General features: G+C 41.6%; 1 protein-coding gene and 1 pseudogene across 3 annotated transcripts; both read left to right on the forward strand.

Annotated features, from left to right (window-relative positions):
• The first annotated feature begins 2,755 nt into the window (after positions 1-2,755).
• On the forward strand, positions 2,756-34,277 carry LOC124255496 (ubiquitin carboxyl-terminal hydrolase 2-like). Of its 3 annotated transcripts, none has more exons than XM_046689428.1 (13): positions 2,756-2,832; positions 10,000-10,897; positions 12,334-12,393; positions 18,233-18,359; positions 19,074-19,185; positions 20,430-20,549; positions 21,189-21,253; positions 21,572-21,675; positions 22,263-22,334; positions 29,424-29,502; positions 30,093-30,194; positions 31,535-31,661; positions 33,205-34,277. In XM_046689428.1, the coding sequence occupies exons 2-13, from the start codon at positions 10,577-10,579 to the stop codon at positions 33,278-33,280; spliced, it is 1,365 nt and encodes a 454-aa protein (XP_046545384.1). In that variant the 5' UTR covers positions 2,756-2,832; positions 10,000-10,576; the 3' UTR covers positions 33,281-34,277. The 3 variants fall into 3 exon arrangements, with proteins under 3 accessions (XP_046545384.1, XP_046545383.1, XP_046545385.1); XM_046689427.1 differs by having other exon boundaries at positions 2,771-2,828; XM_046689429.1 differs by lacking the exons at positions 2,756-2,832; positions 10,000-10,897; positions 12,334-12,393; positions 18,233-18,359 and adding an exon at positions 18,441-18,571.
• A 9,815-nt stretch (positions 34,278-44,092) lies between these two features.
• LOC124255510 lies at positions 44,093-44,197 on the forward strand (annotated as a pseudogene).
• The last annotated feature ends 27,892 nt before the right edge of the window (positions 44,198-72,089 follow it).

The following is a 72,089-nucleotide window of genomic DNA, read 5'->3' on the forward strand; positions in this document are numbered from 1 at the left end:
TTACACGTTACGCCATTGCCATTCCTACTAAGAACCAATCCGCCAAGACAACAGCAAGAGTTCTCTTCGATAATTTCCTGGTTCATTACGGATTTCCTGCCAAACTACACAGCGATCAAGGTAGAAACTTCGTAGGCAACATTATCAAGGAGCTTTGCCATATCACTGGAATACAGAAAACTCGAACAACACCATATCATCCCCAAGGTAATGGAATGTGTGAGCGATTCAATCAGACACTTCTCAACATGCTTGGAACTCTCGAGGATGACAGGAAAGCTGATTGGAAGAGTTATGTATCTCCGCTGGTACATGCCTACAATGCCACGAAACATGATAGTACAGGATTTTCACCTTTCTACCTGATGTTTGGTCGACATCCACGACTGCCAGTTGATGCATTCCTGGGAATAGACAACACTCATGGTGATCACACAAAAACGGAGTACGTTAATAATCTGAGGAAACGATTGAACTTTGCTTACGAAAGTGCGTCAAGGGAAGCCCGTAAGGCAGGCCGACGACACAAGCAGAGATACGACACAAAGGTGCGCGCCTCAACTCTTCAACGTGGTGACCGAGTTCTCATTCGGTTAGTAGGACTCACTGGAAAACACAAGCTTGCAAACAAGTGGGGACGGGAAGTATTCACTGTAGTTAATCAACCGAATGAAGAGATCCCAGTTTTCACTGTGCAGCAGGAAGATGGCAAAGGTTCTAAGAAGACTTTGCACCGGGGAATATGCTTCTTCCTATTGTGTCAGTTCCAGTTAAACCATTAGCGCCACAGACAAACAAAAGAACAGGAACGAGAAAGTCAATGTCCTTGAAAAATATGGAATTCCAAGAACTGAACGATTCGGATGAAGGAAGTGTTTGCGAGATGATGGTGATGCTACCAGCCACTCCTATACCGGAGGCATCGACAGTACATGCTACCGATGCATTTGAAGCGCAAGACGTAACAGGAACTGGAGATTCTACGTTGGAAACAGTTGGAACTGTATATGGATTTCAAGATTCATCTCCAGCTTTCACAGAATCACCTGGAACATCACGCAGTTTAGCAATCCCATCAACCCCTGTGGAACAGTCATCTGCTTCAGCTGAACAAGGGCTCAACACATCTTCCGCTTCTGATACCGTTGTTGAAGACACAGTTGATCCTGAGCCGTTGCCGAACTCTGATATGGGGAGGCCTACCCGTACCAGAGTTCCACCAGCTTGGTTAAGGAGTGGCGATTGGGTCACTAATTTTGGTATTCAGGCTTTTCCATCTTCCCCAGGTCGTCCTGTTGCTTTGTCAGCTGAAGAGGTCAGGTTGGTTGATACTTTTCCAGCGGTTGCTGGTACCTTGGATTTTGAAGTGTTTGTATGAGTTGTCATTTTGTGCGCTCAAGGTGTAATTAGTTGTATAAGTTTGTGTTTTGTTCAGTTTTAATGTGTTGCTGCATTTAAATGTTGAGGACAACATTTCTCAAAGGAGGGGAGGATGTCGCCGGATGTATTTCCCCATACATTTGCGTATCTCTTACGTTATTCCTCTCTGCTCATTTACGAGCGCTTCTTCTATCACTCTTACTCTGGTTGTAATACCAGTAGTATCTCGTGCATTACCTGTTCCGTGACATCTCGTGCATTACCTGTTCCGTGACGTAGGCATCTTCATATTTGCCACTTCATGTCACGCCACGGCCGAGGTGAGTTGATACACCCCTCGGCCATACATCATATTATATTGATGTTCATGTGTATTTTACAGGTATGTACCTTTTCTGTCTACTTTCTTTGTCATCCTCTAAACGTATTATCGTAAAGGTGCGCGATATCATAGTATTTATAATATCTATAATATTTCTATAATAAGGCATCGCGTTGCACGAAATTACTAATTAAACACTGGCACCAGCACGTAAGTAAGTGTGAGTGATGTCTGCTTCCTTTAATTTTGCTCATAATATTCAAAGTGCAATATTTCATAAAATGCTATAAAGACCATTTTATAAATGGTAAAATTCGTGCAATTTTCATATTTGCGACTTCATGTCACGCCACGGCCGAGGTGAGTTGATACACCCCTCGGCCATACATCTTATCATATTGATGTTCATGTGTATTTTACAGAATAAACAGATTTTAATCAACCACGCCTCAGTCCGATTAATCAGCGGCCAGGACCCGCGACATACAATAATTTTACGTTCATTTCGTTATGATTATTGTGGTTCAACTGCAATCAGAGACCATATAACAGATATTATATGGTCTCTTCTACAATATAAGAAAATATTTAAAATAATCGTCTTTTCCCTTATTGCAGTTAATTATACGAGTAAAGGGATTGGTTGAAATTTGTATTGAAGTATAAATCTATGGATATCAAACTCAAGGTATAACAGTTAATTTTCGCCCAATTGTGAAATGAAATGCCATTTGTATATACTCGAATAGATAAGTTATTAATTTTCATTTGTAACCTATGGAACTCGTTGCCATAGCTACTTTGAAAAATATTCTGCGGAGAAATTCAAAATGGCCGCATAAAATGCTATCTGCGTAACCACTATTGACCGTTGATATATTATTTATAAATTATGTCTGTCTTATAAGCTATAATGTCAAAAGAAATTCAACAATGATCATTGTGTATGTATTAGATAATATATTCAATGATAATTAGAGCCAAAATATGTTCTATGGTTCTATGATATAAACTTACCGTCTAGAATATTCCGATAAATCATTAGTTGTAGGGAAGTAGTCCACTCGGGGATGGTGTTAGATTACTGACAGAGAAGGACTCGGTACATGGAATTCGACCCAAAATTGTTAGTAAGTAACGATCATGTCTGCTTTTAAATATAACAGTAGTCTCGATTTTTATTTGTATTGCGTTTAAGATGAAAAGATATTGGTCTTGTGGTTCGTTTCTAGGCCGTAGCTGTTGATATATTTGAAGAAACGTCAAACGACTTGTTGAGTGCAGAGAAGTGGTAGCGAATTCTGACATTTGGCACCGAATCAAACATGGAATGCAAGTGGTTTTGTGCACCTCACAACCTTGTTCCACTTCAAAGAATTTTGAATCTCGACATTTGCTACTTTAAACACTCCGTTTCATGCCTTAGACTGTATTTACATTTGTAAACATTTCAACTTCGAACACGGATTGTTAGAACTGTCAGTGCCAATGTCAAATATAGGCCTTCGTATAACCGTTGCCCACACCTCCCTGATATATATGCACTGCCTCGAATTGGCCAATTGGCACAATATTTAGAGCAACTTCACAGTAATTGAAAGATGATATTGATAACAATGACTATTATAAAACTGTTCTTCAGAACACTCTTAATATTTCACTTAAACAATGGGATGTTTGAAAGGATGTCAAAACAGAATAGCCTATAGTGTGTACATGACTGGATATGTGACCCTTGAGTGTTTGGATTTTCTTCATGTTCACTGAAGATGGCATTGAGGGATATGTATTTCAGTCAGATTTCAAACATAAAGGTCCCAGCAGCCAGGTGAAATGTACCTACTTAGTACTTACAAGTTACATTGTAATATAAGATAAGATGTGTGTTTACAGGTCGCATTTTCGATGTAAAGATAAGAAAACATGTTTGCTGTATGGAATATCATGTTCCAATAAGTGCACCCAAATCAATTATTAATAATCAAATAAGATCATACAGCATGTAGTTTTTGAAATTATATGTGACAGTCTGTATGTGATGAGGTTTATTATTCATTTTTAATCCAAACAACAGGTGTAAAGTAGTGAGAGCATGGTTTTACGACTCTTTTAAGAATATTGCAGTAATATGGCAGGGAACACCTGAAATGGGATTCGTATGTAACCTTGTCAGGAAGAGATGTAACCTTGTCAGGGATGAGTGACTCGGCTCCCCCAACGCCCTGCTGGAAATGAGTACTGCCCAGCTTGGAATGAGGAAGAGTGTTCATATTTTACGTGCAAATATTTAGTTTTTAACATTTGTATCCTTGAGTAAAAACATTGCCATTATCTTGATAATGCTGGAAATAGTAATTAGTATGTCACTATTGACTTCGCAAATCCGTAGTTTGTCCCATTGTCATAATGATTTGGATAAAGTGACAAGGGAACTGTGTTTAGATCTAAGCTTTGTTATTTATTGTGTATTTCATTACTATTATTCAATTTTATGTTTTATCCAGTGATAACTGTTAACTGATAAACCATAGTTCTATTGATATGATAAAATTGTTTCCACATTGGTCCCTGTATAGACAGCACATGGTTATCAGCATCTTGCTCTATTTGATACAAATATTGTTGTTTTGGGGGGCGGTGGGGTAGCCTAGTGGTTAAAGCGTTGGCTCGTCACGCCGAAGACCCGGGTTCGATTCCCCACATGGGCACAATGTGTTAAGCCCATTTCTGGTGTCCCCCGCCATGATATTGCTGGAATATTGCTAAAAGCGGCGTAAAACGAAACTCAGTCAGTCAGTTGTTTTGGCTTAGCTTAAAAAACAATGGCTTAGAACAAGAGGGATGATGTAAATCCTGTTGGGTTACTAAGCATGGTACCAAATATGGTTATGTGCCTTTGATTGGTGCTGGTGTGTAGGCAAATGTTTGTTGTGTCTTTGCTTTACCATGTTTACGATACTTTCTGAACAGGATGTTATCTAATTTAAGTCATAGTATGGAAAAATACTGATAATGTGATTTGGAAGTTTAACTCATTCACCTAACGGTACTTGCTCACTCACTTAAATCCAGAATCATTTTGGTTAATTCCCAGTTTTAAATCATATAATGTATATTGTTTTCATCTACATCCAGACAAACTGGAGCAACTGCACTGAAGAGACAGCAGAAATGGGCTTTACCAATTGTATGACAATGGTGTGTACTTGTACCAAGTAATAGTTTTACAGTTAGGCCAGCTCACTTCCCCAGATCAGATAGACAACATGAACAAAATGCTAGCATGTTTGAAAAGGGATTGAACTTTGTACTTCCTTAAATGCCCTTGAAATGTTCATGTCAAAAATATTTGCATCCCGTACACTTATTTTTGACTTGAAAGAATGCGAAACCTAGGGGGGTGGGTGGGAGCTGAAATGAATTGTGATCTACGTCCTGATTAGCCAGGTATGTCATGTGACCAGGCAGATGAAACAAGGCCACACCTAAAGTGAGATTGTTTACTAGTTTCCTCATGACTTGGTAACAGACAGCATGTTAGCAGCTTGTGACAGTAAATGATTTTGTGTTTATCAAAGTGATGTTTTGGACAATGATTTCTTGTTTAAAGGTGAGTTTTGTTTGCTCAACAAACTTATGAAATAATGTTTAACACAACAACAGTGTTGAAAATAAGTGATGAAATTATCATCAGCATTATAGGTTCTTTTTCCAAAACTTCATCCGAACTGAAAATGTAATAAAATGTGTAGGAAGTAAGTTCATTTGTATTGTAATAATTGTCTCAGCACAACAGACATTTTTGATTATATACCCAAATTGTGCTCTATATCTGTTTTGTTCGTTGTTTTGCAATATGTTTGGCCAAAAGTTCATTGTCGGTATAGTATGACCAGAAATTATTGAGAATTTTAAGAATATGTTTAATCAGATTTCTAGTATAAACAACCTTAATCAGCTATCAAGTGCTTTGTTTCATTCAAGAGAGACAACTCTGTTAATCCTTTTTCATTAGTTTGTGAAGAGTATCCCCCTTTGTTTACTTGCTAGCAGACGACAGTTTCAGTGCTCCTCAGTATGGATGATTTAGAGAAGAGGAAGTTGATTTTAGAGTATTATAACAAGGACATCAGATCAGCTAAAGTGATTTCAAGTAGAACAGGCATCCCTTTGTCCACTGTTTATCGTGTTTTGAAAAAATATTGCAAATGGATATGGCATTGAGCACCAGGGAGACGCAGGTAGGGCCAGAAAATTTACTGCCGGGGACAGGAGGCGGCATGGTATTCTTGTTTCTAAAAACAAACGAAGGAGTTTAGAAAACATAAGGCTGGATATGATTGATAGAGGAACTGTGGCTGTCCGTAAGGAGACAATTAGAACTTAGCTGCATGAAATGGGTTGGCAGAAAAGTCAAGGAATTCCATCACCGATCATGAAACCTGAACAAAAGGAGTGAAGGTTGAACTGGTGCTTACAGCATAGAAATTTTAACTGGGACAATGTGATTTTCTCAGATGAAAGTTCTGTGTGGCTGTTTCCTAATACACTGAAATTCTGGACCAAACAAACTGAAAAACCTCTGTATCAGCGCCCAAAGTACAGTCCGAAATTTAACGTGTGGGGTGGCATATCTCTGTATGGGGCAAGCCCCTCTGTGTATTTGAAGGGAATATGAACAGTGAGCGGTACACAGATATTCTCGAGGGACATTTACTTCCATCTGCTGACGTGTTCTATGGAAATGTTTGGATTTTCCAGCAAGACAACGGCCCAAAACATCGTTCAAAGCATTCATAGGCCTGGTTTCGGACCCAAAATATGACCTTATTAGATTGGCCAAGCTATAGCCCTGACCTAAATCCAATAGAAAATGTTTGGAGACTTATGAAAGTGCAAATAAGAAAAATCTGACAAATATTACTTATATGAAAGAAGAGGTGGTCCGATATTGGGACAGCATGGACCACGACTTTCTAACTTCTTTGATGATGTAGTATGCCCCGCCGCATTGAAGCCTGCATTGCTGCCCATGGTGACTTGACAAAATACTAACTGTTCACCTGTCTTTGAATCTGGAGTTATGTTCTGCTAATATTCACATTTAATACACGAGTAATGAGTGAAAAAAAATTTACAATCTTAAATTCTCAATAATTTCTGGTTGTACTGTATATTGTTCATATTGGGTGATTGTTTTGTATTTGGCTTACATCTTGTCAGTAATGCCAAAGTATTTTACAGAAGAAAATAGATAAATAAGAGAAACAAATCTTGACAAATATAATAAGCAGGAGTCTCAAGACTCCAGTAATCTAGGATTGTCAGATGTTATAGACAGTAAAAGCACATACACACGCATGCTTATTGTCATATGAGCGAAATATTCTGAAGTACGACGTTTAACCACATTTCACCTCACCTCTCATGGATCTAGCTGCCAGGGTTTCAGATGTGGACTTTATATAAAACTGGTTCTACTTCCGAGCTGTTTCAGGTGATATGTAATTAAACTGTTCATGTGCTGTCCCTGGTGAGTCACATGTCGCGTAACCCCATAACCACGTTGCATGTCTGGTTACATTAAGTGGGATGCTGCACATCTCTGTGTTATTCAGTGCAGCATAGTTCAAGTGCCTGCACTCAAGTCAGTAAGTAAATACTGGTAGTAGTAGTAATCAATTGACTATGGGTAAATACATGCTGTGTTGTTACACTGTTAGGTCAATGAATTTTGTCATGTATTGTACGTATGCACAATATAATTATAATAATACCATTTATAAATTTTACCTGAATACTCAGCTTCTTTGGAGCTCTGTTACAGTCAGTTTGAGACACTTGAATGATTGGACCCGTGAAGATCTGGGTTTAGATTGGTTTTCAGCTTGTTGTAAGAGACGACTAACGGGATCAGTTGGTCAGGCTCTCTGACTTGGTTGACATATGTCATTGTATCCCAGTTGTGTAGATCTATGGTCATAATGATGATCACTGGATTGTCTGGTCCAGACTCAATTATTTAGACAGCTGCCGCATAGCTTGAATTTGCTAATGATTGAACAAAAGTTGACATCCATCTAGTTGAGACCTTTCATTATGTACAATACCTTTGAACATAACAAAATCATAGTATGTCAAATGACAGAATAGGCCCTGTGGTTGATTCTGCCTTGGACACAGTAAACATATTGAAGGGCCTACTCTACTATAAAATACACAATGCCATTTTAGAAAGTGGTCAAATGTAAAATATGTTATATTTGGGATTACACTTTCTCAGTAAAGCACAGATTCTAGTACTTTTTAGGGGGTTGAGCCCCATCCGGGATTCGAACCCACACCCTCAGAATCAGGCAGCTAATTGCCAGCACACAAAGTTTTCGAGTGTTTATGGATCATAGATTTCAATGTTTTCAGCGATCTTTGTTATCTCGAAAGGCGCTACCAAATACCCAGCTCCAGCATGCTCCTACTGACACCCCTTGACTGGCTTCTAGGTTAACCATAAGACCAGCTCCAGCATGCTCCTACAGACACCCCTTGACTGGCTTCTAGGTTGACCATAAGACCAGCTCCAACATGCTCCTACAGACAACCCTTGACTGGCTTCTAGGTTAACCATAAGACCAGCTCCAGCATGCTCCTACAGACACCCCTTGACTGGCTTCTAGATTAACCATAAGACCAGTTCCAGCATGCTCTTACAGACACCCCTTGACTGGCTTCTAGATGAGCCATAAGACCAGCTCCAGCATGCTATTACAGACACCCCTTGACTGGCTTCTAGGTTAACCATAAGACCAGCTCCAGCATGCTCCTACAGACACCCCTTGACTGGCTTCTAGATTAGCTATAAGACCAGCTCCAGCATGCTCTTACAGACACCCCTTGACTGGCTTCTAGATTAGCTATAAGACCAGCTCCAGCATGCTCCTACAGACACCCCTTGACTGGCTTCTAGGTTAACCATAAGACCAGCTCCAGCATGCTCCTACAGACACCCCTTGACTGGCTTCTAGGTTAACCACAAGACCAGCTCCAGCATGCTCCTACAGACACCCCTTGACTGGCTTCTAGGTTAACCACAAGACCAGCTCCAGCATGCTCCTACGGACACCCCTTGACTGGCTTCTAGATTAGCTATAAGACCAGCTCCAGCATGCTCTTACAGACACCCCTTGACTGGCTTCTAGATTAGCTATAAGACCAGCTCCAGCATGCTCTTACAGACACCCCTTGACTGGCTTCTAGATTAGCTATAAGACCAGCTCCAGCATGCTCCTACAGACACACCTTCACTGGCTTCTAGGTTAACCATAAGACCAGCTCCAGCATGCTCCTACAGACAACCCTTGACTGGCTTCTAGGTTAACCATAAGACCAGCTCCAGCATGCTCCTACAGACACCCCTTGACTGGCTTCTAGGTTAACCATAAGACCAGCTCCAGCATGCTCCTACAGACCCCTTGACTGGCTTCTAGGTTAACCATAAGACCAGCTCCAGCATGCTCCTACAGACACCCCTTGACTGGCTTCTAGGTTAACCATAAGACCAGCTCCAGCATGCTCCTACAGACACCCCTTGACTGGCTTCTAGGTTAACCACAAGACCAGCTCCAGCATGCTCCTACAGACACCCCTTGACTGGCTTCTAGGTTAACCATTAGTTATTCGGTATATGTACCCTCTTTAATATAGTTGCAAAATTTATGCATGTCAACATGGATGGATTATGTAAGAAATTGGTTGTACAAAAAAACAGCAGTGTGTATAAGGGTATTAAAATTGCCAAGTAACTATTGTTAAATGTTTTTGTTCCTCTGATGTTTGAAATATGCTGTTTCACTACCACTGGATCTATTTTAACAAATTCAAATTGTTGTGTTAGGTATTAATAAACATCACCTCTGTCATTGTTTAGAGGTATTTTGACATGTAGGAGACTGCCCCCTTTTCGATGATATTTGTGATGCATTTACTGACCTTCCATAAAGATTATCAATCCAATAGTTAATGGATCATAGTAAATGTCATTATATTAGTGTACATAGCTTAAGATTTAAAAAATACTCAACCTACAGGGATTGGGATAGAGAACTTTGACAATGGGCCATTTTCAGAATTATTAGCTATTTTCTGAATTTAGAATGGGCCTCTGCCCTTGTATCAATAGTAAACTTCAAAATTTTAATGGGCCATTTTTTATTCTAATGTGCAAAATGGCCAATGGCCCTTTCCCAATCCCTGGGTAACCTATTTTAAAGATATCTAAGAAATATTTATTTCCTTTCCAGATGAACTGATGAGAGAATCTTGATAGGATGTAGTACCTTTGCCAGTACGAGCCTCCACCCAGTCAGTCACACAGGCTGCTCTTGCTGAGGTGTCCAATGCGTTCCTCCGTTCTGGTTGACAGGATGCCGAGCGTGTCCAACAAGGGATATGTCTCCATGTACGCCTCTGCCTACCGTCCCTCCTCCTCCTCTTCCTCCTCCAACTACACCAGGACACCAAGCACCACCCGCAAATACAGCACATCATCATTCAACCTTGACTCCTCATCGTCATCCAACTACAGGAGACGTCTTCCAGCCGGTCCAGGACCACTTGATTCCTCCGGAAGAAAATTGTCGGAATTTAGTGTACGAACTCGAACCCCTTCCAGCACACGGAATGGTCCACTCAAAGCTGATTATTCACCCAGCACTACTTGGGATAACGACTACTCGTATGGTACGCTGTCGAACCGGAGGACTGGGTATTCCAACCATGAGTTCGGGACAACGAGTCGATTGTCTGGAAGGAGGTCTGCCAGCTTGGCCAATCTGAATGATATAGAAAACTTGCATATTGGTGAGACAAGTAAATATAATGCTCGTAATGAAAGGGACTATACGTCAAGCACTTACGGCACAACTCCCAGACGTAGCAGCTATTATCGTGATGAGGACTTCACTTCCGGGGCGGAGTCGGACATCATCAAGAGCAAGTCGGACTTCACTTTCTGTTGATCGGGAGAATTTGAATTCATCTGGATATGTGCCACGGACTTTGTCGAGGAATGTGTCACATGATACAAGCCCTGTACGGGAACGTGCATCAACTCCAACAAGAAGATACAGCACTGATGCTCGTGATAGTCCTTCCGCCACCAAATCTGTCTCAAGGCAAAGTTCAAATAGCTCTCTGTCTGTAAGTAGCTGAAGACATTTATGTTGTTGTCTTTTGCAACCATGAGTATCCGGCGGTATCCGGATCTAACCATGAGCATGATGAGTGCTTGTACGGGTAACTTGGGTACTTGGGTCTAGTGGGCTCTGAGGTAGACCCGGATACTGTCATCCGAATATTATTTGTCAGCAGGGCTGGAAATAACTTTAAAATTGCTAGTGTACTCTGGTACAGTGGCACAAGTAAAATCACTTGCCCTGATAATTTGTCCACTATACTGGCGGATTTTCTTGTTGATTTTTAAAAATAAACAACATAATTAACATTGTGAAGTCAACTGGACACCGGTACAGTGTGATATACAAATTTGCTTGCCCGACAGAAAAGACACTGGACTCGGGCGTCGGGCAATGGGTTATTTCCTGTGTCATGGGATAGATTGTTTGATAAGATGCCATGGTTACATATCATAATGCAGCCATTCTTCCTTTTATGTCTAAAGATGCTCTTTAAGTTAAGGACAGACCAATTTTATTTCTTGTTTTACGGATCTGCCGCTTGTATTTTTTCAAGAATAGGAAAAATTCTTTTATGTGTCTACAGATATGCAAGACCATACATGTATCTTAATAGTTTTGGCCAGGGAATTGGTTAAACAATTCCCAATCAGATGTCTGTATTTATCTTGTACAACCTACAACGGTATCTGTATAGCGTGGGACTTATAGGGTTGTGTAACCTGTAGTAATTTAGTCTTGGTCTTGTGTAGCAAGATGTAGAGTAATCCTACAGATGAAATCCTGACCCTGTCAGCTTGCTGGTTACCATGGTTACCCTATTTGTTCTGTTGGACAAGGTGTACAGCTCCAGATCATAATGGTCTGTGGTTTGAGTTGCATGATGGGATTGGACAGTTTATATCGGCCACAGCATGTGAGGTCATCTGTGTGATTGACCACACCAAACTTGATGAACTCGGTGATTATAACCTTAACATATACCTGGTATGTTCATACAGGGTAGGGGTGGTGGGGTAGCCTAGTGGTTAAGGCATTCGCTCGTCACGCTGAAGACCCGGGTTCAATTCCCCACATGGGTACAATGTGTGAAGCCCATTTCTGGTGTCTCCCGCCGTGATATTGCTGGAATATTGCCAAAAGCGGCGTAAAACCAAACTCACTTACTCACTCATGCAGGATACATGTTTGAAAGCTAATGTTTATCTTAATGGTCTGTGGTTTGAGTTGCATGATGGGATTGGATGTTTTATGTCAGCAGCATCATGTCAATCTAATAAGTGCAATGGAGGCCCGCTGTGTGATCAACAACGCCAAGCTTGATGAACATATACCTGGTATATTCATGCAGGAAATTAACATTTGAAAAGTACTGTTTACCAGAAGACAATCTGTATAATTCTGATGTCTTAATGACACATCCATGTTCCTACTTTTCAGGGAGCCTTGTCTAAAAACGCTAATGGTGGGAAAGTTGGTCTTCGTAATCTTGGCAATACGGTAAGTTTTTAGCAAATTAATTTGCCTGAGTATATGTGTGCACGATGAACATTAGATATGCTATTTGTATCTTTTGATATAACCAGAGAAATCAATTTTAGAGTTTGTATTCCCAAATGTTGGAATTCTTCTTGTTGTTATGCATTCTTGTTGTTGTTATGCATCCCATCATGGGGTGTCACAGCAGGTGACAGGGATTGCATCCCATCATGGGGGGTCACAGCAGGTGACAGGGATTGGATCCCATCATGGGGGGTCACAGCAGGTGACAGGGATTGCATCCCATCATGGGGGTCACAGCAGATGACAGGGATTACATCCCATCATGGGGGGTCACAGCAGGTGACAGGGATTGCATCCCATCATGGGGGGTCACAGCAGGTGACAGGGATTGCATCCCATCATGGGGGATCACAGCAGGTGCCAGGGATTGCATCCCATCATGGGGGGTCACAGCAGATGACAGGGATTACATCCCATCATGGGGGGTCACAGCAGGTGACAGGGATTGCATCCCATCATGGGGGTCACAGCAGATGACAGGGATTGCATCCCATCATGGGGGGTCACAGCAGGTGACAGGGATTGCATCCCATCATGGGGGGTCACAGCAGGTGTCAGGGATTGCATCCCATCATGGGGGGTCACAGCAGGTGACAGGGATTGCATCCCATCAGGGGGGTCACAGCAGGTGACAGGGATTGCATCCCATCATGGGGGGTCACAGCAGGTGACAGGGATTGCATCCCATCATGGGGGTCACAGCAGATGACAGGGATTGCATCCAATCACGGGGGGTCACAGCAGGTGACAGGGATTGCATCCAATCACGGGGGGTCACAGCAGGTGACAGGGATTGCATCCCATCATGGGGTCACAGCAGGTGACAGGGATTGCATCCCATCATGGGGGTCACAGCAGGTGACAGGGATTGCATCCCATCATGGGGGGGGGTCACAGCAGGTGACAGGGATTGCATCCAATCACGGGGGTCACAGCAGGTGACAGGGATTGCATCCAATCACGGGGGGTCACAGCAGGTGACAGGGATTGCATCCCATCATGGGGGTCACAGCAGGTGACAGGGATTGCATCCAATCACGGGGGGTCACAGCAGGTGACAGGGATTGCATCCAATCAGGGGGGTCACAGCAGGTGACAGGGATTGCATCCCATCAGGGGGGTCACAGCAGATGACAGGGATTGCATCCAATCACGGGGGGTCACAGCAGGTGACAGGGATTGCATCCCATCAGGGGGGTCACAGCAGGTGACAGGGATTGCATCCCATCATATGGGGGGGAGGTTTACAGCAGATGACAGGGATTGCATCCCATCATATGGTGGGGGGTCACAGCAGATGATAGCGTGCATCCCATCATCGGGGTCACATCAGATGACAGGGACTGCATCCCATCATGGGGGGTCACAGCAGATGACAGGGATTGCATCCCATCATATGGGGGGGGTCACAGCAGATGATAGCGTGCATCCCATCATCGGGGTCACATCAGATGACAGGGACTGCATCCCATCATGGGGGGTCACATCAGATGACAGGAACTGCATCCCATCATGGGGGGTCACAGCAGATGACAGGGATTGCATCCCATCATGGGGGGTCACTCTCACAGCAGATGACAGGGATTGCATCCCATCATGGGGGGTCACTCTCACAGCAGATGACAGGGATTGCATCCTATCATGGGGGGTCACTCTCACAGCAGATGACAGGGATTGCATCCCATCATGGGGGGTCACTCTCACAGCAGATGACAGGGATTGCATCCTATCATGACAGGGGGTCACAGCAGATGACAGGGATTGCATCTCATCATGGGGTGTCACAGCAGATGACAGGGATTGCATCCTATCATGGGGGGTCACAGCAGATGACAGGGATTGCATCCCATCATGGGGTGTCACAGCAGATGACAAGGATTACATCCCATCATGGGGTGTCACAGCAGATGACAGGGATTGCATCCCATCATGGGGGGTCACAGCAGATGACAGGGATTGCATCCCATCATGGGGTGTCACAGCAGATGACAGGGATTGCATCCCATCATATGGGGTCACAGCAGATGATAGCGTGCATCCCATCATCGGGGTCACATCAGATGACAGGGACTGCATCCCATCATGGGGGGTCACAGCAGATGACAGGGATTGCATCCCATCATGGGGGGTCACTCTCACAGCAGATGACAGGGATTGCATCCTATCATGGGGGGTCACTCTCACAGCAGGTGACAGGGATTGCATCCCATCATGGGGGGTCACTCTCACAGCAGATGACAGGGATTGCATCCCATCATGGGGGGTCACTCTCACAGCAGATGACAGGGATTGCATCCTATCATGGGGGGTCACAGCAGATGACAGGGATTGCATCCCATCATGGGGGGTCACAGCAGATGACAGGGATTGCATCCCATCATTGGGGGTCACAGCAGATGATAGAGTGCAGATGATATTTTCCCGGTTTCCATGGAAACGATTCGGACTTAGTCTAAAAAAAATCAAGTAATTAAGTAACTGTCAGATGATTTGTTCTTTCAATATGTGGGGGCCGGGGGGATATGTCATCTTCTGATAACTCTTGTTCTTCAATGCTGAAGACCCCATCCAAATTGTATATAATGTTTTCAAACAGAAATCTAAATGAGACAACCCGTTGATATCTCTGAATTTCCATGGTAAAAGAACGCCACAGGCAACCCACATTTCAAGAGGAACTCTGTTTTGAATTGTCCATCAAATTTAGATGATCTTTGGTTAAATCATGTTATTCTGAACATTTGAGGAAGTAAATTTCAACCTGTTGAAAACATTTGAGCACCAAGGACACATTGTTAGGGGTGGTTATTGCAGAGAATTTTCATATTGCGATGCGGAAGCATATATTGCGATATGTATTGCAATATATTGCAAGGATGATTTTTTTAACAAAAACTACTTATAATCGAGCTAATGCTTGATTATAAAGCAAAAACACAACAAAATCACTATGATTGATTAACCTTTTATAAAAACTTTTAATGATGACAAAATAAAAATGTAAGTAACATTTGGCACTAATGAAACAGGGAAAAGAACAATTCAAAAAACGGAAATATCCGAAGATTTCCGAGTGTTACGAAGTTTTCTGAATGCATGTCAAAATACCGGTTTTCGATCAGCGTATCACAATACGTATCGTTTTCATGTCTGAACCGGTAAATACGAGTAAACCGGTTATATTGCGCAGCCCTACACATTGTGCTAGGTTATGACTTGTGACAAAGATTTTTCATGCTTTAAACAATGAAGACTAGTGAAGGAATTTCCTTCCCATTAAACAACTCCAAACATTGCCCACTTCACAGGACCTCTGTAAATAGCATGATAGATTCACTATTACCATGAAATGTAATTGCAAGCTTCACTGTAGGGAGCCAGCAGATGAGCTCAGTGAGAAGATGAGAGTATTTGTCCTGGTGCCTGTGGAAAATTGGTTATTAGAGACCAGAGAAATTGGATTGCTTTTTACAGGAGTAATAGGTCCGCTATGAAGTGTACATGAGGGATAGTGGTATTGATTTCTGGGAGGAGAGCGTTGCTGGAGGACACAGGTGTTGCATGTATCCAGGTTGTCCCACGAGGTTCACTGGTGCGGAGGTTTGTTTGATTTCCGTGAGTGATGAAACATTGTGTTGTACGATGTTCAGGTGTAAATACAGGTGGTGGAGCGGATAGCATTATTGGGGGGCAATCTCATATTGATTTTCCTTCCGTTTTGAGAGCTTTTGTGATGTTTTTTTGAAGTTCTTGTGTAAGATTGTCATTGGCACATTAGAACAGTGATGAACTTAAAGTAAGATTCTGATGTCTGAAGGGGAGTGAGTGCAGCTGAAGGGGAGTGAGTGCAGCTGAAGGGGAGTGAGGGCAGACCAAGATTTCCTGTAGATGAAGTACAGGATACCTGGGTTGGAGACCCGTGAAGATCCGGGTTAGAACTGATCTTCAGAAACCCATGCTTGTCGTAAGAGGCGACTAACAGGATCAGGACTTGGTTGACTCATGTTAGTGTATCCCAATTACATAAATGGATGCTCATGCTGTTGATCACTGGATTGTCTGGTCCAGACTCCTTTATTTACAGACCGATGCCATACAGCTGAAATATTGCTGAGTGTGGTGTAAACTCACTCATTCACCAAGGATGGATCTATACTATTATTAGTGTTGTATAAAACCAGTGATAATTGTGCTTTCACAATTTAGAGTATTGAACTGTTTGTTAATTAATAACTTTGATTATCTATTCCGAATGCTCTGATGAGTGGAAGAAAGATTGGTATTAGTGTGAATTCTGTGAGATTTCTGTAGAGCCATTGGGAAAGTTAATGTTAACCATCTGTTTACAGTTTAGCATAAAATCAGAAATGTCTTAACCACAAATGTTTGTCTATTGAGAAACATCATAATTTAAAAGGTTGCAATTGTTTGAGTAATGGTGTCAGTTTGTTCATATTTTCATCAGTTTCTAATGTACACTGAAAAAATGTAATATACAATATCTTGAAGAATCTAGTGAAGAGCTACCATCGTCCTTTTGTTACTTTTGTCATAAGCAAACTGCAACATATCAGAAGACCTAAATAAATTTACTTTTTGCTTAATAATAATATTGACAGCTTGCCTTTCATTATTATCTGCTGCCACGAAGTGGGCGGGGTATATAGGTTTGAGCTCTGTCCGAGATGATGGGGACATTTTCTCAGTAACCTTTATAGATAGGGAAACCAAATGTGGTATATGTTTGCGGGACATGAATGTCACGGACAGAGTTATGGCCCTTGTCATTCATGTGTTTCTTGACTTCGTGCATGTTATCCCCAATCAGAACAGATTTCATAACAAAGTATTGTATGGATTTACAACTTTTTTATTATTTACAACACAATGTTTCTGAGCTACTTCTTTCCCCTTCATCAGGTGAATGACAGAATATGATTTACAGGCAAAATATTTAGTGCATACAGGAGGCCAGTGAGATGGAATTAAAGATTGAGATGTACATTTTCCTTCTTGATGGGGCGGTGGGGTAGCCTAATGGTTAAAGCGTTGGCTCGTCACCCTATAGACCCGGGTTCGAATCCCCACATGGGCACAATGTGTGAAGCCCATTTCTGGTGTCCCCCGCCGTGATGTTGCTGGAATATTGCTTAAAGCGGTGTAAAACCAAACTCAGTCAGTCAGTCCTTCTTGATGATTTGAGAAGTGTGATAAGCAGGGTAGTCAATCTAATAAGTACAGCTAATCAGCTTCAGTGGTGGAGACAATGGTGATGTCATTTGATTGTGATGTCATGATAACCAGCGTTATATTTGGATGTGATGACCTTGAGGCAAAGTCACGCATGTTGACGGCATTTTCACGTGGTAATTATTACAATCAGCAGACTTCCGTAATGGTGTTGTTTATTACATGAAGTAAGTGACAATTGCTCTTCATACAAGTAAATGACAGACATGTGGGAAATGGGAAATAGGAATGTGCTGTGTGTGGTTATCTAAGTAGATGTGTGGAAGTGAAAGGGTTTTTATCATCTCACAACTTGTCACTTGAAGAGAGAGCAATTTTTATGTTTCCGGTACTGTCTTGGTTACCATAGTCACAGATGTTAACATGTTCTAAAAGTTAGTCTCATTCACTGAGTCACTAATGTCTTGATCAAAAGGTAAATGTATTTGCAAGGTAAGTGAGTTTGTGAACATTTGCTTTTGAGAATCAGTTCAGGGTTTGACCAATTTGATACATCAGCGCTACATTACTGTGTGTTGTATTTCAGTGTTTTATGAACTCAGTGATCCAGTGTCTGAGCAACACACGGCCGCTCCTTGAGTACTGTCTGAAGGACGACTACCTGATGGAAATCAACACCACCACCTCCAGTATGAAGGGCGCCATCATGAAAGGTGAGTGAGTGAGTGAGCAACACACTCCTTGAGTACTGTCTGAAGGACGACTACCTGATGGACATCAACACCACCACCTCCTGTATGAAGGGCGCCATCATGAAAGGTGAGTGAGTGAGTGAGCAACACACTCCTTGAGTACTGTCTGAAGGACGACTACCTGATGGACATCAACACCACCACCTCCTGTATGAAGGGCGCCATCATGAAAGGTGAGTGAGTGAGTGAACAACACACGGCCAAGTAGTTGATGGACACACTGTCTGACAATTTGCTCATAGGTTAGACACAGTGTCGACCTGACCTCCAGCCAAGGTACAAGTATTGATAGTGTTGATTTTATTACTGTCCTGTGTCTGTCAACTTGTATTGTTGTCAGTCAGTTCATATACATTGAAGAAACTATGTTATGATGTCTTGGCTGCTTTGTCCCACTTGTGATCATTGTTGCATAACTGAAGATGACAGTGATCCCAACACACATGCTTGGCGCCATGACTCTCCCAATCCAGGGCTCACTTCCAGCTTCCCGAGGGATGGTTGGGTAGCCTAGTGGTTAAACCGTATGCCCTTCCCACCGATTACCTGGGTTCAGATCCCCCATTTGCTTACAATGTATGAAGCCCATTTCTGGTGTTGCCCTCGTGATTTTGCTGGAATATTACTAAAAGCGGCGTAAAACCATACTCATTCCCCTCCTTCTGTGACTTTCAGCCTATGTGAACATTATGCAGTCCATGTGGAAGGACAGGTCGGACACTTACATCAGCCCAAACGCCTTCAAGACCCAGATACAGAAGTTTGCACCTCGATTTATGGGTTATGCGTGAGTATCCCTTTATTTCTCATCAGGTGTACGACCGTTGTCAGCTAGATCTGCCCAGAGAGTGGAAGGAATTGTGGGTAGCTCATGGATTTCACATTTGTGGAGTGTTTTTCTGTCAGTAAATCTTTCATTTAATTTTGTTTTCCTGGATACTGCACCAATGGGAATACTTTATATGACATTGAAGAATTCAGTGTTGTTATGTCTTTTACTACTGCATTAACATTTCATGCTCAAATGCCGACTGGTTCATGAAATAATGTTGTGAAAAGTGGCATACAACCGTACTCCTTAATGTGCTAATGTGTGGTTGATAGAGTTTAATATATACTACCCATCAAAAGTTTAGACTCACTTAAAGCATTCACAATGCTATTCACTATGTTATGCATATACATATGGTTACATCGAAGATGAATTTCTCCACTAACTTGGGGGAACCAACTGCAAACCTTATGCAGATGAATTGCACGAGGATCATGCATCAAATTGCTGAAAAGCATGTGCACATATCGTGCCTGTAAACAGCTGCGTTTTGGTGTAAAGGTTTGTTAAGAATTCGTCAATTTTTGTCATATATTGAACTCATGACAATAATTTTTTCAACGAATTCAATGAATTTGTTTTACAATACATCAGTTCATGTTTAAACAGTTCCTATAAACAGTATGGAATATTTTGCAAAATCTAGTTTAGGACAGTTGACTGAAGTAAGTGGCTACACTTGCACTAGTGAGTCTATAGATTGGCATATTTACTATAATCATCTGTTGATAAACGGATACATACATGTAGGTCTGCATCAGAGTTATCCATTGCCCTGCTGGATCATAGTGGGTAGTATTGGAGAAGTATTAGCTCAAGTTTGGTAACCCATGATTTGTATCATACCATTGGCACTTACTTGAGATATTAAAAATAACAGGTCATGGAATAGGTCAAGGGAGATAATTTGAAACTAGTGCTGCAGTTGTCTCCCCTGTCTCGGTGCAGAGTTGTGTCCCTGCGGCCCAGTGGAAGTTAACCATTGTGGGTTTAAATCCAGGGTTGACCTGATTGTATTTCCTTGTTTGTCTCTACAAGTGTTAACTTCAGTTGAATGTTATGAATTGGGAAATTTCTAATTTTAAAATGTTGACTGACATCTGTAACAGACATAGTGGGGAAAGTGTCCTCTAACAGGTATAGATAAACTTGTGATAGTCCGTGCCTGCTGTTATTGATTTGTAGTTCTTTTGAAACAGACAACAAGATTCACAAGAGTTTCTGCGTTACCTCCTGGAGGGGCTGCATGAGGATGTCAACAAGGTGACTGCCAAACCCAAGCCTATTGTGTTGGAGGACAACAAACTGGAGAGAAAGAGGTACAGACACCATGTTTGCCACATATAGAACTGAAACTGTACAGGTCATCTTGATCTCAGTGTCATTGTCTCTAAGAATATTGACAATTAGTCCTCCATAGTGCATTGTATGGTATTATGTCGTGATTATCAGTGACAGCTTTTGAAATTTGTCAGCTTATCTTATTTGCATGGTGCTGAGGACAAACAAACTCCAATGATGGTTGTCCCATTTTGCTAGTGTTTGTTGTTTGTATATTGTTTAATGCCTCACCCTGCAATATTCCAGCAGTTTTGCAGCGCTTGTAGTAGTAGCATTTGAGGACAATAGTTCTGGTTGAAAAGATAAGCATGTTAACGGTGCCTTTAACCTTAACAAAGCTGCAGGCCCTAAGGACCCAAAGCCAAAGGACCAATGTTAATTTCGAACACTGCATGATAGACAGTTTGTTTCCTTCAAGCAGTACTACTAGTAGCTACAAACTCTGAGACTACACAAAAACAATAATCTAACGATGCATATTTGAACTATATGAAACAACATGCTGAAGTTGTAATGTGTTCGAGTATGACTGATGAAGATATGGAATACTACGAAACTTCATCACAGAGAGTATCTTTGTTGTGACAGTATGCCTGAGGATGTTGTTCTGCTTTCAGTGACAGTGAGAAGTCTCACGAGTATTGGCGAGCCTACCTCAACTATGATAACAGTAAGATAGTCGGTGAGTTCAACTGTCAAGTAACCTGCTTGCATCCACACCGAAATGTTGCATTTATTGTAATAAAGGAGTTGTGTATCCATAGAACTATTGCCCTTGTTGATCACACCGACTTCTAAATGCCACTTTGTGTCCAGCCCTAGTGTTGAGTATTGTCCAGTTACAAACGCTTCTAATGTCAGACGATATCACTGGTGTCATGGATTTTTGTAACCAATGCTTGTTTTTGAGATGAGTGTTACATTTTGGAGGTTTCTGACTTTGTAACATGTTCTTCATATTTAACTGGCTTCCTTCAGAAGTGTGTGTTTACCATTTCAGACATCTTCGTTGGCCAGTTAAAGAGTGAGCTCAAATTCTCTCAGTGTGGGCACCGCTCTGTAACATTTGACCCCTTCTGGGACCTGTCGCTGCCAATTCCTAAGGTAGGACGCCAAGGTGCTTTAGTACAGGGCCTTGTCTCCAGGCTTGTGCTGCCCAAGTCAGTGCTATAGTAGGTGTGTCTAGTGAAGCAGGGCCCTTAAAGATACCCTGGAGTATTTGTGTCCCGCTCTATCCGATGTACAGGATTTAGAGAATTCCACTGAGGTGTCTTTCAGTGTTCATGAATAGCGTCTGACCCTCTGACAAATCCGGCAGATTCGCCAACGGTCTGATGGAAGTCTACAACCCGCCGGCCCCAGTGTCTGACTGTATATTTAACTATGACTTTGACTGAAGTTGTGACATGTGACACTTATTTGCCATTTATAAATCTTATGTTTGTTAATAAATTCAATGCCAATTATGAGAAATGTTAAATCTGAAATGTGTGTTTAAGTTTATATATGGGTCCTGTGAATTTTGAATGGGTCAGACAGACATCTGAAACTTACAGGACCCAATGTCCTGTTACTTTGAAACACCATTCGTGAACACTGGTCTTTTCAACACAAGTCAAAGATTCCTCCCCAAAGTTTGCAGTATGAACCTTTTTTTGCTCTATTACTTTATAGCTGTATTGCTTTTGTAGAATCGAAGCGAGGTGAGCCTGGATGACTGTATCCGACTCTTCATGAAGGAAGAGGACCTGCAGGATGAACCGGTCAGTACACAGAGGTGTTCTTCATCTCAGATGAATATTTGCACAGTCTGCCACATTGGCAACATCATGCAGACACTTTTATTAAAGTGTTTATGTCATGGCAGATGAAGACATCACTCTGCAATTGTTGAAACTCATTAGTTTACACTAACTGAAACTCGTTTTGATATCATCCAGAACTGATTATTGTCAGGCCACTGTCACACTGCATGAATATTTCTGAGTGTGACACAGGTACTGATGTGATAATATAGCTGTAGATTTTTCCTTATCCTGACTCATGCTCTTTTGCTTGTCCCCTTCCTCTTGCGAACATAGTGGAACACTTGTATCTCCTTAATTGAAGCTCCCTTCAATGTAAAATCACTAATTGGTACTCACCCACGAGTTACCTCCCCTGCCGTAAGCGCGGGAACAGGTGTCGCCACCCTCTGGCCTCATGCTTCACTCTCTCCTTCTTCGCCCAGTGAGCAGGATGTGAGAGCGCCTGTGTCTCCTTACACACTATATCCTTTGGTTTTTCTTAGTTAGTTACCTTTTATAGTTTACTATAAAGGTATAGCTAGTATCCTTCAGTTATTTGCGTTAATAATTAATCGTATTTCTACTGTTTATTCAATTGAGTTCGCGGATTGTTCAGCTAGTTTTACATTGATGAAAACTGTACTATTTGTAGATTACGCGTTTTCGCCGCGGATCCGCATGTGGTATGCCCTAGTTGTACTACGCCCTTGTGCGCTTGACTCACGCTGCAGTTACTGCATAAATTTAACCAATTCTGCCTTTGATAAATACCATCTTTGCGCCTTGAGACGTGTTGCAGATAGGTCACGCTAAAACTAGGTGTAGACATGGCCGATATACGCCGGATTGCCCATCCAGTCAACTGTTGTCGAAAGTGATCCCCTCCGCCTGGTGTTCTGCTTGAGACCCCATCGGAAGAGGGACGTGGGATGCAGTCCGTCACCTCTAAGAAGCTTAACCGCCTCTCCAGACATCCAGTCATCGCAGACAAAGTCCAAGAGGGCCTCAACGTCTTCTCAACGCAGACTTCGTGACTCCCCAGGGCAGCCGCCTTCCTCCAAAGGGAAATTCCACGAAGTCATCGAGAACTTTCTCAGACGCCAGATCGCTCCAGCAGCAGAATTGGGCCTCTACGATGACCAGCCGATCATCATACCCGACATACGCCACAAGAAGTTTACCAGTGACAGCGACAGTGACGCCAGCAGAGATCAACAAGCAGCCTGATGCCTCTACACTGATGTCAGACGAGATCGCTGAGGGCCCCACCGCTAACACAGCAGAAAGGGCACCATCTACTACGCCGCAGATCATCCCAAACGATCTTATGAAACAGATCATGATTATGATGGAAGGCCACTATAGACTGGAGAAGCAGCCATCCCAGGGTCCGAAGTTTTCGCGAAGGCTCCAACGAGACAGCACCCCAGGGGCACCATCTGTCAACGTGAAAGCAGCCACGACAATGCAGCCTTCGCTAAGGAAGTCACAGACCACCTCGACGAAGGACCCAGATGTACAGCCTTCGCCAAGGCCTTCGCTGGCGGAAGAATCATCACCTTCTTCGGGCGCCATACTCAGATATGGAATCTGATCACCAGACCACACGCAAGCCTTCGCGAAGGTCATATCATCGCTCCCAGGACCGACGATATACGAAGCTTCGCTGCGGCGCTTCGCGAAGGACACCTGAACCCAGATCGCTCTTCATCTAAAAGATCAGCAAGGGACTACACAAGAGCTTCGCAAGGGCTATCAGTCCCTCATAGATCGCCAAGAAGGTCAACCTATCGATATAGATCACCAAGACGATCACCTGCGCCGATCACCACGCCGATCACCTCACAGGTCTGCACATAAGCCTACAACTAGATCTCCACAAGCCAAACGATATAGAGATAGAGCCACACAGCCCTACATCAGAAGAGCAACAACCTCTTATCTATGATGATGGAATGGAAGATGATGGAGGAATTATTTTCTCAGATGCAGAGATAAGATATTGGATGGTCAATAATCTAGATCTCTCATCACCTTCCAAGAGTGGCAATAAAGCAGACTTATCTGATGAAAGAAGATGACGCAGATGCTATTACACTACCCCCAATCGACCCTCGACAGGGCGGTACCTCAGAACCTAGATACAGCATTTAACAAAGCCACAAAGGTTCAGACGCCACATCTGCCAAATTTCAGCCAAGAAGTTCTCCACGATAATATGGAACCCTTCTTCAAAGCCAAGACATCGATGAGAACTATAAGCTGATCTCCGATGCCAAGAACAAGTACTACAAGATTGATGATCGGAAATTGGTTCAGATAGAAACCATGACGAGGGGCGATGTTCTTCGGTCTAAATAGATCTAGAACAATAAATGAGACACTTATCTCCAGATTTCGAACACCTAACCTCTGAAGATGACAGAATGATTTACTCTCGCCCTACTGATGCAAAAGAAGGACCAGCAGTTTTAACAGATCATCTGACGCCTGTCTCAGCAGCACTGACCTTAGCTCGTCGTCAAGGCCTCCTAGCTTCCTGCAACTGGGGTGAGAACTTTACAGCTCCACTATATACAGCCCGTGGTCTTCCCCATCCATATTTGACGGAGGAATAGACACAGTCTCCAAAGAAGTCACCAAGGATTCTAGAGAAGTCCTGATGATTAAATCGATGGACACGCTAGCCAGTGTCATTCGACAGACTTCACAAAGATACTCAGGGAGATCTAAATTCACGGGCCTACAAAGAGCTAGAGACAGGAAGATTGCCAGTTCCAGGGGAAGAGATTCTTTTTTCGCCCATATGGCAACTATAGAGGAGGGTCAGGACGAGGCAGGACACCCAGAGGTTCCCGCAACTATAAACGCTGAAAGACAGGTTCGAACGACTGGAGTCTTCCACCCCAGCCGCTCCAGTACAACCGCCACAAGTGGGTGGACGCCTTCAACTACACTGGGAAAACTGGGGAATACTTCAAGACACCTATGTCTCCAACATTCTTCAACGCTGGATTTCGTGATCCCACTACAGGCCAAGCCTCCACTAACAGTCAACCCTCACAAGTTCGAGGTAGAGGCACAACAACTACTAAAGTTAAGAGAGGCGGTTACATTACTCCTAACCAAGCAGGCCATAGAAGTAATAGAGCAAGGAAACATCGAACCAGGTTTCTACTCCCCAGTTTTCCTAGTACCCAAGAAGAACTCCAAGGAGAAATACAGACTCATTTACAACATGAGCTTATTCAACAAGACTTACTTAAACAAACCACCCAGGTTCACTATGATACATCTACCGCAGAAGCTACGGCAGATGATTCGCCCCATGGACTACATGGGCAGTATAGATCTACAAGATGCTTATCTGCACATCCCAATACATCCCGAATCCAGGAAATACCTTCGGTTTACGCTTAGACGGGTTACATTACCAGTGGAAAGTACTCCCATTCGAATAGCATCAGCCCCATGGTTATTCACGAGGATAACTTAAATCGATTGTTATTCATCTACATCGCCAAGGGCTACGCAGTGCTCTTCCTCGACGACGGGATACAAGTAGATCAAGATCCACAGCATCTCAAACTACAGTTAAACTACATCATAAAGCTACTAACACAGCTGGGATGGTTAGTAAACTTACACAAGTCGGACCTAGTACCATCGCAAGATCTGCAATTCCTAGGAACTGATTTATCACCAATCTCAACCGTGATAGTCGCATTTCAGAAGACCGCTGGCTCAAGATCCAACAGATCATTCCACCAGCTCTACTGTCACCGCTACCACTTCGACAATGGCAGAGCTTACTAGGTCTTCTAACATCAGCCCAAGACTTGACAGTCATAGGCAGATTACAGTTACGTCCGCTACAGGTCTTCGCCAATACACATCTCGACGACCTACAACCATTCAGTCTACCGATACATCTCAGACCTCATCTATTATGGTGGACAAAGAAATCGAATGTCTGCGAAGGGATTTGTTTAGCAGAGCAGGAATTCAAGACCCATCTATATGTAGACGCGTCGCTCCAAGGTTGGGGAGCTCATCTCTACAATCGGACGGCATCAGGGTTATGAACTCAGCTAGAAAGCAAACTCCACATAAACGCATTAGAGATGAAAGCTGTAATCAACGCCATAAGACATTGGAGCAACATTCTACAGAATGCGCACCTGATGATACATACCGACAACTCGACAGTGGCGCTTTTATGTGAACAGACAAGGCTCAACGAGATCGCCGAACCTTTTGAATTTAACCTTTCAACTGTTCGAATTAATCCAAGATCTAAATCTACATGTCAAAGCATGCCACATTCCCGAGCCAGGAATATACTAGCAGACGCACTCTCTCTCGCCACATCTACCGTCACGACAGAATGGATGCTCAATACAGAGATATTTGCACAGATAATCAAGCAAATAGGAGCCGCTAGTAGATCTATTCGCCACAAGGTTCAACAATCAACTACCGACATTCGTGGTCACCAGTGCCAGACCCACAAGCATGGGCAACAGACGCCTAAGCATTTCATGGAAGGCCTCAACGCGTCACGCTTTCCGCAGCAGCAATAATACCTCTAGTATTACAGAAAATCAACCAAACGCAGAGCCTACAACTCACTTTGGTCGCTCTATTGGTCGGCCAGAACGTGGTTTCCGCCTTAATACAAGATATCGGTCAACCGGCACTAGAACTACCCAAGCTGCGCAAACCTGTTAATACATCCTCACACCAAACAGGTGCACAGAAACCCAGAAGTATTCAAACTTCACGCATGGACTGTATTAAAATGTGTTTAAACAAGAGAGGATATTCTACCAGGGGGCAAAAGCGGTCACGCTTTGCCTTCACGATACTCAACGCAGAACTTGTAATGATGACAAGTGGCAAAGTTTCAAAATTATGCAACAAACAAGGGTTTTATTAGCCAGAGATGCCACGATCCTCAAGTGGCAGACTATTTGTGTTACTTACGGCAAAACAAACATTTAAAAGGCTCGACATTGTCAACATATCTTGCCGCTTTAGTTCTGTGATTTCTATGAGAACGGGTGTTAAATTAACAAGAACACCAGAGTTACTGGCCTTACTATGCGTGCTTTCCGCATTGAGGACCAAAGCTGAAATTCCAAGCCCCAGCTTGGGATCTGAATGTAGTTTTACGACACCTCACAAGTGAGGATTACGAACCATTGAATCGATTAACGCTTGAATTTCTCTCACAGAAAACAGTCTTCCTGTTATCGCTAGCCACGCAGCCAGAATATCTGAAATTCATGCTCTAGATTATGAGAGGATACAGTTTGATGAAAATCAAAAAGACAGCACCTGGGATTAAGATGGGATTTCATCGCTAAAAATCAACTACCAGGTCAACCAGACAGGTTATTTCACATCCCCTGCTTATCCTCAATTCTTGGATCTCAAGATACATTGGACTTATCTCTATGCCCAGTAACGAAAGCTCTCATAATCTATTTACGCTGTTTCCAAAACAAGGCTTAAGATCGCCAGAAGATTGTTCATCCCGCTATCGCCTACAAATCAGACAGAAGTCTCTCGCACCACCATATCAATATGGATAAGAACTGTCATTTTACGCCTATAAGGCAGCAGGACTGACCCTCCAACAGCATCAAATCCCCATGAAATCAGGGCATTGGCATCCACCCCGCCCTTCATGGTAACTGTTCATTGAATACAATTATGGAAGGATGCTTTGGAAATCTAACATGGTGTTTGCTAATCACTATCTCAGAGATATCACCACCGAGGACGCCTCTGGCATTCATCATTTCGGGTCCTTTGGTCCTCGCCAACAATTGACAGTCCCTCGTGAGGGCTTAATATTCACCCCCACGAGATTATTAGATATATGATACATATATTCACTAGCTTATAACTCCATGGAGTTCTAGGGCTATGTACATATTTAGCTTAGGTTATTCAACCTTAAGCTCATACTGAGTTATATTCAGTGTACAGCTATGCTAGAGTAGCAGTTTATATATATATATTGATATATCAGTATATTAGTAAGGTAATACCCCACTTATAGTGTATATATCTATGGATTATTATAAGGAAATATCCTAAGTCTCAATGCCTTATGAAGTTCCAAGAGGGGTTATTACAATATCACTTACTTAAATCACTAATTAATCCAAAGTATTCTGTTTACCCACCACCCTCCGGTGGATTCTACAAGCAAAAGAGCATGAGTCAGGATAAGGAAAATATGTAATTTTCTGAGTAAAATTGATATTTTATACTTATCCTGACTCATGAGGTTAGCCCTCCCATCCTCCCCACATAACACTTTGGATTTCCCTGTAAATTCAAGTGTTGGGCTCGCAAAATCAGGAGAGAGTGAAGCATGAGGCCAGAGGGTGGCGACACCTGTTCCCGCGCTCACGGCAGGGGAGGTAACTCGTGGGTGAGTACCAATTAGTGATTTTACATTGAAGGGAGCTTCAATTAAGGAGATACAAGTGTTCCACTATGTTCGCAAGAGGAAGGGGACAAGCAAAAGAGCATGAGTCAGGATAAGTATAAAATATCAATTTTACTCAGAAAATTACATTATTGTTGTAAAGTCAGTGTGACACAGGTACTGATGTGATAATATAGCTGTAGTATTGTTGTAAAGTCAGTGTGACACAGGTACTGATGTGATAATATAGCTGTAGTATTGTTGTAAAGTCAGTGTGACACAGGTACTGATGTGATAATATAGCTGTAGTATTGTTGTAAAGTCAGTGTGACACAGGTACTGATGTGATAATATAGCTGTAGTATTGTTGTAAAGTCAGTGTGACACAGGTACTGATGTGATAATATAGCTGTAGTATTGTTGTAAAGTCAGTGTGACACAGGTACTGATGTGATAATATAGCTGTAGTATTGTTGTAAAGTCAGTGTGACACAGGTACTGATGTGATAATATAGCTGTAGTATTGATGAGTACAGGGTTAAACAGTTTTCACCTGCTCAAGTGAGGATTGCCGTGTTCACATTAAGGGTGTCTCAGAGATGTGTAACTCCATGTTTCAGATGTGTGCCAAGTGTAAAGAACGACGACCCTGCACCAAGAGCTTCTCAATACAGAAATTCCCAAAGATTCTTGTTCTTCGTATCCTTTTTCATAAACGATTTGAATGTCATGGCATCATGTGGTTAAGGCTCCAAGGCAAATTTGACTGATCAGAGTTGCTTCCCTTTGGTCTACTAGGATCTGTGTTCTCCCAGTTGTGATACATGGCTGTCAACATCATACACATGCTTAATAGCTTTCACAGGATAATATTGCTGTAATATTGTTCAGAATAACACTAAACCCAACTCACTCACTTCCATAATGTTTAAAACACATTACAGGCAGCATCTATCGATTTCTGTATGACTGTATTTGTTTGTGTGCATGGTTGTGAGAGAAACATGAAAACAGTGTGATTTGTGCCTTGACTGTAAGTGGTTGTGAGAGAAACATGGAAACTGTGATCTGTGCCTTGACTGTAAGTGGTTGTGAGAGAAACATGGAAACAGTGTGATTTGTGCCTTGACTGTAAGTGGTTGTGAGAGAAACATGAAAACAGTGTGATTTGTGCCTTGACTGTAAGTGGTTGTGAGAGAAACATGGAAACTGTGATCTGTGCCTTGACTGTAAGTGGTTGTGAGAGAAACACATAGAAACAATGTGATTTGTGCCTTGACTTCTCCCAGACTTAAAACGGTTCAGCCAGGAGAAGTTCGGGAGGAAGCTGACGACAAGCGTGGAGTACCCCACTGCTAGGCTGGAGCTGAAGGACTACGCTGCAGAGAGAGGTAAGGGAGGGGATCTTGTTGTATACAGGGAGAGGATCTCTTGTTGTATACAGGGAGAGGATCTCTTGTATACAAGGAGAGGATCTCTTGTTGTATACAGGGAGGGATCTCGTGTTGTATACAGGGAGAGGATCTTGTTGTATACAGGGAGAGGATCTCTTGTATACAGGGAGAGGATCTCTTGTATACAGGGAGAGGATCTCTTGTTGTATACAGGGAGGGGATCTCTTGTTATATACAGGGAGAGGATCTCTTGTATTGATCTCTTGTATACAGGAGAGGATCTCTTGTTGTATACAGGGAGAGGATCTCTGTTGTATACAGGGAGATCTCTTGTATACAGGGAGGGATCTTGTGTTGTATTCAGGGAGGAATCTTGTGTTGTATACAGGGAGGGATCTCTTGTTGTATACGGGAAGGGATCTTTTGTATACAGGGAGGGATCTCTTGTATACGGGAAGGGATCTCTTGTGTTGTATACAGGGAGGGATCTTGTGTTGTATTCAGGGAGGGATCTCTTGTTGTATACGGGGAGGGATCTCTTGTTGTATACGGGGAGGGATCTCTTTGTATTGGGAGGGATCTCTGTATACAGGGAGGGATCTTGTGTTGTATACAGGGATGGATCTGTATTCAGGGAGTGTGTTGTATGCAGGGAGGGATCTTGTGTGTTGTATACAGGGAGAGATCTGTGTTGTATACAGGGAGGGATCTCGTGTTGTATACAGGGAGGGATCTCTTGTGTTGTATGCAGGGAGGGATCTTGTGTTGAATACAGGGAGGGATCTTGTGTTGTATACAGGGAGGGATCTCTTGTGTTGAATACAGGAAGTGATCTTGTGTTGAACTTGAATACAGTGCCTGTAAATGACTGTATTAGTTGGTTGGTGTACAATTGTTTATATTATACAACGGGCACAAGGTGGTGTACAAGTGTATACTATGATTCAGTGGGTACAAGATGGTGTACAAGATGGTTCAAATACTACAAGATGTTGTGTGGCATACGATTCAAGGGGACAAGATGGTATACAAGTTCTGTATGTTTCAGGGGGATCCAATATGGTGTACAACTTGTATGTTTCAGGGGCGATCCAATGTGGTGTACAACTTGTGTGTTTCAGGGGGATCCAATGTGGTGTACAACTTGTATGTTTCAGGGGGACTGAATATGGTGTACAACTTGTATGTTTCAGGGGGATCCAATATGGTGTACAGCTTGTATGTTTCAGGGGGATCCAATATGGTGTACAACTTGTATGTTTCAGGGGGATCCAATATGGTGTACAACTTGTATGTTTCAGGGGGATCCAATATGGTGTACAACTTGTATGTTTCAGGGGGATCCAATATGGTGTACAACTTGTACGCCGTCAGCAACCACTCAGGGGGAGTGCACTCCGGCCACTACACGGCAATATGTCGACATCCGTACTCAGGGGAGTGGCACCTCTACAGCGACACAAGGTAGAGACTTAAGGCATAGCACAGTCTACAACTGCCATCTCAGTACTGTTAGTTAAATTTGTTGTTCTGTGCTCATAAGATGATCCTTGTGGTGATTCCAGGTTAGGTCCAGCAACCTGACTTATCCAGCCTCATGTAAGAATGTCGAGTATTGATTGGTTCACGTGACTCTGATAAAATACCATGTACACCCGTCACGATCCGCGAGCAGGGAGTACAAAAGTCAGATTATCCCGCCACGCCTCGGTGACCACGGGAAGTGAGAAAAGCGTGTATCGCCAAGCCTTTAGTAAGGTGCGCTGCATTGAGGTCAATCGATCAGCTGGTGTCAACATGGTAGCAAGTCGATTCGATGCATATTGTTTTCTTTTGATTTTGTAAAAACATTCGGCTAGATAAATGCGTTATCACATCGTGTCTCGGGAAATACAGGGTTTTATCAGTCCCTCGTAAGGTTGTATTCCCCGAGCCTCCGGCCATTTTACAGCTGGGTGAACTAAGACAATGTGGATCTAAGTGTCTTGTCCAAGGATACTACGCAAATGTGCCTAACTCTGGACCCGAACCTAGGTGCCTCCCCCGGGGATCGAACCCGGGCCTTCAGCGTGATAGGCAGACGCCTTACCACTGCACTATTGTGCTATATGCTGATGGAGCTAGGTGTTCACATTTTAGGATATTTTCTTCTTGAAAGTTATAATATGACATGTTTTTCTGAATGTGTGAACTTGTCCAAACTTTGGAAGATGTGACAATGTGACAGAGGTAGTAGACTGGCTGCAAGGCACTCTAGGAAGGAGACGATTTTGACATCATGCAATGGAAGCATTTATTTTGGTGTAATCTAGGCTTGTATATATGCTGATGTAATCCAGCTTGCAGTTAGTGTTTTGTAACTGATGTGTGGTTTGTGTGTTTGTTGTTTGAGGCCATGTTCCAGCTATATGGCTGTGGTCTGTAAATAATCCAGTCTGGACCACACAATCCAGTGATCAAGGGCATAATCTTATCAGTAAGGAAAACACACCATGTTTCTCTGCCGTTTGCAGGGATTGGGATATAGAACTTTGACAATAGGCCATTTTCAGGATTATTAAACATTTTCTGAATTTAGAATGGGCCACTGCCCTTGTAATGTATCAATAGTAAAAATCCCTGAGTTTATCTAAAAGGCAACATGTCTGAAGCCAGTGTGCTCTGAAAGTCGTCTTCAGCTGGGCAGAGCTCTAATGTATAGGTTCGAAGATTGAATCTGGCTTCAATGAAAGTGTGACATCCATATTGGAAATTATTTCAAGCATGATGTACTAATGTACAATGCACATAACTGATGATGCACAGTCCCTTTGAGTGGACACACATTGATATCAAACCCAACTCTCTCGGCATGGAGGATGCACAGTCCCTTTGAGTGGACACACATTGATATCAAACCCAACTCTCTCGGCATGGAGGATGCACAGTCCCTTTGAGTGGACACACATTGATATCAAACCCAAGTCTCTCATCATGGAGGATGCTAATTTATTGAATGTTTTTTCAGGGTCGCTCCAGCGAGGTCCAATCAAGCTGTGTCATCTGAAGGCTACCTTCTCTTCTATGAACAAGCAGACCACTAGTCACATGATGTGAATAAAGCTCACCGATTGGTTCCCACCTAGGTCACATGGCTAGTTTAGGCCATGTGACAAGAAACCTGTCTTGAACCACAGTTTGTTTGTCAGTGAAATGGCTCCATTCTATAAATTCTATAAATTATTGCATTTTTATGCAACTAGTTGTCAAGGTTCTGTGATACTGATATGTTTACAAAGTGCTCTGGCTTACTTTACTTGTGTTGTAGTGGCTGGTCACTCGGTTCTTAGTCATTGTGTAATGTCCGCTTGTCCGATATTTATTGAATGTTATGCCTATTTTTTATGTGTGAGGAAAACATAGTGAAATGACAATTCATTTTGTTAGAATAAATGATGAAAAAATTACCGAGCCAAAGTTTATTTATGATTATGAACTTACATGAACTTTCACATATCTTCCATTGGTTACAACCAAATTGTAATGCATAACTAATATGCGTAATAGTTGTTTGATAGAATTGATTTAACCTGTGTTTGTTTGCATTATAAAAGTGTCATTGACATATATATTCACATATTAACAGTTTTGAATATTGCAGGAGGGAATTGTTTGAAATATCAGAGCTTCACATTTTACTTGAATACATGTGACCAAGTTTACAATGAGATAGATGATCATATCACTGTTTGTCATATCAGTATGTATGTAATCTGCCTTGTTTGGTGGTCAAATCTGTTTTCTAATCTGAAAGAGGTTAAGCCCATGTTCCATGGACCTGTTTGACAGTTTATTCCATCAATTCATGTGGTATAAATTGTTTTCACACCAGGTCCATGGTTGTATTTGATGGTCAGTGTCCACCTTGACCAAAGAAGACTGCTAATCCAAACAATCCAGATACTTTCACAAATTGATAAAGAATTAATGAAGTGGTTTTTTAGAAAGATTGATTCTTTTGAAAATTGTATCATCTTGAGCGAACATGAATTAACCATGGATTAATCTTGAGTGAGCTACAGGGCTGTGTGTGAAGTTAGAAAGACTGATCATTTTAACAAAACTGATGCAAATTATGGAAAGGTTAAGGCATTTTTTGCAACATCTTAGTGGACATACTTCCCATCATTATAGGACTTGACTTGTCTGCTGCCACTAATGTTAAAACAATGAAATAATAGAATTAATAGATATACAGATCTGTGCTTGTTAAGGCTAATCGTAACGCTACGTCAGTTGTTTGTTTTGTGTGTGTAACACTGCATGTTATTGATCCATTGCCATGTTATTGTGAAATAACATGATAGTGAGTGTTGCATTTTATTTATTGCATTTTAGCTGACTTGGCAAATTTGGAATGCATTGATTTGAATGTAGGCCAGTGTCTGGGAACCTACCACCGCGATATCCGTCCCGATTGAAAGTTACTTTGTGTATCTACAAACTCAAAGAATTCTCAGTCTTATCAACATGCTTGAGTTTTATAGAGGATTTATATATCCTTATTCCTGGTCACAATAGATTGGTTTTTTTGTGTATTTACTGATGAAATATTTATATGAACTGTATGTATGACTGACTGTGATGAACTGTGATGAACTATGACGAGGAATTTGATTGGTCAATATAAAGGGAATACTTTCTGTTTTCACACCAACCTCTTTTTAAGTTACTACATATGTGTTATGCCAGTGTTTGAAATTTTACCACAGACTGGTAACGCTGAAAATCTCGTCCTCCCGTCGTTATATATCACAGACTTGTAATACTGAAAACTTATCTGCCCAAGATTGTCTTGTCGCCCTCATTTTAAACGTAAAACAAAGATCAGTTTCCCCTTAAAATGGTTGAAACAGGGAGACTAGTGAGTGAGAGGGTGTAAAATATTTTGTATCAGATTAGACTTTAATGACGTCAATTGATATAGATCTAATTCAAAGGCTAATAATAAAACTTAGGAGACATGCTGTTATAGATATATACTGAGAGAAACTAATAACGCATCACAGGAAAATTTAAGCATTCCTTTAATATTTTCCAGTTTTCATCACCACCTTTGAATAGCGCTGAGGTGATGAAAAGTGGAAAACAATAAAGGAACGCTTGAATTTTCCTGCGATCCTTTATTTGTTTCTCTCAGTATATGTTCCTGAACGATTTTAGCACAATTCTAGAATCTACCAAAGTTGCCATTAAATGACTGTACCATGTCCATGTGGCATGTACACTGAGATGTTCCCAAGTTCCAGACAGATCTGTGTTGTGTGCGACAGTAGGACGGGGGAACTGTGGGACGGGCAGTAGTTTCAAACACTGGTGTTACAAATACCAGACATTATTGTCTCGTTCCGCGATGTGGTGGACATGTGTCTATGTTGCAGCCAGTAACTGTGGTATACCCACTGAACTTGTGTCCTGTACATAGCAGTATTAACTCTGAGTGAAGTGACTTGAACTATTGTATTGTTTGACAACACTTCAACCATTATTACAACTGACAACGATTACACCTGCAAACTTGTTCATTTGGGCTTTTGTATTGTTTCAGTTCAATAGAATGTGTTGGTTTTACGTACTGGTAAAGGGGAGCTGGAAGGGATTGATCTAGAACTGGTCACAGGTCGAACTGGCCCATGTATCAGAATATACCCAAATATCAATTAAAGGTTTCCTTACATATCCTAAATGGTTATAACTATTGTTTTGTACTTGTGGGGCCGACATAGTTTGAGGTACATAGTCTGCCATGAAAGTGGCCTGAGAGGTTGACCGGCGACCGTGACAAGTCAGTCCTACTGCCCTGTAGGTTTTCATTGTTGTTTGTTTGGTTGTTGTTTAATGCAGCACTCAGCAATATTCCAGCTATATGGCGGCAGTCTGTAAATACTCGAGTCTGGACCAGACAGTCCAGTGATCAACAGCATTAGCATCGATCTACACAATTGGGATATGATGACATGTGACAACCAAGTCAGACCACCTGATCCCGTTAGTTGCGTCTTACGAGAAGCATGGGTTGCTGAACACCCTGTTCAAACCCTGATCTTCACGGGTCTGCGGGTCTGCGGGTCTACCCTGTATGAAACCAGTCCTGAAACCAACACTTTTCTAAAACCAAATCTAATGGCAGCCTTTTTCAGCTTGAACGGATTATCAGGCCCAGGTTTTGCTCTAGGTTTGCAATAAGTTAGTTCCATTTGTAGTCTGGAGCCTTTGTACCATACCCGATTACCACAGTATTTGTTATGTATATACATAGAGTGTTTGAAGCTATATTTATATGAACCATTAAGGAGATAAATGTGGGAAAACTTGTATTACTGCAGGGCTTGGTGAATGTTTAGTAAAATTTGAGGTTAAAGATTCCTAATTATAATTTCATCAGTACCAGCGTACTGCAGAACTGATTTTATTTATGAACCCCATGACATTTACTTCTTGCCCTTACTGAGCATTTTGAACTTTCCTTGTACCCCTTATTTGCAGTTAAGATTTCTTAAAGTCCTTAGTCAGGGCTGTTAGCAGTTTACTTCTTGCCCTTACTGACCATATTGAACTTCTTTTTCACCATACCCCTTGTTTGCAATTAAGATTTCTTAAAGTCCTCATTCAGGGCTGTTAATAGTTTACTTCTTGCCCGTACTGAGCATATTGAAAGTTGGTTTCACCATACCCCTTATTTGCAATTGAGATTTCTTAAAGTCCTCATCTGTTCAGATCTTAAGTGGTCCAGTGTTCTGAAGTAAATCTTTTTGCATGATGTATTTGTGTCACTATGTCCCTTTGGGTTTGCAATAGGCTGACAAATTGATGGCACATTTCTGATGATGTTTTGTATAGGTTTTAAACACTGTTGTCAAGGAAGTGTATAAATGTAGTATATATATTTAAACATGTGGTGTAGATGAATGACGTGAGGATCTCTGAATGGTAAATGTGTACATAGTTCATTGAAGTGTTACGATGCTTGTAAATACAGCTTAAAGATGCCGAGGATCATCTGGTGCACGGAATCCAGGAATCTGAGCACTGTATTCTGGAGACATCTTGTCTGCATGCACAAACATCAGGATGGCATCGTGTACATATCTCTCATGGGTTCTGGGATGTTTCTTGAAGCACCAGCAGCTGTTAGTTGACGCACTGTATGATGCATGCAGTTGTGAACTTTTGTGTCACCCACAAAACTTCTGTCAGTTTTGGCATGTCAATGGTTGGTCAACAAAACATCTGTCACTTTTGGCATGTCATTGATTGGTCAACAAAACATCTGACGATTGTGGCATGTGATTTGTTGGTCAGCAAAACATCTGTCAGTTTTGGCATGTCATAACCTGACATTGGTCAGATTTTGCGTGCAGTGATATAAGCGACATATTGTTCAAAGCACTGTTACAGCTCAACACACTCTAGTGATCCACAAAACACTCGTGGGCTTGGTAGGTCATGGCCTGAACAGCACACAGTTCAGGATAAAGTTCTACATCTGACTCACTGAGTTGGAAGTGACAGGTCATGGCTTCGGGGCACCTGTTCAAAGATTTTCAAGGCAACATTATACCCAACTCCTCACTCTCAATCAGATCTGAATGCATAATACATCACCTTCTTCCTTTGACAGAGGGGCGGTGGGGTAGCCTAGTGGTTAAAGCGTTGGCTCATCACGCCTAAGACCCGGGTTCGAATCCCCACATGGGTACATTGTGTGAAGCCCATTTCTGGTGATGTTGCTTGAATATTGCTAAAAGCGGCGTAAAACCAAACTCAGTAAGTCAGTCAGTCCTTTGACAGAGTTGTGTCCCTTGGATGTTACAGAATCCGATAAATGTGGGTTTGAATCTTGTTTGCCACCAGTATGTTTCTAGGTTTGTCCGCACCATGGGTTTCACCATAGTGGTACATGTTTGAGACCTACATAGCATGGCATGCTCCCATGTGAAGCTGACTCGCTGACTCACAAGCTTGACACTCACAAATCACGGTCACTGTATTGAGGAGCATGCTGTAAAGTGTTTTGATCATCTTCAGCTTCACGTGATTAAAGGTTTCCATTGGTCTGCCAGTGTCTGCCCACACTGAAGACTGTCACGGCACCACAATGTCAAAAACTGTTTACACAGTTGTGTATCCACACAATGTCAACTGTTATCACAATCTCACTTTCACACAGCATAATTAACAACCGTCAACAAGAAACCTGCATCAACAGTAATGGAATACAGTGTAACCCAAAGGCATGGCTAGAATTCAGTTAACATCTGTAACATGAAATATGTGTTATAAGTGTGTTATAACACACCGTAACGTCAGTTCTCCAATAAGCACTTGTAACATGAAACGTGTTATAAAACACTGTAATATGCACTTGTAACAACGGGTACTGGCTAACTACAGATACTGTTGTTTGTCATATATATTTTATAGATATGTGACAGTTTTGTCTTATATCGACCTGCATATATATTCTCAATTAGTGTTTTAGAATATAATTATTTAAATGACTTATGTAACCAAATTTTTTATACATATTGAAAATATTTGGAAGATTATGACTTCAAGTGTAGTGAGTGGTATGATGTTTCTTTTATGCAACAATTCACCTCACACTTAATATCCTCAACCCTCTTAACTGTTTTATGGAAAAATGGTTTTTGTTCCAAACAATTCTGTTAACTTTACTGAATCCTTGCAAATAATATGTTATTTTAAAGAAATATTATTATTTTCATTATTATTATTATTTTCCATGTCAGAGACATTACAATTTGCTGTGCAGAGTTATGTCCCTTTGGCATGGGTGAGATGTTCATGAGTTTAAATCTCCGGAGTGAGTTCACACTGATTGTTGCCTGGTTTGTCAGCTCCATACACAAGTGAAGGACGATACAGAGAATCTAATGTTAAATTGTAATACCTTCTCTGTTAGCAGTTATCTCATTCTGAGTAGAGTGATATAACCAGATTATCAGTTATCTCATTCTGAGTAGAGTGATATAACCAGATTATCAGTTATCTCATTCTGAGTAGAGTGATATAACCAGATTATCAGTTATCTCATTCTGGGTAGAGTGATATAACCAGATTATCAGTTATCTCATTCTGAGTAGAATGATATAACCAGATTATCAGTTATCTCATTCTGAGTAGTGATATAACCAGATTATCAGTTATCTCATTCTGAATAGAGTGATATAACCAGATTATCAGTTATCTCATTCTGAGTAGGGTCTTTGAACAAACTCACACATGTATATTGGTGAAAACGTCAGTTGATATACTAAGTATTTCATTCATTTGATTATTCTATTCAAACTAGAAGACGTGTTTAATGCCTGTAATAAATATAAATATTACTTACTTTTTGTTAGTTGAATGCGTTATGAAGTATTCCACTCTCACTAGTCAGTAACCACACACATTGTATGTACATTTGTAGATACAGTGTCAACTTTACTTTTGAGACAGAAATAGCTTTCCTCGTGGACAAGATAACTCTTGATGCCTAACTAATTTAATGGAATAAAAATACCGCTTATATTTCCTTTCAAGTTCACTTTTAGTCCTCAGAGATTTCAGGGTGAAATTTAGATGATCAACAAATCGTAGCATGTTAAAATGCCTGTTGACCTGTTACCAACAACTTTAAAATAAGAATGGAATCATTGATGTCACAAGTTTGAGTTAAGTTCTGCCAAGGTAGAAGTGTTTTGGGTTAAACCACGAAGTGGGTGCAAACAGGTCTCAAAAGTAAAGTTGCCTACTGAATATGTCAGGTTTATTTTCGATCATTCCTGTCTGAACCCTTTCACCATGTTGAAGTCTTGGACAGTTGTATCAGAGTTTCTGCAGAAAAAATAAAAAATATTTATCTTCCATCCATAGCAATGGTTTGTTACTGTTTGTTTGAGTTTTGTTAGGGTTTGATAGTGAGTGAGTGAGTGAGTGAGTGAGTGAGTTTTGTTTTACGCCACTCTCAGCAATATTCCAGCTATATGGCAGTAGTCTGTAAATAATCGAGTTTGGACCAGACAATCCAGTGATCAACAGCATGAGCATCGATCTATGCAATTGGGAACCGATGACATGTGTCAACCAAGTCAGCGAGCCTGACCACCCGATCCTGTTAGTCGCCTCTTACCACAAGCATGTCATCGTATCTTTAATGCTGGACGATCCTTATGGTGTCAGTCACTGGATGGTCTTGTCTAGACTTGATAATTAACTGACGAATGTCATATCGCTTGATGAGCAGAGTTCTGTCCCCTTGTGTCTGGATATTGTTGAAACAATAGCATGCCTGGGTGTGGTTGTGAAAAAACAACCTTAACGCTAAGACTACCGTAAGTCTTTGTTAAGGTATGGGAGTTACGGTCACCTTAGCGCTAAGACTACCGTAAGTCTTTGTTAAGGTATGGGAGTTATGGTCACCTTAACGCTAAGACTACCGTAAGTCAATGTTAAGGTATGGGAGTTATGGTCACCTTAACGCTAAGACTACCGTAAGTCTTTGTTAAGGTATGGGAGTTATGGTCACCTTACGCTAAGACTACCGTAAGTCTTTGTTAAGGTATGGGAGTTATGGTCACCTTAACGCTAAGACTACCGTAAGTCTTTGTTAAGGTATGGGAGTTATGGTCACCTTAGCGCTAAGATCGCTTTGTACAAGGGCACCCTGTTCTAACAGCACAATGTAAACATCTCAAAGGTCTTGGTTATGACTGTAATTCTGAATTTGTTTATTTGTGCTACTGCACTGTAGATACCTGTTCTTCATTATCCGTATTTAGGTATCCTGTGTCCAGCTAATGATCATACACAGTCAGTGTAATTCATAAGTGTAATTAATACAAGTCAATACAATGTAATCACAATACCATTACACTACAGAGCTGCAGGAGGAAATTCGTCAGTACAATTACACTTTTCAACATGTACCAAAAAAAGTAGGGCATACTGGATTTGCAAGATAAAATACAAATGATGAAGCCAAAGAGGAAAGAGATGATGAAGAGAAATTAAGGGAAAATTTGACAATTTATTCCATTCCTTTGGTCATGTTTCATCTGTATGGATATATATTGTTTTTTCTCACATGCATTGGCATTGGCTAGTGGTATGCTCGCAAAATGGAATATCCCCTACTTTTTTTGAATGGTATATTATCATCGGTAGGAGCAGGGAGACTATATAACGTTGTAGGGTATCCCTGGTAGCAGCAGCAGCAGAGTCAGCGATGTTTAATGTTCATCCAGCTGTACTAGTGGTCAGGCGTCAAAAATGAACCCTGAGTAGATATCTGGGGTGAAAATCTCCACACAATTGCTGGTCTTTCTGTCCTGTGATATGACCGAGGCACATCATTTCCGCTTTACAGAGAAAGTCCATTACAAGGCTCGATCGGTCCACAGCTGGATTATCTACATTCAAGATACCACTGACTCTAAAACACCATAACATAGTCACTGCTTACATTTGATAAAACACAGTGTTATGAAGTCTACCGAATCATGACTCGCATGTGACTATTTATGTATATTACCTAAGGTAATACGTGGCACTTGTTAAAGTGAATCCTAGTGTATTATCATGACAATAGATGTGTGATACTTCCATCAACAATATACACGAGGAAAAGTGGACTGCCGCATCATTTATCAGTATACCCCCAATTTCACGGTGAGAAAACTGTTGAAACAGATGATGGATGTCTAGGGCGGCCTTCAGGGCAACACAACGTCTTCTCGTGGACAGAACCTGCCAGAACAACCCAACCGGAAGTCATCGGCATTAATCAACGACAGCTTGCTCACCTTCTTGCTGGGGTGGATTCACCTACTCTCGCCTCACACCCAGCCCATATTCTAGTCTGGGGAAAGGGTCGGCCAGTTCATCAACACCGGAAGGAGGTTTGCGTCATAGCCGCTGTATGGGGCGTAGCGTTGAAAGTAGAAGTGCCAATCCAGGACCATGCAGCCGAATGAATGTATACCTGGGCGAGATCGACCGTTTGCACAAAATATTACGCTTTTGCCTCCAAATCGGTCTCATCGGTTCCCAACTGCGTAGATCGATGCTCATGTTGTTGATAACTGGATTGCCTGGTCCAGACTCGATTATTTACAGACCGCCGCCATATCGCTGGAATACTGCTGAGTGCAGCGTAAAACAAAACTCACTCACTCCAAATCGGTCAACCTCACGAAAATAACACTTCGACCATAATCTCGTTCACCCTTCCTGCCCCTGGTCCAGACCCGTGTTGCAGGGGTGTGACATCACAGGAAACGGCCAGCTATGATAATAACATGACCCATATATTTCCCTAAAGGACTAGCTTGTAGATTCCTTGTGGAAGCACACATTATAGCAAGCATGTGTTGGTTGCCTCAGGCTAAGGACAAACACCATCCATGATGACCCTGCTGGAAGACTCTTCAAAAGTTGGAATGGGTTTCACTTGAGCAGCTGGGATTTTCTGATTAGGTCAGGCAAGGGACCATGGGGACAATACCGTGACATTTATTTAGACATTCCTCTTTATGAACATTAGCGAATAATACAATGCAATAATGCACATGCAAATAACATAACGATATATGACAGTCGCCATGGATTTCTTGCAACTGGGTCCTCCAGTATATGCAACAATCACTAGAAAGCAAGTTTTCCACTATTATCACTTGAGCCAGTGTATGAAATAAGCCAAAATCCCAGCAAGACATATGTGCTGGTAACTTCAAAAACCTACCAGCCCAGAAGAGATTTAACTAGTCCTTCTTATATACTAAATAGACAGTGCCAGTGGACACGTTATCTGAATATTTTTTTCACCCGTCCATCGACCTGGCTAGCTGTAAAACTAGACCGTCCGGCAGAAATCTAGCCTATCTCGGGCGGTCGGACGGGCCTTATTTCAGACATTGCTTGACTTTATGACCGTATATACACGCGGGGATAAATGGTATAGAGTCCGTAAGTAGGTCACGACACTTCGCGAGACCTTACGTTGTTTCGTACTTCCGGTGACAGACAACGTTTCATACCTTTTCGAATGGTCTCATGGTTGTCAGTTGACAGTACGGAACCGATAATCCTTGCAGGTATAACAAATTTCCGATCAAACCATCCTCAATTGCAAATTAGTCAACTATTACGACTGTCAACAGCTGTGACAGCCAAGCATGGTTGTACGCTTGGTCCGGTCTAGTAAAGTCATATTTGGCGGTCGTGCAATTTGGAGCCAGAACTGGTTCTTGAATATACGCTTGTCGCCGGAAACCTGGTACCGGAAGTAAGATGGGCCTCCGTCACGCATATCGCAAGTTGGCGCACGAAATGGGAACCGGGAATCAGCTTAGCACCGGAAGTAGCGCCTCGCGAGACTTACAGGCCACTTACCACTTACAAGTGGAACGGGTGGTCAAATCGTGTAGCGCCCCGCAATATTCTGAGCAGAGTTGTGTCCCTTGGGCACCTCTGAGCGTGGAACCTGTGATCATGGGTTCCATTCAAGCTCCACCCTGATTTACTTTCAAGGAGCGCCAGCACCATCCCCGTGCTGAAGGACATATAACTCGGATGGAGGTGATACCTGCATGTTTAAAAAGACCTTGTGTAATCATTTTTATATCACTTTGTGAAAGTTTGTTTTCAAAAGTTTTTAAAGATTGTTACCTATTCGCGTTACTGATTACTGCGGTGCGGTAAGGTAAGGTGAGTAAAGGCCGCTCTCATACTGCAATGTACGTATCTGTGTGTCTGTCTCTCCGTCTGTCTCCCTGTGTTTAAACTAGACCGGATTAATACCTGTAATAACAAGTGCTATAGTTTAGTGTTAATTCAGTCGTTTATAAATACGGATCATACTTTTAGGGATCATTTCTATAGTTTGCATTGCCAGGAAAAACTGACAGTCTATCAAACCACGAGGACGACACATTCTTCACCATATGCGACGTGGTTGCCACTTATGAAAATAAGGGTTACTAATGAGACGATCACTCGAATGAACAACATGCCAGTCGATCGTCTTTTGACGTAATATTTATTCAAGCCCGCAAAACTCTCCTCCTCACAAGGGAGGTAACCAGAACATAAGCAACATTGAATAAAGAGTTGTCCCCCTTAGACGCTAAACCATGCAATTTAGAAATCTATATGAAATAGGGTAAATACCTCACTACTGTTATTTACCGTTAATGCAGCCGTTTATACGGAAGGCAGGGTAACATCACGTATTATCGTTTAGCGTTAATGCAGCCGTATATACGGAAGGCAGAGCAACAAGTACTATCTTTTACCGTTAATGCAATCGTTTGTACGGAAGGCAGGGTAACATCAAGTATTATCGTATAGCCTTAATGCAGCCGTTTATACGGAAGGCAGAGCAACAAGTACTATCTTTTACCGTTAATGCAACCGTTTATACGGAAGGCAGGGTAACATTAAGTATTATCGTTTAGCGTTAATGCAGCCGTTTATACGGAAGGCAGAGCAACAAGTACTATCTTTTACCGATAATGCAACCGTTTATACGGAAGGCAGGGTTACATCAAGTATTATCGTTTAGCGTTAATGCAACCGTTTGTACGGAAGGCAGGGTATAAACAAGTACTATCGTTTAGCGTTAATGCAGCCGTTTATACGGAAGGCAGAGCGACAAGTACTATCTTTTACCGATAATGCAACCGTTTATACGGAAGGCAGGGTTACATCAAGTATTATCGTTTAGCGTTAATGCAGCCGTTTATACGGAAGGCAGAGCAACAAGTACTATCTTTTACCGTTAATGCAACCGTTTGTACGGAAGGCAGGGTATAAACAAGTACTATCGCTTAGCGTTAATGCAGCCGTTATACACAAGGCAGTGTGGCAAAGCTTGTATAGTATGACCAGAAATTATTGCGAATTTTAGGAATACGTATATTTGGATTTCTAGTATAAACAACCTTGACCAGCTATCAAGTGCTTGGTTTCACTAAAGTGAGACAACTCCGTTAATCCCTTTCATTAGTTTGTGAAGAGTTATCCCCCTTTGTTTACTTGCTAGCAGACGACAGTTTCAGTGATACTCAGTAAGGATGATTAAGAGAAGAGGAAGTTGATTTTAGAGTATCATAACAAGGGCATCAGATCAGCTAAAGTGATTTCAAGTAGAACAGGCATCCCTTTGTCCACTGTTTATCGTGTTTGGAAAATTCTTGCAAATGGATATGGCACTGAGCACCAGGGAGGCGCAGGTAGGCCCAGAAAATTGACTGTCGGTGACAGGAGGCGGCTTGGTATTCTTGTTTCTAAAAACTGACGAAGGAGTTTAGAAAACTTAAGGCTGGATATGATTGATAGAGGAACCGTGGCTGTCTGTAAGGAGACAATTAGAACTGAGCTGCATGCAATGGGTTGGAATTCCATCACCGATCATGAAACCTGAACAAAAGGAGCGAAGGTTGAACTGGTGCTTACAGCATAGAAATTTTAACTGGGACAATGTGATTTTCTCAGATGAAAGTTCTGTGTGGCTGTTTCCTAATACACTGAAATTCTGGACCAAACAAACTGAAAAACCTTTGTATCAGCGCCCAAAGTACAGTCCGAAATTTAACGTGTGGGGTGGCATATCTGTGTTAGGGGCAATGCCCCTCTGTGTATTTGAAGGGAATATGAACAGTGAGCGGTACACAGATATTCTCGAGGGACATTTACTTCCATCTGCTCACGTGTTTTATGGAAATGTTTGTATTTTCCAGCAGGACAACGACCCCAAACATCGTTCAAAGCATTCACAGGCCTGGTTTCGGACCCAAAATATGACATTATTAGATTGGCCATGCTATAGCCCTGACCTAAATCCAATAGAAAATGTTTGGGGACTTATGAAGGAAAGTGTCAATAAGAACAATCTGACAAATATTGCTGAAATGAAAGAAGAGGTGATCCGATATTGGGAGAGCATGGACCACGACTTTCTAACTTCTTTGACCAGTAGTATGCCCCGCCGCATTGAAGCCTGCATTGCTGCCCATGGTGACTTGACAAAATACTAACTGTTCACCTGTCTTTGAATCTGGAGTTATGTTCTGCTAATATTCACTGCTAAAGTAGCAACTCGGTGACAGTTTGTAAAACCATAAGTCCCAGCGGCTGCCTGTTTGTGTTATCGCCGTGCCGACACCTCCCTACCTGAAGTACGTACCTGAGTTACCTGGACACACCATCACTCTCACATGCTCCGTTGTGAGGCAGGCCGTGATGGCGCGACACACCTGTATTACATCAGAGGACACACCCAGGAGTTTACCTGGCTTTCAAGTTACCTGGACCGTCTGCAGGGACAAGTAAATGTGAGTAGTCTAACATTTCCACATATATATCCTGGAAACAAAGTTTGTCATGTGCCTGTATCAAATACACATTTCCGGAAAAAAATAAGGAAAACTTAGCTCGCATATTTTAAACTGTTTCGGAGATGTTCCTCCGTGGACCAGTCACAAACGCATCGTCGTAATCCAAACCAAATTATTCACGTAGTACTTTCCTTAAAGCACAGAGATATTGTATTGATTGTTTGTAGGTGAGTAGTTTTTTCGTATTATAAAACTGCAATTTCCCCCTCGAACGACAACGATTTTGCTCCCAACTGACTGACTGACTGACTGAGTTTGGTTTTACGCCGCTTTTAGCAATATTCCAGCAACATCACGGCGGGGGACACCAGAAATGGGCTTCACACATTGTACCCATGTGGGGATTCGAACCTGGGCCTTCGGCGTGACGAGCTTTTGTTCCCAAGGTGGCATTGTTTCCAAGAGCTGACTCGCGGCACTAATGAGTTACCAGAGTGGTAATCAGTTTACTATTGAGTGTCACTGGCTCTTTTCGGAGCTGCTTTGGTGGTTAGTGAGTCTTGTTCTCAATAAGTTATAGTGCGGCGGAGTAGCCAAGTGGTTAAAGCGTTCGCTCGTCACGCCGAGGACCCAGGTTCGATTCCCCACATGGGTACAATATGTGAAGTTCTTTTCTGGTGTCCCCCGCCGTGATATTTCTGGAATATTGCTAAAAGCGGCGCAAACCTAAACTCACTCACTCACTCACACAATAAGTTATAACAATGGCTGGCGGCATGAGTATGTCAGCTCCTTATTTAAATTCACTGCTATGATATTTGGCAATGCGTTCAGTGATAACAGTTCCTACACAGATGAAACTACAATCAATGGCAGTAGTTGACGGATTCTCGCATAACTTTGTCCTATTCGCGCTGAACTAGAAATAACTATTGATAAGGCCGCAGAGGCCCAGATAAGCTGCGTATCCGGGTAAAATACGCATAGAATGACGCATTGAAAAATAACTGTTGCGAAAGCGAGTTTGATACTAAATCTTTCACGAGTTTAATAAAAATGGTATTTCATGGAAACGAGTTTAGTATTCTGTTTATTACTCTCCAACATGAATTGATGGAAACTGCCTACAGTGTGATGACTCTCATATCAATTTTCCCCGAGTCATCAAGGTCTAATACCATTGCGACAGAGGCAAATTAGCATTGTGACATCATAACTGTAACCATTATGACGTCATATGTCTAGCGGTATTACACTAATGTAAAATTGCCATAAAAATATTACACTGCAGTATATTCCACGGGCGAGTTATAAGCACTGATATCCAATACAGAGGCACGGTTATCTCAGTTCTTACACGATCTCTTGAGACAGCAATTCGCTGATTGCATACCTCTTGCTTGTCTTTTGACCCTCGTGTTCTCAGCGGACATGTAAGAGCAGATTAATACAAATGTCACAAAGAGTGCAAAGCAAATAGTGTTTGCGAGATCCAGCTTTAGGAGCCGGTAACGGAGATATGGCAGAGGGATTTCCCACTTGAGAAACACTGGCTTCTTGTTTTGTAACCTGTCTAATGTTTTTGTTGATGATGTTACTTTATTTGTAGACGGATGAAGATGGGGAACCCCGTGCCAGTGATTGTTATTATTGTACTGGTTTCTTCTGCCAACTGTGGTAAGCAGAACAGTTCTTGGCCACGGCTGCTTCAGCTTCACCCACTTCTCGCTTCTTTAATTTATTAAAGTTCGTATAACTGTGTAAACATTGCACAATCAATACGGGGGCGGTGGAGTAGCCTAGTGGTTAAAGCGTCCGTTTGTCACATCGATGACCTGGGTTCGATTCCCCGCATGGGTACAATGTGTACATTTCTGGTGTCCCCCGCCGTGATATTGTTGGAATATTGCTAAAAGCGGCGTAAAACTAAACTCACTCGCGTAAAACAATCTTTTTTTTACGCAATACCTTTACATTTGAGAAACACTTCTGCTGATCAGACGTAGATGAATAAACCTTTCAACATCTTCTGTCAGGATATCCATGTTGTTTTATGACAAAGAACTGTTAGTGTATACTCAGCTCATACAACAAAGGGTTATTTGTTTTCTAAATCTGCATGACGTCTTCAAATTTCTCCGCCCTTCTGGTTTGTTATAAATAAAGAATGATCGAGCCACTTGATGACTTTACAAGTGTTTGTTTACTCTGGTTGTAGATATATTATATAGTCGCGTCCCTGTCACAATGTGTTGACGTCACTCTTGCAGAGGGGCGGTGGGGCAGCCTAGTGGTTAAAGCGTTCGCTCGTCACGCCGAAGACCCGCGTTCGATTCCTCATGTGGGTACAATGTGTGAAGCCCATTTCTGGTGTCCCCCGCCGTGATATTGCTGGAATATTGCTAAAAGCGGCGTAAAACTAAACTCACTCACTCTTGCAGAGATTTCTGCATTCGTGTCGTAAAACATACTTGTTGCATGAGGGGGACACTTATATTCTGTGTTATCTATCAGTTATAAACAGCAGCTCAGGGTGTGGCCAGAACCTGTGGGTTCACAGTACAGATAAGCAGCTACTAAAGGGAGTGTGTCATCACTGCGAGCAACTGTACCGGCCCGTCAAGACCCCCCGCATTTGGCTTGACACTCACGCTTGTATTACTCATGTCTGCCTCTCACGACAAACTGATAAATGTCACGACAAACTGCTTCCACTCGAGAAATGAAATTATAAATACGTAAAAAATCACCAAATATAGACCTGAATACATCATTTTCAGTGACTTTTGTCAGAAGACAATTTACTAAAATGCGTTGGCTTCAGGACAGGGAGGGGGGGGGGGGGACCCTTGGATCCCGACACCTCCAGCTTCCCTCTCTCTTGGGGTGGGAAGCTCCGCAGAAGGTGCTTTCCTCGCTTTATTGCTGGTGATATATACCCCGGTGTTTAGACTGCGTCCTGGTGTTATCATTCTTAAGCTGTTTGTTGCTGTAATATATCACTTGTCAATTTATGCTATTTATCCTTCAACAACAATGTTTTTGTATTGTAAAATAGTTTGTTCAATTCCCAGGCTGAAATAATGCTGTTTACGCAGTGGAATTACTAAATTAATTTGTGAACGTGAAACGTGAAAAAACGTGCTTAACTAAATGGTAAATAAACAACCTTCTTGCTACTCCGACCACCAAACTAAATATGATACTTTTGCCACTCCGACCACCAAACTAAATATGATACTTTTTCTAAACTACATGAACTAAATAAGCTATCTGATAAGATACACAACTATAATTCTAAATTGTTTAGTATCTATACTATGCCCGAATATGGCAAACTATTTGTGTAATCTAACGACCAGAGTCTCACTGATCAACAATTGTCGACCATCCACTTAACCGTCAGAAACCTATGTGCTCGACCCTGCACATGCAGGAAGTGACTGCACGAGGCGTTACGGTTGCGTTTTGATGCAACGTTCATGGTTCTTGTAAAGATATGTTTTGGCTATCAGATAACAAAAACCAAAGAAACTAACTTTCTCTCCAGAACAGATGCTGATGTGTCTAATGTTACCCACCCACCCATATAAGGCTGATTATGGTTTCTGATGGAGGTGGTAATAAAAAACAATATAGCTGCTTACATGTATATCCCCCTCTGCATCATTCATGTCTTTATAGCCAGTACATCGATCACTTGATTGTCTGGTTTCTCTACAGGCCGACCCGTGAAGGTCCGGGTTAGAATGTTGATCTTCAGTAACCCATGCTTGTCGTAAGAGACGACTAACGGGATCGGGTGGTCAGGCTCGTTGACTTTGGTGACACATGTCATCAGTTCCCAATTGTGCAGATCGATGCTCATGCTGTTGATCACTGGATTGTCTAGTCCAGATTATTTACAGACCGCAGCCATATAGCTGGAATATTGCTGAGTGCGGCGTAAAACTAAACTGACTCACTCACTCTTTACAGGCCGCCGTCGCAGGAATACTGAGAACCGTTTCACAAAGCTCTAAGATCTCGTAACTTTTCTCGTGGCGTTCGTACTTCCTATACTGTAACATTGACTTACGATAGTCGTAGCGCAACGAGAGCTTTGTGAAACGGGGCCCTGCTCTGCAACGTCAGGCAAAAATACTTCCATTCTTAGGCAAATTGTGTGAATGGCAGGTGCTACCGCTAGGGCAGGACATGGTTACCCGTCCCGTGAACAACTGGTGTCATCACTGATTTTCAGTGACACACCCATGTAATCTACACATCTCTTTTTTACTTATCAAACGGAATCTGTTTCTGAGAATATACATATACATATACATATACATATATATATATACATGTATATATATATATATATATATATATATATATATATATATATATATATATATATATATATATATATATATATATATATCGAACAGATGATTTGCCTTTGGGTGTGGAGTTTGGGTTCAACCATTGGGGCAGCATACGCCGACCTTTTCGCGAACGCATGGTATCATGACTTTTTGACAGTGATTCATGGACATATGCATATGACAATGGCGGGATCGTATAGTTTATTGAAACATATTTCTTTCATGATTATCGGAAGAGTTGTGTCTCTTCCGTTTCATGACGTTAAACCCTGCTGTCTCAATGTCTGACATTTGGCTGCTTATATATGTCAGAACCTCCGTGACTTCTCCAACAATACAGGGGTTGATAGCTTCACTGTCAAGTCTTAGAGCGATCATATTGGAATACATCTTGTTGGGCAAAGTAGTTTTAGTAAATACTCTTGCATGGTTTGCTTACACCTGGTGTCAGACAAACACACAGATTGTATTGGTATATATGGCCCGGAGGCCAACAGTACAATGTAAATATATTGTAATGGGCACAGAGACAGCGCTATCATGCAATACGACCTACATAGCATGCCAGAGATAGGCAATGTTACAGTTATTGTCGATGTGATCTATTGCGATTTACATGGTATAGTAATAAGGCTAACTTGTAAATATGTTTTATTCAGAGTTGAAATGGATTGGGCACAAGTCATGTAACTTATTTCCGCCCGCTCCCATCAGAAACATGAACAATGATGAATGGACGTAATGAATGGACATAATAATATTAAGACATATTTATTGATTTATCGAAACGCTTACTTTGTACAATGTATTTATGCACATGTCTGAAGATATTTTCATTAATAGTATTTGGTAGAGCAGGGTTGCCGTAAAGAATGTTATCAATGTCTAAGTGAACTTTTGATAGTTCAAAGTCTTGCTTCAGATCAAACGGCAGCTGACAAATTTTGACATTTTAAAAAGAAATGGTTAGCATCTTCCACCGGAGCACCACAATTGCAAGCTCTACTCTCTGATAGATTAACACGAAACAGATCTGCATGTAATGAACTACACGAATGTCTTAACTTCGTGTGTAGTATATTTGTCTTCTTTCACCAAATAGAAAATATTTTGGAACGTTGTCATTTTGTCCAGGTAAATTTGATTTAAACGATGATAATGAATTTGTACATTTTGTTGTAGAAGAGAGAGCATTCCATAAACTTGCAGAATCATAGATAAATGACTTTTGGAGAATTGAGGTGCGAAATTTAGGAACAGCCAAATCTGATTTGTTACGCAAGTTGTATCCAGAAATGGTTTCAGTAAAAGGTGGAAGTAAATCTATCAGGTAATCAGGAGCTTGCATATCAACAACTGTTACTGTTACTGATTTTACCAGCATCAAATAAAATGTAAAATTATTCTGTAATGTGGGCCATGGCCTTATATACTGTAATAAAACTGTCTGTCTGTCTGTCATATTAACAATTTTGTAGAATGTACAGAGTGTCCTTTGTTTTGTGTTCGTCTAACTTTCAATGGTAACCAACCAGTTTCACTGTATAAACTATATCTTGAAGCGAATTTAGGCAATCCGGTTACAATTCTTGCTGCTTCAAGTTGTATCACAAATATAGCTAGGGCAATTATCCCAGACCTCAGATGCATATTCTAAAATAGGCCTAATATACATTTCGTACATACTAGAAAGGATATATCTAGGTCATACGTACTTTAGCGTCCGTAATGAGGAAACAATTTTTGAGGCCTTTTCTATTACAGCAGATACATGATGAGACCATTTTGTATTATCTGAAAATATGACACCGAGGTGTTTATGTTGATGTACACGTTCCAAATGTTCATTATTGAAAATCAAGTCAGGAACTTGTGGACAGTTTCCATTTTTAAAAAGCATCAATTTGGTCTTGTTCGGGTTAAACTTCACTAACCATTAGTCAGCCCATTCTTTCCATTCTGCTAAATCATAGTTAAGAGTAGCTTCTATGGTTTTTACATCTTTTCCTGCAACACCAATTGAAGTGTCGTCAGCAAACATTGTTTTGACATTTGTTAGAGTTTCAGGTAAATAGAGAATCTCACCCAAGTGTCTTCTGATATCAGTTATATCAACACGAGTTGATAAAGTTACAAATATCCGAGGCTTGCCGATACGAGGGTGAGATTCTATTTATCATCCGAAATCACTCTTCATTAATTTTCAATGAAAAATGTACATATCTGAACACGGTACTGCCATTAGACTTGCAGTGCAGCGATGTCATAGCATTGTGACGTCATCAAGTACATGACGTCATAGCATTGTCAGGGTATTGTACAAAATCTACTGTTAAAACGATATCTCCTAGGTGCAATTTGTGCAATAGCCCTTTATGTCACACCGTGTCAAAGGCCTTTGAAATGTCACAGAAAATCATACAATAAAGGTGATGAGTATCTTGAGCTGAACATATATTGTGATAGATTTCAATGAGTTGAGATGTGGTCGAGTGGTTTGTAGTAAAACCTGATTGAAATTTACTTTAAATGCTATGTTTATTGAAATGGTTATGTAAATGCTTTAACATCATTTTTTAAACACATTTCCCGAGGATAGACAAGAAACTTATGGGTCTGTAATTAGTAGGGAGGGATTTATCTCCTTTTTGAAAAATAGGGGTAATATTACCTGTTTTCCAAACTGAAGGAAAAACACACTGACTCAAAGAAATATTATACAGTAAACAAAGAGGTTCAACTATTGATGTACAAACAGCAATAAACTTTTCTTTTGATGGTTGTCTACAAGGTGAGTATTTCAATCTTAAACATGAATATTGAGGACATTCTAAAAGTATATGGTATTCATCCTCTGTGAGGTTACAATGATCACAAGTGGTAATTTCACCATACGGGTGTTTAGGAAACCTTGCAGCTTTTATCTTAAAATCATGGCCATTACATCTAAACATATTCTACGTAGATGGATAGATGTTGGAGACGATAGATACAATTCAGGTTTGATAAAGGATTTAAACTCAGCATAATAACTAATACTATTTGAATAACGAACGTCATGGAACCATTCCTGATGGTATATATCTCTACATCGTTGTTTGAACAGTTTTAAAAACGAATCCCTGTCGTCAACATCTTGTGCGATCCATACATGGCCAAATCCACATTAAAACAATAATTCACGTACAACAGTTTATATCTCCCGTACCATTTAATTTCTTTAGAAGTTCATAACTGTTTCTGGATATTCTGTTAAGAGGCTGTTTGATCAATCTTATCCAAAACGATAGTACTGGGCAACGGCCATTGATGACTAGGGGGAAGCGTCCACTTTCTGCTAGTACAATTTTATTAGCAGCTTTATATCCACTTTTCAAAATGAATTTACACAATTTAGTATGAACGTTTTCTATATTCTTGTCACTTTTAATCCCCCAAACTTCCGATCCATATCAAAGAATTGGTTTGATTTTCCCGTCAAACACCTGGTGTAATCATTATCGTATTCATATATACGTCACATTATGTCAGTTGTGCAAATGACGCTTCTTGATAGAAGGTATTTCCCATGATCTTGGGATGCAAGTTACCTATTTGATGCAACGTTCTTCAACAATACTCGTGTTTGTAGCATTTGTTCATAACGACCCGGTGTTACAGCTCGTCATTTTGAAGTAGTAAGAGTTCTTATGTCGATAACATTTTGTCTTTCAGCAACGACCTCAACGTCAACAGAAACACCCACTGCGACCGTTACTACCCCTACTACAGGTACTCCTGTTTGTACATTATTGTTTGTAATGTAGGGTGGTTGATGGTAGTGTTCCACTGACACACGAAGTGTTCTTCTAAATACTGTAGGGGCGGTGGGGTAGCCTAGTGGTTAAAGCGTTGGCTCGTCACGCCGAAGGCCCAGGTTCGATTCCCCACATGGGTACAATGTGTGAAGCCCATTTCTGGTGTCACCGCCGTGAAATTGCTGGAATATTGCCAAAGGCGGCGTAAAACCCAACTCACTCACTCACTCTAAATTGTTTACAAGCGGGGAACATGTTTACCGGTGACAGTCTGCAGTCCAAAAGATGACTTGTGATGTCACGAGTTTCATTGATCTGTTTGTGTCGCCGTGACTAGGTCATTGATCTGTTTGTGTCGCCGTGGCTAGGTCATTGATCTGTATGTGTCGCCGTGGCTAGGTCATTGTTCTGTATGTGTCGCCGTGGCTAGGTCATTGATCTATTTGTGTCGCCGTGGCTAGGTCATTGATCTGTTTGTGTCGCCGTGGCTAGGTCATTGATCTGTTTGTGTCGCCGTGGCTAGGTCATTGATCTGTTTGTGTCGCCGTGGCTAGGTCATTGATCTGTTTGTGTCGCCGTGGCTAGGTCATTGATCTGTTTGTGTCGCCGTGGCTAGATCATTGATCTGTTTGTGTCGCCGTGGCTAGGTCATTGATCTGTTTGTGTCGCCGTGGCTAGGTCATTGATCTGTTTGTGTCGCCGTGACTAGGTCATTGTTCTGTATGTGTCGCCGTGGCTAGGTCATTGATGTCCCGACCAGAACGTATGCTTGTATGGTGTTTGTTGTTAAGCCGCACTCAGCAATATTCCAGCCATATGGCGGCGATATGTAAATAATGGAGTCTGGATCAGACAATCCAGTGATCAACAGCATGAGCATCGATCTACGCAATTGGGAACCGATGACATGTGTCAACCAAGTCAACGAGCCTGACCACCCGATCGCCTGTTACGACAAGCATGGACTAATGAAGACCAATTCTAACCCGGATCTTCACGGGTAGCTTGTATAGTGAAGTGGTTAAGGTAACGACCACTTCCATAATGTATCTCTGTGAGTGGCGTTAGCACGAAGGTACTGCTTGAAAAATATAGACGGCTTCATCTATGTAAATATTGTGTTATCTATGATAGGGTTTAGCTCTTATTAACTATTGTAGACATCTGAAAGCTGCATGTCTCTCCCTTGTTGGTACGGTGGCATAGTCGCCCCCTAAAAATAAATAAAAATAATATTAAAAAAAATAAAAAAACAAACCAAAAATGAGTATATTGAGTGAAGGCCATTTCTAGTGTTACACTTCCGCGATTTTGTTGAAATGTCAGTGAAAAGTTAGCCATAAGTGGTTAATACCTCACTCACTCACTCACTGTGGTTTCACTGTAATGTCGTGTCAGTTGATATGCTTGCATTGTTTGAATGCTATTGGTCATATGTTAGATGTTAACAGCCCCGACGTTAGACCTCATTCAGTCTAAGTCGGTTTATCAAGTCTTCTGCCTTGATGCTGTTTGAACTGTTCCTGTGTTGTATATACACGTATATTGTCTTAACGCAAGGGCTTACCATTACCTCAAAGAAAAGTCGAAAGAGATACCATGTCAACTGTCACTGTCAATAATACTGTAAATGTATTCAAGGTCAGACCTATCGCCTCTAAACGCTACGTTTACTGACTAACCACCATTGCCTCAGAAAAGCCGAAAGAAGTCCGACCTTAGCTGTTTCCTTGGACGAGGATTCCTGCAAGTGTTGGAGCAATGGTGTTTAAGTTCTGTTGTGCTCTTATTAAAGGTAGTACTTTTGTGCTTGTATTGAAGGTAGTACTGTTGTGCTTGTATTGAAGGTAGTTCTGTTGTACTTGTATTGAAGGTGCCCCTCCTTCCGACTGTGCCGGGGGTGTAGGTCAGCTTGGGAAGCAGTACGCAATTGTAAGTACCAGACTCTACAAAGGACTGGTGTGGACACGTCCCAGTGATGGCCGCTACGTCGTCACCTGCAACCCAGGCTGCAGCCCCATCGCCGGATACAGCGCTACCATCAATGCTACACATACTACACTCACTATAGCCAGTCTGACGCAGGTGGATGTTGGTGGGTGGGGACTCTTGGATGCAAAACAATCTGGAGCTGTCCCTGTCACAGTGTGTAGGCTGGGTGCTGCTGGTGAGTATTACACAGTGCAAGGTTAAAGTAACTGTTATTACATCCCAAGATAAGGCTGTCTCTATCACAGTGTGTAGGCTGGGTGCTGCTGGTGAGTATTACACAGTGCAAGGTTAAAGTAACTGTTATTACATCCCAAGATAAGGCTGTCCCTGTCACAGTGTGTAGGCTGGGTGCTGCTAGTGAGTATTACACAGTGCAAGGTTAAAGTAACTGTTATTACATCCCAAGATAAGGCTGTCCCTGTCACAGTGTGTAGGCTGGGTGCTGCTAGTGAGTATTACACAGTGCAAGGTTAAAGTAACTGTTATTACATCCCAAGATAAGGCTGTCCCTGTCACAGTGTGTAGGCTGGGTGCTGCTAGTGAGTATTACACAGTGCAAGGTTAAAGTAACTGTTATTACATCCCAAGATAAGGCTGTCTCTGTCACAGTGTGTAGGCTGGGTGCTGCTAGTGAGTATTACACAGTGCAAGGTTAAAGTAACTGTCATTACATCCCAAGATAAGGCTGTCCCTGTCACAGTGTGTAGGCTGGGTGCTGCTAGTGAGTATTACACAGTGCAAGGTTAAAGTAACTGTTATTACATCCCAAGATAAGGCTGTCTCTGTCACAGTGTGTAGGCTGGGTGCTGCTAGTGAGTATTACACAGTGCAAGGTTAAAGTAACTGTCATTACATCCCAAGATAAGGCTGTCCCTGTCACAGTGTGTAGGCTGGGTGCTGCTAGTGAGTATTACACAGTGCAAGGTTAAAGTAACTGTTATTACATCCCAAGATAAGGCTGTCTCTGTCACAGTGTGTAGGCTGGGTGCTGCTAGTGAGTATTACACAGTGCAAGGTTAAAGTAACTGTCATTACATCCCAAGATAAGGCTGTCCCTGTCACAGTGTGTAGGCTGGGTGCTGCTAGTGAGTATTACACAGTGCAAGGTTAAAGTAACTGTTATTACATCCCAAGATAAGGCTGTCTCTGTCACAGTGTGTAGGCTGGGTGCTGCTAGTGAGTATTACACAGTGCAAGGTTAAAGTAACTGTTATTACATCCCAAGATAAGGCTGTCCCTGTCACAGTGTGTAGGCTGGGTGCTGCTAGTGAGTATTACACAGTGCAAGGTTAAAGTAACTGTTATTACATCCCAAGATAAGGCTGTCCCTGTCACAGTGTGTAGGCTGGGTGCTGCTAGTGAGTATTACACAGTGCAAGGTTAAAGTAACTGTTATTACATCCCAAGATAAGGCTGTCCCTGTCACAGTGTGTAGGCTGGGTGCTGCTAGTGAGTATTACACAGTGCAAGGTTAAAGTAACTGTTATTACATCCCAAGATAAGGCTGTCCCTGTCACAGTGTGTATGCTGGGTGCTGCTGGTGAGTATTACACAGTGCAAGGTTAAAGTAACTGTTATTACATCCCAAGATAAGGCTGTCCCTGTCACAGTGTGTAGGCTGGGTGCTGCTAGTGAGTATTACACAGTGCAAGGTTAAAGTAACTGTTATTACATCCCAAGACCCTACCTTGTTCTGTTCTAGAATACTTATGACACTTCTCTCGCTCATAAAAAATACAGGTAAAGGAGGCGTTCGTATAATATCTAAATATGTTAAATATCATACCATTAAAATCTATATCAAATAAAATTCCACTTGTGATAAAATGTGCTATTTACTCTTTTTATGTTGAATTATCTACTTGAGGTAAAGCCCCAACAGAGATGCAAATCAAACAGTTTCTGAACTGTATCTCTTTGCTACTATGTCTTGATGTTTGTTCACAAAATGAATTTCGAATATGATGCTTAATTCATTATGCATTAAACTTAAGCTTATCACTAGCCCGGAAACGCCGTTGTAAACATATAACGAAGTTCTTTTTTAAAGATTTGTCTTGTATTACTACACCAACGTCTATAATATATGCCTTTGAAGAATTTCATTACAATTCCATCCTTGTACCCTTGGGGTGTTCCCATATCGTGTACATCATAATGAGTTTCATATTCAAGTAATAGTTCTCTGTAAATCAGCTAACAGCGGCTAACCTGAAGGTTTGTGCATGTGTTGCGTCCACACAGTCTGAGTGAGTTCAGGACGTACTGTTCCTCGAGAAGCCCGACTGGGTTGACTGTTGCTGTACTTAAAACTGACAGCACACAGACTTTACACAAGCCAAACGTTGTCAGAGTACTGTACATTAAGTGTTGCTTTGAATCCAACCAAATGTCTAAACCATTAGAACCCTTGTCTTTAAACGACAATTAAACAGGTAAGTGAAATCTATGTGTATAGTGTCCTCCAGTGTCTCATCATAGCGCAGCATCAGTAACGTCTTGCGTCTGATGCCGCTCAGCTATATCCAGGCCACGACAGCCTGTAGTACAACCAGGAGTTGGAGTACTTCGATAGCGCATTTACAGTTTTTGTTGAAACTAAAAACGATGTGTTGATTCTTATATTACATTTACTGCCCTTATACGAAAAAGGATATTGTCTTTTAGCATCGCGCACACACACACACACACACACACACACACACACACACACACACACACACACACACACACACACACACACACACACACACACACACACACACACACACACACACACACACACACACACACACACACATTTTCCGTGTTTTATCCTTACACGATTCTGATATTACGTTTACTTTTACTTATAAGAATAAAGGACTTCCGTTTTCTGGATAATCCGTCTTTATATAGTCATATCTCCTCCCTTCCAGATGTTATCCTCCACCAGGACTTTACACATTTATATCTCCTCCCTTCCCGATGTTATCCTGTACCAGGACTTTACACATTTATATCTCCTCCCTTCCCGATGTTATCCTCCACCAGGACTTTACACATTTATATCTCCTCCCTTCCCGATGTTATCCTCCACCAGGACTTTACACATTTATATCTCCTCCCTTCCCCGATGTTATCCTCCACCAGGACTTTACACATCATATATCTCCTCCTTCCTGATGTTATCCTCCACCAGGACTTTACACATTTATATCTCCTCCCTTCCCGATGTTATCCTCCACCAGGACTTTACACAGTCATATCTCCCCGTTCCCGATGTTATCCTCCACCAGGACTTTACACATTTATATCTCCTCCCTTCCCGATGTTATCCTCCACCAGGACTTTACACATTTATATCTCCCCCCGTTCCCGATGTTATCCTCCACCAGGACTTTTACACAGTCATATCTCCTCCCTTCCCGATGTTATCCTCCACCAGGACTTTACACATTTATATCTCCTCCCTTCCCGATGTTATCCTCCACCAGGACTTTACACATTTATATCTCCTCCCTTCCCGATGTTATCCTCCACCAGGACTTTACACATTTATATCTCCTCCTTCCCGATGTTATCCTCCACCAGGACTTTACATTTATATCTCCTCCCTTCCCGATGTTATCCTCCTCCACCAGGACGATGTTTTACACCAGGACTTTCATTTATATCTCCTCCCTTCCCGATGTTATCCTCCACCAGGACTTTACACATTTATATCTCCTCCCTTCCCGATGTTATCCTCCACCAGGACTTTACACAGTTATATCTCCTCCCTTCCCGATGTTATCCTCCACCAGGACTTTACACATTTATATCTCCTCCCTTCCCGATGTTATCCTCCACCAGGACTTTACACATTTATATCTCCTCCCTTCCCGATGTTATCCTCCACCAGGACTTTACACATTTATATCTCCTCCCTTCCCGATGTTATCCTCCACCAGGACTTTACACATTTATATCTCCTCCCTTCCCGATGTTATCCTCCACCAGGACTTTACACAGTTATATCTCCTCCCTTCCCGATGTTATCCTCCACCAGGACTTTACACATTCATATCTCCTCCCTTCCCGATGTTATCCTCCACCAGGACTTTACACATTTATATCTCCTCCCTTCCCGATGTTATCCTCCACCAGGACTTTACACATTTATATCTCCTCCCTTCCCGATGTTATCCTCCACCAGGACTTTACACATTTATATCTCCTCCCTTCCCGATGTTATCCTCCACCAGGACTTTACACATTTATATCTCCTCCCTTCCCGATGTTATCCTCCACCAGGACTTTACACATTTATATCTCCTCCCTTCCCGATGTTATCCTCCACCAGGACTTTACACATTTATATCTCCTCCCTTCCCGATGTTATCCTCCACCAGGACTTTACATTTATATCTCCTCCCTTCCCGATGTTATCCTCCACCAGGACTTTACACATTTATATCTCCTTCTCTTCCACCAGGACTTTTACATTTATATCTCCTCCTCCTGATGTTATCCTGTACCAGGACTTTTACATTTGTCTCCTCCTTCCCGGTATATTCCTCCACCAGGACTCTTTACATTTATATCTCCTCCTTCCTGATGTTATCCTCTGTACTCAGGACTTCATACATTTATATCTCCTCCCTTCCTGATGTTATCCCTCCACTGCAGGACTTTACATTTATATCTTCTCCTTCCTGATGTTATCTCTAAAAATACCTATACTTATATCTCCTCCCTTCCCTGGTGCTATCTTCCACCAGGACTTTTACACATTTATATCTCCTCCTTCCTGATGTTATCCCAAAATGTGACTTTAGAAGTAGCATTTATATCTCTCCCTTCCTGATGCTATCTCCACCAGAATCTCTTATATATGTATATCTCCTCCTTCCTGATGTTATCTCTCCACCAGGACTTTACACATTTATATCTCCTCCTTTCCTGGTGTTATCCTGTACCCAGACTTTTACATTTATATCTCCTCCCTTCCTGAGATGTTATTATCCTCCCACCAGACTTTATACATTTATATCTCCCTTCCTGATGCTATCCCTCCTACCAGACTTTATTTATATCTCCTCCCTTCCTGATGCTATCCTCCACCAGGACTCTTTTATACATTTATATCTCCTCCTCCTGGGATGTTAGCCTCCGGCACTAGACTTTTACATCATTTATATCTCTCCTCCCTCCTGATGTTATCCCCCACTCAGGACTTTACATTTATATCTCCTCCTTCCTGATGCTATCCTGTACCAGGACTTTACACATTTATATCTCCTCCCTTCCTGGTAAGACTTCCACCAGGACTTTTGGTACATTTATATCTCCTCCTTTCCTGATGTTATCCTGTACTATGTGGACTTTATACATTTATATCTCCTCCCTTCCTGATGTTATCCCTCCACCAGGACTTTACATTTATATCTCCTCCTTCTGATGCTATCCCCCACCAGGACTTTTACATTTATATCTCCTCCCTTCCTGATGTTATCCTCCTACCTGTGACTTTTATACATTTATATCTCTCCTTCCTGATGTTATCCCTCCACCAGGACTCTAAGCAGTGCAGCACAGCAAGTGATGAGGACACTGACTCCCTGGAACCTGGAACCTAGCCACCTCTGGATGCAGGAAATCAAGAGACTGTTCCACCTGTGGAAACTGGCTTCATCCTCACTACTGGTGCAGTGACTGGATGACTCTGTGAAGACTCACAACGGTGCTAACCTTTGCTAAATGAATGACACCTCTAAATGTCATACCTGATAATGACTTTGGAGATGTGACCTTGACCTTTGTGTGTGGCACACGCTGGAATCTGATTTGTGGCGGTGTCAGAAGTTGGATAAAAAAGCTGAGCTTGCTTCCCACAACATTGTCCTTAAAATTGATTACTGTTTTGCAATTTCAAAGTAAATGATCTCCAAAGAACCAATGTTATAACTCTTTTAGATATTTTGGAAAGCATCTGAGATTTTTCATCTGTTTCTCCAAACAACCAGGTCCACTACAGTGCAACATCCATTTATGACACAGACACCAACGCCCTGGTTCCTGGTACGAACCTTCACCCTGACTGTGAACACTGCAGCAAATCATACTACTGTCCTCGGGAAACTGCTTTGACCTGACTACTGGTCACGCGGATTGGAGGATAGATGGCGAGAAAAAGTCAGGGTGATGTATCTGATGTGTCGGTCAACATAACATTCAGCGTTGATGCCACAGGATACTGGGAGACGCTCATGCTGACTCCTTTTAGCAGGGTGGATGTCCTGGAATCTGACGTGTAATGGTGTCCACGAACTATCTAAAGGAGCTGGATTGTGTGTGTATCATGCTCTGATATCTAAGAAATGTTTGATATATCTACAGTGTGATATTCAGAAGTGTATATGTTCTGTATTGTACTTGTCGTCGTTCTCTTATCAGCTACAAAAATACCATAAATTGAAACATAAAATGTAATAAAAGAAATATATTGAGACATAAAATGTAGCCAAATAATAATTTGAGACACAAAATAAATGTTCCTTTATCAGTGAATGTGAGAAGAATATTTTTCTTTATTTACCAGCTGTTTCGTCCACTCGGGAATCAATCAGCTCGACAGGTATGTCAGCAGCATTAGTTTTGTACTTTTTGATAATAAATATTCGTCTATTAACGGACTACTGTTTCCGGAGAGACAAATAATGGAATCGGTGGCATCTGTACTGCATGAGTACTGGGTTTACGTATTGCCCTCCTCTGGGTTGTAGGTAAACAAGCCATTGGCGGATCCAGAGGGGGGTGAGGGGTGGTCGGTTTCAGGGGGTTCGAAGATTTTTTTGCGTTGGCGGAGCCAATGGAGCGTTCAGGGGGTTTCAACACACACACACACCCACCCCACCCTCTTCAAAATTCCTGGATCCGCCCATGCAAGCAATCTGTTAATTTAAAAACGCTAACAAAAAAGAACATTATATCAATAACTCAACGCTGTTTTTATTTTGTTTTGTTTTCCAAATTGCCCCGGAGAATGTTAATGATATATAGCTTGGTATTTATTGTGAATCAGTGTCGTAGGTGTATTACATTGTTTCTGTTAAGATTCAGGGTTAGACTCTGAGACTAGTGTAATGTGGACGCTTCTAGAACAACGTACACCTATCGAACAGGAAGTTACAATTGCAAAGAACTTAAGCAGACTATTCTTCTCTTTTCACCAGCCGATTTCCCAAGTAAGGAACCAATCACGTCGACAGGTACGTAAGCAGCACTATTTGTATTTTAGTTAATTAATAAATGAGACAACGCCATATAACGTGCAACTGTTGTCTGACTGGGTGGTGATGGAGTGAGTGAGTGAGTTTAGGTTTTCGCTGCTTTTAGCAATATTCCAGCACTGTCACGGCGGGGAACACCAGAAATGGGCTTCACACATTGTACCCATATTGGGGAATCGAACCCGGGCCATCGGCGTGACGAGTGAACGCTTTAACCACTGGGCTACCGCCCAAGTAAACAGGAGAGAAGCGTGTGCTAACGCCGTTGTTTACAGCCGGATGAGGAAGGGCATGTCTGATACTATTGAATTGAATTGATATACAATGAGATGAGTAAGAGTGCTGATTAGTTACATATTGTGAATTTTCTGTTTTGAAGCTGGGCCGTCGACAAGAGCTGGATTGCCCACCGCTACTGGTATGTACACAAACTCAAACTATTTCAGATATATTTTTAAATTACATACGGTTTCAGTTTAGCCATAAATTGAATTGATATAGATTTATGTAAGAGCGCTGATTTGTATCGGTATTACCTCCGAATGTGGACGCGCTGCTTCCAGTTTCATATTGTGAATTTTCTGTTTTGAAGCTGGGTCGTCGACAAGAGCTGGATCGCCCGCTGCCACTGGTATGTAAACAAACTCAAACTATGTCAGATACATTTTTAAATTACATATGGTTTCAACTAAAATAGGAATAAGATTATTATTTCCCAGTATCTGTGAAGATCCGGTACTATAGATTCCTGTATCAACTCCGGAAGCCTGTATTCGATTCACAAACACATGAAATGCCTTAGTGCTCCAGGCTAACGTGACTTTACTAAAGTCTGTGGTTTAATGAGCGCTCTAGCGATCCTACCTAACGTGACTTTACTAAAGTCTGTGGTTTAATGAGCGCTCTAGCGATCCTACCTAACGTGATTTTACTAAAGTCTGTGGTTTAATGAGCGCTCTAGCGATCCTACCTAACGTGATTCTACTAAAGTCTGTGGTTTAATGAGCGCTCTAGCGATCCTACCTAACGTGATTTTACAAAAGTCTGTGGTTTAATATTATATCCTATTTTTGCTTATCATAATAAACACTGTTGACAGGATGGGTTGATACTTACTTATACCGATACTTACTTATACTGACACTTACTTATACTGATACTTACTTATATTGATACTAACTTATACTGACACTTACTTATATTGATACTTACTTATATTGATACTTACTTATACCGATACTTACTTATGCTGACACTTACTTATACTGACACTTACTTATATTGATACTTACTTATATTGATACTTACTTATACCGATACTTACTTGTATTGATACTTACTTATATTGATACTTACTTATACTGCCACTTACTTATACTGATACTTACTTATACTGATACTTACTTATATTGATACTTACTTATATTGATACTTACTTATATTGATACTTACTTATATTGATACTTACTTATACCGATACTTACTTATACCGATACTTACTGATACTGACACTTACTTATACTGATACTTACTTATACTGATACTTACTTATATTGATACTTACTTATACTGATACTTACGTATATTGATACTTACGTATATTGATACTTACTTATACTAATACTTATATTGATACTTACTTTTATTGATACTTCCTTATATTGATACTTCCTTATACTGATACATCAATACTACTTCTCAACATAACTTTATTTCTATAATCGCTTCTCATAATTATGATATTTTGCATAACACTTCAATCTTTTTATTTAAAGCACAACAAATAAGGCAAAGTAATATATAATATATTCATATCATGCATTTGTACTGTTTTATGCTATGGAATGTATCTAAATATGTATTATGCGCAGGGATATTTTGTAACCCTATATTGTCTGTATGTTGGGCCAAAGGCCTTATACTGAATAAATCTGTCTGTCTGACACACACACACCTCCCCATTTTCGACGTTATCCATTTTACACCATTCTGATATTACGTTTACTTTTACTTATAACAAAAAAATACTTCCGTTTTCTTGATAATCTGTCTTTATATAGTCATATCTCCCCCGTTCCCGATGTTATCCTGTACCATGACCTCGACAAATGGAATCGGTGGCATTTGTACTGCATGAGTACTGGGTTTACGTATTGCCCTCCTCTGGGCTGTAAGTAAACAAGCCATTGGCGGATCCAGAGGGGGGTGGGAGTGGGGTGGTGGAGTTCAGGGGGTTGGACGTTTTGTTTTGCGTTGGCGGAGCCAATGGAGGGTTAATGTTAATGATAGATAGCTGGGTATTTATTGTGAATCAGTGTCGTAGTTGTATTACATTGTTTCTGTTAAGATTCAGGGTTAGACTCTGAGACTAGTGTGAAGTGGAAGCTTCTAGAACATCGTACACCTATCGAACAGGACTGACTGACTGACTGAGTTTTGTTTTACGCCGCTTTTAGCAATATTCCAGCAACATCACGGCGGGGAACACCAAAAATGGGCTTCACACATTGTACCCATGTGGGGATTCGAACCCGGGTCTTCGGCGTGACGAGCCAACGCTTTAATCACTAGGCTACCCCACCGCCCCTTATCCAACAGGAAGTTACAATTGCAAAGAAATTAAGCAGACTATTCTTCTCTTTTCACCAGCCGATTTCCCAAGTAAGGAACCAATCACGTCGACAGGTACGTAAGCAACACTATTTGTATTTTAGTTAATTAATAAATGAGACAACGCCATATAACGTGCAACTGTTGTCTGACTGGGTGGTGATGGAGTGAGTCAGTGAGTTTAGGTTTTCGCCGCTTTTAGCAATATTCCAGCACTGGCACGGCGGGGGACACCAGAAATGGGCTTCACACATTGTACCCATAATTGGGAATCGAACCCGGGCCATCGGCGTGACGAGCGAACGCTTTTACCACTGGGTGGGTTAACGCCGTTGTTTACAGCCGGATGAGGAAGGGGATGTCTGATACTATTGAATTGATATACAATGAGATGAGTAAGAGTGCTGATTAGTTACATATTGTGAATTTTCTGTTTTGAAGCTGGGCCGTCGACAAGAGCTGGATTGCCCACCGCTACTGGTATGTACACAAACTCAAACTATTTCAGACATATTCATCTTTAAATTACATACGGTTTAGTTTAACGATAAATTGAATTGATATAGATTTATGTAAGAGCGCTGATTTGTATCGGTATTACCTCCGAATGTGGACGCGCTGCTTCCAGTTTCATATTGTGAATTTTCTGTTTTGAAGCTGGGTCGTCGACAAGAGCTGGATCGCCCGCTGCCACTGGTATGTAAACAAACTCAAACTATGTCAGATATATTTTTAAATTACAGATGGTTTCAACCAAAATAGGAATAAGATTATTAACTGTGGCATCATTTCCCAGTATCTGTGAAGATCCGGTACTATAGATTCCTGTATCAACTCCGGAAGCCTGAATTCGATTCACAAACACATGAATTGCCCTAGCGCTCCAACCTAACGTGATTTGACTAAAGTCTGTGGTTTAATGAACCTGCCCTTTGTTTAGCGCTCACACAACCCATGGGCGGTTCCCCACCAACGGTCACCCAAGAAACGTCAGCGTCGCCAACAACTATTTCTGGAACGTCAGGGTCACTCGACATTGCTATTATTGTCATAATTGTTCTGTTTGCCATCGTTTTTCTCATCGTCATCATTGCCGTCATTGTATGTTGTCGTAGGAGATAGCACGCACACCGTCTGTCAAAACTACAAAATGTAACAACAGCTTTACAAACCTCCTGACGAAATCAAGAAAAAAATATTCCAAATCCTCAAAATCTATGAAATAATGATAAATGTTTGAAATGTTAGAAGAAAATGCGACTTTCTGATGATAATAACATCTATTTTGAATTGATTTAGCAATCGGAATTAAAACAGTCCAGATACATAATTATATCGAACCTTGCAACACACATGCACTGAAGTTTATCCTATCTTTGCCTATCATAATAAACACTGTGTTTACAGGATGGGTTGATACTTAATATGATACTTACTTATATTGATACTTACGTATTTGCCGATTTCACTCAGTTATTCGTCAACTACCCACTAAAACTGACTATCGGAGCTGTGAGTTGGGAATATCACTGAGAACGAGTTATGAGAACTGTCCGTGTTATACAGGGTTTCACAGAATGTACAATGTGCTGTGTATGCAATAAATGAGTTTGTACACTCGTGCACTTTCATTATTGTCCGTGAGTCTGACCACGTCCACGTTGCACGTCACTGTTTCACAATCAACTACAAACACATAATTATAAGTGGATTTTCTGGCCAAGAATCGGTTGTTTACAGGCCGTCGTTGAATGCCGTGCCGTGCGGCAATATGCAACCTTCTACTGTTTATGTATAAAGGCTGAAGGAGCGGCAGTGTCACTCAACACTGATGAAGGAGCAAGAGGTGAGGTGAGGTGAAATTGGGTTTAACGTCGTGCTTGAGAATATATCGCTCATATGACGACGTGCATGCGTATGTATGTGTATGTGCGGCTGCTTGTACTAGCCCAGACTTAAGCTGGTTTTATAGTGCTAGCCCACTGGGATACCACGCCGCAGTGAAGCATGAATACCCCACTCAGACACATTATGCTGACTCCGAGCCGACCAGTCCTTGTTGTACCCATTAATGCCGAGCGCCAGGCAGGGACCAACAAGTACCATATTTTAAGGTCTTTTGGTATGACGCGGTCGGGGATCGAACCCGCGACCTTCCGGTCTCCGGGCGGACGCTCTAACCATTACACCACGGAGGCGGTATTAGCTCTGGAACGTCGTGTAAAGAATAAAAATGTAGTTGTTATCCATAAAAACGTGTCATGTATTACTGTTTATGTATTTATATACTACCCCTCAAAAGTTTAGACTCACTTAAAGCACTCACTATGTGTTATGTAATATATATGGTTACATCAAAGATGAATTTCTCCACTAACTTGGGGGAACCTGCTGCAGATGAATTGCACGATGATCATGCATCAAATTGCAGAAAAGAGATTGGCTTTATTTCCTCCAGACATGAAGATTACAAGCATTTAAACATCACATGATATTTACAGACAAGTGAATATATGAATGCATCAGAAAGTTATAATGAAACAGGAAATTGCATTCACTGACAAATCAAGCCACAGTTAACATCATTTGGCACCAGGTATCAAAGTGAGTCTCTTCTGTACAGTCTGGGAATCCACCAAGGAAGAATGAGATGATGGAGTCGTCATCTTTTGACCAGAAGTCAGCAAAGCATTTGACATCCATCAGATCAAATACTTTTTCAAACAGTTCGTCTCTCTCTGACATGTTCTTGGAACATGATATGAAAACATGGTTCACAAGGTCATAAACAACTGTACCACATGCACATTCTCTCGATTCTAGTGGCCTACATGCAATCTGGACAATTTTAGATATAGCATTAAATTTCAGGGGAAGTCTCTTGCACAGTAGCCAGAGTCTATTAGTGTTCTCATGTCGTACAGTCATGTATCTGGACAGATCTAATCTGCTGGCTATTCCGTGCATTCGAGTAGATATGTCGAGGCTTCTAACTCTATCTGTGACCAGCCGGTTCCACTGAGGCTTGCTGAGAGGATTACAGGCATAGAAGTGGTCCCTGACCTCCGTTTCAAGACTGTATTTTTGTACAAGTCTAAACATGTTGAAAGCGGGTGAGCAGAAGCAACGTTTATCGTTGTTAAGGTCACATTTATACTAACCAAATCGACCAATGAAAACACGTTTAAAGTAGTATTTACTACTCACCCTGCAGAGCTTGCCCATGAGTAGGAGTGATTGACGCTCAATGTAAGATTGTATTGTGGAAAGGTGTAGGCTGTCCAGGGCAATATGAGAAGGAGTATGCTTAGGTAAGCCTTGTACCTTTTTGCTGAAATATCTTCGGGGTACTTCTAACATATCATATTCTCCCAGGGAGAGTTGTCCCCATGTGTTGGAACCATAGAGAGCACAAGGTGGTATTACTCGTTCTAATACTCGAACAGCTGATAAAGGGTTTAACCTCCAAAAAATATACCATGGCTATGATGTATATTGATATGTTTCTTTAACTTTTCACAAGCAACTAAAGTGCGTTCAAGTGACTTTCCATTACTTGATAGATGTACACCAGCATAGGTCACTGACGATTTCTATGGTAGTTTGTTCTGCCCACAGTACAGATCTGGACATAGCACATTTGACTGACAGCGTGAGAAGACTAGCAGGGAGCTTTTGCTTACATTATACACCAGTTGCCACTTACATGCATATGCGTTTGCAATGTTCAATAGGTTTTGGAGAGCTGGTGGTGAATTGCTGGCAATCGTTGTGTCGTCAGCTAGGAGTTGGCCTGGGTAGTGTCCCCAGGGTAGCCACAAGCCGTATCCAGAGCAGTCAAGTTCACAGATGAGTCCATTGATGTACACGGTAAAAAGCCAGGCAGACAGAACACGTCCTTGGCCCACGCCTTGATTGATTGTGAATAGTTCGGATTCACAGCCTGAAAATGTCACATATGACTGCATAGAGGAATACGCATTATGCAACAGACGCCAGGTTCTGCCTGTAATACCCATCTCATATAGCTGGGGAAACAGGCCATCCAGCCAGACACGATCAACGCCTTTGAGTTATCTAAAAAAGCACAGTAGACGACAGATTGTCTTTCATTATAGTATGCTATGTTCTCAAGCTGACTAAAGCAGGCTGTCTCTGCCCCGGCGTTTTTCCGAAATCCAAACTGTAGAGGGTGTTGAAAGTCACATTTAGTATTTATATATCGTTCAATTCTGGTCAGTAAGACACGCTCCAACAGTTTGCTGAGGACAGACGTTAGGGTAATTCCTCTGTAATTGTTAAGATCGGTTTTTGGCTTACAATATCCCTTGTGGATAGGTAGGATTTTACCAACATGGTACGATGATGGTGTGCACTCATATTCTATCATTGAGTTAAACATAATGGCAAGGTGCTGAAATAATGACCGTCCCGAGTGTTTTAGATGTTCGTTGGTCAGGCAATCGGGTCCTGGGGATTTGCCGGTTTTCAGTGTTTTAACAGGTGAATTTTTTGTATCCTCATGTACATCTTTATTGGGATGATTAATAGATGCAACTTTTTCTCTGACATAACTGGCAAATTCCGTGTCGAATTGTTGTAACATAACAGGAGTTGCTAGTGTTTCAAAGTGGTTACTAAAAGCATTACATATGCCTTCAGGCGTAGCTTCGTCACAGCCATCCATAACTATTTTTTTAGTGAGTCCGTTTGATCGACTTAATCGTTTAGTTATTTTGAAGTATTCACCAATGTCCACGTCTGCTGATTTTGAGATTTCATCAAATTTTGATTGGATAGAGTGCTGTTTTGATCGGCGGTGGTGTTTCCTGAATTCACGCTTTGCATCTTTGTATTTAACATAGCTTTCGTCTTCTTGTTGCGTGGTTTGCCTTGTGCACACCATTCCCGGCGAAGTGATCTCATTTCGTCATGGAGGGGTTTGAGGTTATCCTTTCTCCAAAATGGCTTCAGGTAGGGCCTAAAGCTCGAACATGGAATGCTTTCAGCTGCTGCTTTATGAAGACTGTCTACAATATAATCATTATAAGCGTTGATGTAGGTTTCGGGAGTCGAATATCCTGATATTTCGAAAGATGCTTCACGAAGGTAGGATTCAGTTTCGTATCGATATAGCATTAAGTCTATATCAGTAGCTTTCCTCCAGTTAAGTCTACATCCTTCAGAGCGTGCACAGGTGGTAGTTAAGTTCATAAACACCATGATCGGCAAGTGATCAGACACTGAGTAGGTTACAGACCTGTCAATAAGGTATCCTGTTACACATGGTAGATCATCTCTATGGATAAACACATAGTCGATCAGAGTCTGTGATGAACTGCATTTTGAGGAGTATGTATATTGCGATTGATCGTCAATGGGCACAATGGAGAGAAGATGCCTTTCAGTGAGCGCTCTCTGAAGATATGCTGAACGTTTTCGCAGTGATATATGTGTTCTCAGGTCTGCATTGAAGTCGCCTAGGAGAATG

Source organism: Haliotis rubra, unplaced genomic scaffold, assembly GCF_003918875.1.
Source record: "Haliotis rubra isolate DU_JTF1 unplaced genomic scaffold, ASM391887v1 Scf600, whole genome shotgun sequence".
NCBI lineage: Eukaryota > Metazoa > Mollusca > Gastropoda > Lepetellida > Haliotidae > Haliotis > Haliotis rubra.

Bases quoted from the DNA above. Each gene is read 5' to 3' on its own strand.
- LOC124255496 (XM_046689428.1), top strand. From the start codon at position 10,577: ATGCTCGTAATGAAAGGGACTATACGTCAAGCACTTACGGCACAACTC. The intron at 18,360-19,073 runs GTGAGTGAGTGA...TGTGACTTTCAG, and splicing joins GAAGGGCGCCATCATGAAAG to CCTATGTGAACATTATGCAG. The intron at 29,503-30,092 runs GTATCCTTTTTC...GACTTCTCCCAG, and splicing joins CCCAAAGATTCTTGTTCTTC to ACTTAAAACGGTTCAGCCAG.